This window comes from Camellia sinensis, chromosome 4 (genome assembly GCF_055761805.1).
Source record: "Camellia sinensis isolate YWXY chromosome 4, ASM5576180v1, whole genome shotgun sequence".
NCBI lineage: Eukaryota > Viridiplantae > Streptophyta > Magnoliopsida > Ericales > Theaceae > Camellia > Camellia sinensis.
Window position 1 is genome coordinate 220,284,480 of NC_138964.1, and position 71,597 is coordinate 220,356,076.

The 71,597-nt window shown below is 34.8% G+C and overlaps 3 protein-coding genes and 1 pseudogene across 5 annotated transcripts; 2 read left to right on the forward strand and 2 right to left on the reverse strand.

Moving 5' to 3' along the window:
• Positions 1-17,517: 17,517 nt before the first annotated feature.
• On the reverse strand, positions 17,518-19,336 carry LOC114316271 (uncharacterized). The gene has a single exon (XM_082867612.1). It carries the CDS (start codon positions 19,148-19,150, stop codon positions 17,765-17,767), a length of 1,386 nt encoding a protein of 461 aa, XP_082723738.1. The 5' UTR covers positions 19,151-19,336; the 3' UTR covers positions 17,518-17,764.
• A 7,288-nt stretch (positions 19,337-26,624) lies between these two features.
• LOC114316270 (uncharacterized) lies at positions 26,625-44,290 on the reverse strand (annotated as a pseudogene). The gene is made up of 7 exons (XR_014365485.1): positions 42,529-44,290; positions 42,308-42,399; positions 40,095-40,192; positions 34,448-35,308; positions 34,146-34,276; positions 33,346-33,420; positions 26,625-27,781 (listed from the first exon to the last, which is right to left on the reverse strand). The product of XR_014365485.1 is annotated as an uncharacterized LOC114316270 (transcript).
• A 4,611-nt stretch (positions 44,291-48,901) lies between these two features.
• Positions 48,902-52,902, forward strand: LOC114316269 (RNA-binding (RRM/RBD/RNP motifs) family protein). Its single transcript, XM_028262933.2, has 6 exons — positions 48,902-49,276; positions 50,469-50,509; positions 50,612-50,775; positions 50,905-51,004; positions 51,106-51,275; positions 52,028-52,902. The coding sequence occupies exons 1-6, from the start codon at positions 49,152-49,154 to the stop codon at positions 52,568-52,570; spliced, it is 1,143 nt and encodes a 380-aa protein (XP_028118734.2). The 5' UTR covers positions 48,902-49,151; the 3' UTR covers positions 52,571-52,902.
• Positions 52,903-53,572: 670 nt separating this feature from the next.
• LOC114316268 (serine/threonine-protein kinase D6PK) lies at positions 53,573-57,814 on the forward strand. Of its 2 annotated transcripts, XM_028262930.2 has the most exons (3): positions 53,573-54,524; positions 55,072-56,164; positions 56,798-57,814. In XM_028262930.2, exons 2-3 carry the CDS (start codon positions 55,092-55,094, stop codon positions 57,630-57,632), a joined length of 1,908 nt encoding a protein of 635 aa, XP_028118731.2. In that variant the 5' UTR covers positions 53,573-54,524; positions 55,072-55,091; the 3' UTR covers positions 57,633-57,814. The 2 variants fall into 2 exon arrangements, with proteins under 2 accessions (XP_028118731.2, XP_028118733.2); XM_028262932.2 differs by lacking the exon at positions 53,573-54,524 and having other exon boundaries at positions 54,978-56,164.
• The last annotated feature ends 13,783 nt before the right edge of the window (positions 57,815-71,597 follow it).

Genomic DNA, 71,597 nt, shown 5'->3' on the forward strand with positions numbered 1-71,597 from the left:
TCGCTAGCACTAACTGGCTTATCCTCCAGTGTGATTTAGGGGGCTGATGGGGCATCGTGCTTTAAAGACCCCGAGGTGGTTTTAGCGGATGACCTCGGCCTCTTTGATCGGGTAGACTCGGATGGTTGGGCCTCGACAGGCCTCTTCTCAATGGCAGAATAAGACTTGTCGCTCTCAGCCAATTTGGAGATTGGCAGGGTGTCCTCAATATCAATCTGAGTCACCGTTGCCTTTGGCTGAGTCTTCTTGATCCTTTTTGTCTTCGGCTTTGGCTGGGTTGGCGCTGGTTGGGCATCAACTGAATCAGGAATATTGGCCAAAAGATCCTTAGCAACTGCTTTTTGGCGGCCCATTTCAGCAGCAAAAACAGTTCGTCGCCGACGTTGGCATTGAGATGGCGGGATCAGATATAGAGCTGAGGTTGATGGCTGCTCTGCTGGATCAAAAGTTGATCCTTAATCTGGCCGAGATGTGGAGGCAGCTTGAGGAGTTGTGGCAGAAGGGGGAGATAGACTCTTTTTCTTTCTTTTTGAAACGTCGGGGAGTACTGATTTGTAGGTGGGAATGAAATTGAGTACCAGAGGAGTTTTACGCTTGTGGACTGGTAGGTCCAATAGCTTCTTTAGACCCTTGCTAGGGTAAAAAGACTTGCAGAAGCCTTTTTCTGGTTTTGGAAGAGCTGCAAGAAAAAAACAGACATTAGAACAAACAAAGTATTGAAGATTCTAAAAACAAGTTAGAATGAACACAGGGCTCTTACCATTACCCTCTACAAAAACTGATCGAGGAAGAGGGTAGAGATGGAGGTCCTCGTCTGGAGCGAACTCCCAGTTCCCCGAGGTAATGAAATAGTCATCCCCAGCTCCCTTGTTGGAGTCGGGGAGGTCGGCGACAATTTTGTATTTTGTGGACCTCGGCTTGAGGTAGTAAACTTAGCCCGTATCTTTTTTGAGGCCACACATGGTGTAGCCGTATTGGATATCGGATAAAGTAACCCTAGCGTTTTCTTGTTTAGCTAAGGCTATTATGCCATTGATGACTCGGTAAGAGTTAATGGCAAGCTGCATCGGGTTCAGCTTATAATAATGAAGTATCTCACGAAAAAGGATATTTAATGGGAGCCGAAGTCCGCACTCAATAAAAGCTACCACAGGGAAGGGCATAGAATCAGTTGTAGGCATAATGGAGTCATCTTCCCCAGCCAACCTCAGATGGACGTCGGCCGAGATGTCAAACTCACGCCTAAAGTGATCTAACTTGGTCGGGGTGTCTACCCTATGTTTCCACATACCCATGATATCGGCTTAACTAGGAGGAACTGGGTTTCAGAAAGAAGGTGTTTTAAATGGGTTATTGGGATCTCGGCAAAAACCTAAAAATTTGTGAGGTAATAAATTGTGGGTTCTACAAATAAATCCTAAACCTAAATCTACGGAAACGCAGATTGAAGGCACGAATCTGGAAAATAAAAAAGCAAGAATGCGCTTCAGAGTCAAGAACAACGATGAACTATCAAGAACATTGTGCCAAAGTAAGTACAAAGGGTATAAAGCCAAGAACAATGGCAAGAATGCAGGAAAATTGTGAGCAGTACGTGTATTCAAGACATGGGCAAGAGTAAAGTCGTAAAATAAACACGTTCAGATATATGATTCGCAAATCGAATGTTTGAACAAAGCAGTAATGGCAACGAGTAATGGAAAGCATCGAGAACTGAAATTAGGAGAAACAGTAAACTCACCAAAGAAAAGAAGCCGGTGTTGAGTTTGCCGAGGTCAGACGAACGGCAGCTGCGGAAAAGATTAATAAGAACCTCGCCGAAGAAGGTGGACGGAGCAAGTTGCAGGGCTTTAGAAGCTTGAACAATGGAAGATTTGGAAGGAAAAAGCTAGAGAGAGAGAGAGCTTCAGAAACGATGTAAAGTGAAGAGACGGAAGGAAAAAAAGTTTCGTTAAAACTTGAAACGACGGCAAAAAGAAAGCAATTAATGCGCCTAAAATGATGTATGCGTCAGACAATGCACGCAGGCGCGAGATGACTTACAAGCGCATACAAAGTACGATCCAATAAGGGAAAAACGCGTGGTTAAGACGGTTGATGTATTATGCTTGAGAACTCATACGCATGAGGAAGCTCTTGAAATTTTTTATCTTTAAAGAGACATGTCGGCTGGGAATCTCTAAGCCGATGTACTAGCAGGAAGTATCGATATGAATGCCGAGGTAATAGAACTTAGGGGGCAGTTGTGGGGATATATTTTCTGAGTACCAGCACGTGGCCAAGGTGACGCCGACATGTCAGCCGAGGTGCCACGTGTCCTGGTCATGATGCCGAGGTTATTTCGGCAAGGCTGAGGTTATCTTCGAAGATATCGGAATCCGAGATAAGCGGATAAGGCACAAAGAGTTCTAGAATGAGGAAGGACTTCAACATGGATAAGGATAATACTCTTAGGGAGTTTATCTTTATCTCTTGGAGAGTTCAGGATAAACACTAAGCAAAAGTCCATTGAAGTTAGGCTTCTGTTGGGACAAGGATTGAGTTAAATATAAAAGAAAGGCACCCTCGATGGGTCTAAAGTACGCAATTTATACTCAGAACAGTGAGTTTAGCAATTGATTATCTTTGAGAGATATATTGACTTGATCGTCGGAGTACTCCCGAGTGGATGAACCACCGCCGGAATCTTCTCTTTCTGTTGCAGTTCAGCCAGGTGTCATCTATTCTGCTAGTACTCTCCACCTAAATACTAAGTTGGCAGTGTGATCGAAAATTCACTCACATGTTTAGTTACCCATAAGTAAAATATAAACAATTAACAATAAGAAGTGAATAATTAAATACCTTTTTTTTTTCCTTACAAATTTTTGTTTGAATGGAATGGTTGGTATGTGCGTGCGTAGATAGTTTGTCTGGAATGATGGAAGGTTCTTGGTTTTAACCGTACATTCCAATATTAAAAAGTTCAAATCTTGTGTCAGACGTTCTTTAACCTATAGTCTTCAATATACTTTAAAAAAAAAAAAAAATGTCATGCACCATAAAAAAAAAAGTAACCATTATTCTATTGCGCAATGTAAAAGTTCTTTAAATAAAAATTTAAAAATAATATTTACAAGCCAGTATCAACTTCTCAAAAAAAAAAGAAAAAAATTAATATTTTAGTTTCCCATAAGTAAAATATAAGAAATTAACAATATGATGTGAATAATTAAACACCATTTTTTTTTTCCTTACAAATTTTGGTTTGAATGGAATGGTTGGTATGTGGGTGCATCCATAGTTTGTTTGGGATGATTTGGATAGGCACTAGGCTCGTTGGCTGATTGGCAGGTCCGCGCATCTAATAAATCTAAAGTGAGCTGGGCTGGCCCCACCAAACAATAGTTAAAGTAGACAACCATACGATGACATAAACATTTTTAGATAATTATTAGACATAAACATTTTTAGATAATTATTTTTAAAATTTATTTAAATTATTTTTAATTTATCAAACAACTTAACAAATAAATAAATAAATATTGTACCAAACAACTTAACATCAACTCTCAAAATAAATAAATACAAATTTATAAACAACTCAGGCAAACTATACTAATATGCTCGTGATAATGGATTTCCTTCCAATTATATATTTGTAATTGATAAAATTTAGGCTTATTTTAGTAAGCTGGTTAAATACTTTTTAATTTTTTTAAATCATATCACCTTTATATTTTTTATATATTTTTTAAAAAAAATCGAAAAAAACTAAAAAGTTCACTTTTAATTAACTTTTTAAAATAATCATTATTTAGGCTTCGTTTGGGAACAGGTTAATTTAGTAACTTTTTGACTATTTGGCTAAAAAGGTAGGTAAAAAAAACTTGTATGTTTGGGATGACTCTTTAGCTAATTACGAAAAGATGTGTAAAAAGTAGAGAGAAAATAGAATCTTTGACTTTTTTGTATGAGTTGTTGACTTTTTGACTAATTTAGTAACTTTTTGACTAATTGACTAAAAAAGTAAGTTCCCAAACGGGGCTTAGTTGTCTTAAAATATGACCATGTAATATTCTAGGTCTTTGTTTGGAAAGAGCTAAAATAGTCTAACATTTTAACTTTTTGACTATTTTAACCTCACTTTTTTAGCCCCGTTTGGTTTTTATTTTTGACTATTGTGAGAAAAAAAGTGTAATGATTATAGTTTGGACGTGACATTTTGTCTTATTGACTTATGTAGCTAATTTTATCTTTTGTATTTTTTAACCAAAAAGTCGAAACCAAACAAAGCTTAAATGTATTGTAATGAAGAGGATATAGGACTCACGACTTTGTAGAAGAAAAAAAAATGTTCAAAAGAGCACATAATTGCCTCTCATGACTTAAATTTTTTTAGTAAATTATAAATACGCCTCTTGAAATTTGTTTTAAATACGAATTGTCTCGTATGGTTTGAAAAATTACAAATATCTTTCTATCAGAATTTTTTATCTAACAAAATTAATTGAAAAAGTGAAATTTCTAACTGTCAACTTATACAATAATAAAATTATCTGAATTATTAATTGAAATAAAATTTTAACATTATTAAAAATTGTTAATTAACCTGATAATTTATTAATAAAAGAATCTATTTGTTATGAAATTAAAAAACTTCAGGAGAATAATATAGTTTCTAAAACCACGAAGATAATTTAAAATTTAAGTAAACTTAGGAGTATATTTGTAATTTATCCATTTCTTTTTCTTTTTTTTTAATGTAATTGGACGAATTAAAAAGAGAGCCGCCCATTGGACCACCTTTTTATGTCTAACCAAGCCTGCTCTTATCAGTTAAACCAAACACACCATTAGTCACCAACTATTTACAACCAGCAATACGGTGCACTTAGGATTTCACTTCGAATTTTATTTAGAAATATCAATTGTTTCAAAAATTTGGTCCATAATAAGCCCATCCCAAAGGCCTATATTAGACTCATATGGATGCTACTTTTATTTTTTTCTTTGAATTCCATCTCTTTTACTTTTTTATTACAATTTTATCTTAATATAAAATTTTAATCATCTTTATCCCTAATCCCTTAAAAACCTTAACTCTTTCTACCCTTACTCTGCCCCCACAGCTAGCACCATCCATTTGACATTCTCAAACTCTATCAACCCCCTTTGCCCTTATTTACTTTTCTACTATTATCCCTCTCAACCCTTCCCTCATTACTCTCGCATCCCAACTCTCACAATTAATTGAGATAGAGAAATGATCTATGAAGAAGATGAAGAACAAAAAAAAATGAAAAAGGGGCTGGGGGTTGTTGTGGTGCGTAGCCGCGACGGTGAGGATGGAGCAACAAAGAATGTATCACGATGATGGAAGGCACTAGGAGTAGAGTAAAGGAGTAATTGTAGAGAAAATGTAAATGAGTGAGGGTAAGGTTAGTGTTTAAAGAATGAGAATATAATTGAGAATAAGGCGAGGGTCCAAAGAAAGGAAAAATTAAAATTTAGAGGTGAAGGTTAAATGAAATTTGGTAGGGACAAATTGCAACACTAAAAAGCTATTAAGTAGCACTCCAATTATGAAATTAGTAACTACATTTCCACAATATTAAAGACACATACAATTTTATATTTTGTAAAGTTCATTTTCATTTTTCATGATTCAATATGTAAAATTTTGTGTTATAAGTCCCCATTTAAAAATAATAATAAATTTTGAATTTAATAAAAAAATATGACTTATAGCCTAAATTAAACCCATATGAGCCAGGCCAGGCCCAAAACCATAAGCCCGTATTTCTAAGCCCATGAGTTGCGTGTGTGTTTCAAAAATGTAGGATGAATCGGGTTGAGCCCGGCTACTGGACCCGTTAAGGTCCATGGTCTCAAGGGCAAAATGGACAATTAAGATACGATGGCGGGAAAGAGAGCCGTTGCTTACCAAACCCCAAAACTTGGCGCCAAAATTTCACTGTTTCAACTCTGTTTCAGCTGCCCGGTATTTCACGGGCAGCTCTCTCTCTCTCGCTCTCTAATCTCTCTCGTCAGTTGAAGAAACTCTTCAATTAGGTCTCACTTCCCTTCTTCCTCTAACTATAAACTCTCTCTCTCTCTCTCTCTCTCTCTCTCTCTCTATTTTGACGCCACCACTCTGTTTCTTCTTCATTCACAGTTTTTCGTCAATCTCTTTCCTAAACTCTAGAATCAGAGTAAATTGCAAAGACCCTTTTCTCTTATTCGTAGTTCTCTCTCTGGAAAAACCCATTTTCGATTTTCCCCAACTAGTTTTTATATCCTTGTTCCATCTCCTCTGTTTTACTCTGTTCTCTGAAACACAAACCTTGTTCTTAGTTAACCCCTTTCTTTCGTTGCTGTCTTCAACTGGGTTGAACTTGAATTTGATTGGCGTAATGGGTTCTTCAAAGAAGCATCAATTGGACGGAGGAGGCAAAGAATCACAGGGCAAGAAATGGGCAATTGCCGGGATTTCAATTCGTGGTCCATTGAAATCAATAAAAACGAAGCAGAAGGTGAGAGAGTGTGATGACGATGATAGTGATGAATCGACAACCCCAACGGCAAAAGAATCGAGGATACCGGAGAGATTGGCGTGCCCAGCGGCACCGAGGAAGAGCAGGCCTGTATCAACCTGTCATTACAATGGTGATAGTAGGAGGGAGTTCTTTACTCCTCCAGACTTGGAATCAGTATTTATACGCCATGTTGAGAGAGCTAATTGAGTTGTTTGAGGACTTGGCTTGTTCTGTTGTTGTTTTGTTTTTGTTTTTTGGGTTGCTCTGTTTTAGTAGTTGTAGTAGTAGTAGTAGCCTAGAGAGGAAATGATTTAAGTGTACAAATATATGGGTATTTATGAAATGGCTGGCTAGTTGAGTTGAGTATATGCAGTAAAGTTTCTGAATTGCATTTTTTTTCTTCTTTTTTTTTGTGTTGGAAGTCTAATGAAACTTGTTCCACATTTTATTGAGTTGTTTGAGGTTTTGAATGAATTAAAGATTGTTAGAATGTTAAATGAGTGGCATGGCCAAAGATTGTTTATTTGTCATTTGTGAGTTTTAAGGACAAATGTGCTTTAGTTTTCAAAAAGTGGAATTGGATCTTCTGTCTCATTTTCCTCTATCTCTGTCTCAAGTCTCTCTCTGTCATGTTGGGTATTATTAAAATATTTAAGTCAAGTTTAGGAAGGTTAAATAAGTGTACTTTTTGACTTTTTATGAAATATGGGTTGGATTTGGGTTGGGTTTGAAGTGATGTGTTAGAGAGGTGATATGACTTAAATAAGATAATGTAACTTAAATAAGATAGTAACTTTTTGACTTTTTAAATTTTTTAGAGGATGTCAAACTTGGCCTTAGTTTCGTTTAGTATTAATTATAATATATTTTTAATATATTATATTTAACTTTTGAAGCCAAATAAATATTTAATAATTTATTTGGTAAGAATTTTGACAAAAACTTAAATTTCAACCATATATAAAGATGTTTTGCTTTTTCCCAATTAAGGAGCGGCAGCAGCAAATTCTTTCTCGGTGAGATAGTACTTACTTTTTCGGTTTGTTAAACAGGCTTCCTACAGAAGTCTAATTGATGGTTCAATTTGGTGAGTAATTGTTGCTCTGGTTATTCGGCTGGTTTCTACTTCGGATTTGCTTTGAAGATTTGCTGTGGTGATTATTTTGTTCGTCTATTTGGTAAGGTTGTTTCTTTTATTTATTTGTGATTATTTAAAATTTACTTAATAATGATTTGTGAGGTCATTTGTGTCTCATTTGTAATTGTTTGGAAACTTTTTGGTTGATAGTGAAATCGGATTTCGATTCCATGGACGTACTTCAGATTGAGAGAATCACGTAAAATTCTTGTGTTGCGTTTGATTTAATTTTTCCGCATTAATTTTTATTCTCATTAATTGATTTACTTATGGGGAATCTTATATTTTACTTAACAACTAGTATCAAAACTTACGGTTTATTTGGATTTATTTATTTGTGTAAATCACTGGAAGGGAATGTGGGTCGTATGTTTAGCTTTAATGAAAATAATTTGATAATCTGAAAAACTTAAATAGAGAACCTATTATTTTGTAAAAGATTTATATGGGCCTATTGAGGGTAATAGTGACAAACCTGATGATATGAAAGACGATGAATTGAAGAAACTTAATCAAAAAGTCGTTGGTGTTATTCGTCAATGGATTGATGACAGTGTGTTCATCATGTTGCTACTGAAATTTCGGCACATGATTTATGAAAAATTAAAAGGCCTTTATGATGGAAAATCAACCACAAATAAAAATTTTCTGTTGCGTAAATTGGTTAATTTAAAATATAAAGATGACAGTCCCATTTCCGGAACATTTGAATGAAATAAAAAGTATTGTTAACCAACTTGCTTCTATGAAAATTATTTTTGATGATGAGTTGTAGGTTTTGATGCTACTTAGTTCTTTGCCCGAAAGTTGGGAGTTCTTTGCCCGAAAGTTGGGAGACTTTGGTTGTGATAGTTAGTAATTTGACACCCGATGGAGTTGTCATAATGAACCAAGTCACTAGTATCTTGTTGAATAAAGAAACTAAAAGAAAATCAGCGAGTTTTTCTCATTCAAAGGCATTTGTTGTGAGAGGACAAAGCAAAAGAAGGAGGAGGAGTAAGACTTCTCATGGTCGTGATCAAAATCATGACAAATCAAGAAATGGTTCTTTTTCAAAGAAAGACATTGAGTGTTATTACTGCCATGAGAAAGGGAATATGAAGGCGGAATGTCAAAAGCTCAAGAATAAGGAGAAAATGCATGACAAAAGTATGGATAAGAAGTTAGAAGACACAACGATAGTTATTACCGATGATTTCATGGTCGTTTGTGAAAATAATTGTATCAATTTTGTGGGCCAAAAGAGCAATTTGGTGATTGATTCTGGTGCTTCTTTTCATGTGAATTCTCGAATTGATTTTTTCACTACCTACACCAAAGGTGATTATGGTTGTGTTCGAATGGATAATGAAGGTTTGTCCAAAATTGTTGGCATGGGTGATGTTTGCTTGGAAACAAATCTGGACTGCAAGTTGTTGCTTAAAGATGTGAAGCATGTTCCTGACATTCACCTCAATTTGATCTCTACCGGGAAGCTAGATGATAAAGACTTCAACAATAAATTTGGTGATGTAATATGGAAGCTCACAAAGGGTTCTTTGGTGGTGGCTAAGTGCAAGAAGACTCATACACTTTATTCGATGCAAGGAAAATTTTGTAAAGGTGTTGTCAATGCACTTGAAGATGATACTTCTATTGAATTGTGGCACAAACGGCTTGGCCATATGAGTGAAAAGGGACTACATGTTTTGTTCAAGAAAGAGCTTATACCCGGGTTGAAAGGTACACATCTTAAAACTTGTATTCATTATTTAGCGGGTAAACAACATAGAGTTTCTTTTCATAAAAATGTTGCTTCTAGAAAAGAAAATGTTTTGAAATTGATTCATTCGGATGTTTGTGGTCCTTTGAAAGTTAGAACACATAGAAGTACACTTTATTTTGTTACTTTCATTGATGATTATTTAAGGAAAGTTTCGGTTTTTATACTAAAAACTAAAAATCAAGTTCTAGACGTATTTAAGCATTTTCAAGCCATGGTTGAAAGAGAAACAAGGCAGAAATTGAAGTGCATCCGAACAGACAATGTTGGTGAATACATTGGGCCATTTGATAAGTATTGTCGCAGCCAAGGTATTCGGCACTAAAAGACAGTTAAGAAGACTCCTCAACAAAATGGCGTTGCCGAGAGGATGAACTGCACCATTGTGAAAAGAACAAGGTGTCTGCTTTCACATGCTAAATTTCCAAGATCCTTTTAGGGTGAGGCAATAAGGACAACGGTTGACATGATTAATTTGTCTCCTTCCTATCCTTTGAATGGTGATATTCCAGAAAGAGTTTGGACCGACAAAGATGTGTCTTATAAGCATTTGAAAGTGTTTGGTTGCCGAGCCTTTGTTCACATTTCAAAAGATGAGAGGTCCAAGCTTGATAGCAAGTCAAAACAATGTATTTTTCTTGTCTATGAGCGTGATGAATTTAGTTATAGATTGCGAGATCCGGTCGACAAGAAAGTCATTCGAAGCAGTGATGTTGTGTTTCTTGAAGACCAAACAATTGAAGACTTTGGTAAAGTTGATCAACTGGAGCCAAAAAGTAGTGATCTCATTGATGTGGATCCATCTCCTTCATCTTCGGTGGATGATGAAAATAGGGGAGATGTGCAACTACCTACTAAAGATGCAGATGATGATACTAATCCTAATTTGAGCCAAAAATTGAGGAAGAGTATTCAACTTAAGAACTGCCACCACAACTTGAGTTGAGAAAATTTATAAGGGATTGACAACCTTCAAGAAAGTATCCTCCCAATGAATTTGTGTTAATTTCCAATTAAAGAAAGCCTGAGAGCTACCAATAAACAATTAAGCATGCAAATAAATATGATTGAAAAAAGGTCATGGAAACGGAGATGAATTTCTTACTTGAAAATCACACTTATGATTTAGTGAAGTTGCATAAGGGGTGGAAAATTCTGAAAAATAAATGGGTTTTCAAATTGAAAAATGATAGCAAGAATTTGAGGTACAAAGCACGTCTTGTTGTAAAAGGCTTTGGGTAAAAGAAAGACATTGACTTTGATGAGATTTTCTCGCCAATTGTGAAGATATCTTCTATTCGGGTTGTACTTAGCATAGCTGCAAGTATGAACCTTGAAGTTGAGCAACTTAATGTAAAGATCGCATTTCTTAATGGTGATCTTGAAGAAGAAATTTATATGGAGTAACCAAAGGGTTTTGTGGAGAAAGGAAAAGATAAATTTGTTTGCAAATTAAAGAAAAGTTTGTATGGCTTCAACCAAGCCCCGCGGCAATGGTACAAAATAGGGGTGGGCGCGGGTCGGTTGCGGCCACGAAACCTCAAATCCGTCATCCGTTCGCTAGATTGGTGGATTGGAGAAAATCAATCCGCATCCGTCCGCCAATCCGGCGGATGTGGATTAAGCGGTTCGGGGGTTTGGCGGATGGATGCGAATCGGTTTGGCAGTTTAAAATTTTATAAATTTTCAACATAATTCAACTTGTGCACTTCCTCAAAAAAAGAAGAAGAAAGTATTATAGTCAATGACTTAAAAAAATATTACAATCACTGCATGCCTTATTCAAAGCAAGAAAGTTTGAAACTTTAGAATATCACAATCGCTGCATGCCTCATCCACATAAAGTATTACAATATATGGTTCTTAAAATATAAAAACAATTCAAACTACCAAAACCATGAACAAAACAGTAGTAGAGATTGTATGTGTCTGTATTGTTACATCTATATCTGTTTTTGAAAACAAAAACCAACCAACTATATCATATTTTCTATTTATTATTTTTAGAGATAGATTTAAAAACCAAAAAATGTAGATAAATAATACGTTTATTTTTTTAATTCAAAAAAGATATTCAAGTTGAAAACTTTTTTTCAACAGAATATTTAAACTCTTTTTTAATTGAAAACACAAACAAAATATTTAAACAAACTGAAAATGCAAAGTCTTATAAATTACTAGGGGTGCTCGCGGTTTGGCGGTTCGGCGGTTCGGTTGCGGCCAAAGGAATCTCAAATCCGCCATCCGTCCGCCAGATTGGTGGATTGGAGAAAATCAATCCGCAACCGTCTGCTCGTCATCACGCATCTGTCCAAAATGCGACGGATCGATTTGGTTCGGTCGATTTTGGCGGATCGGTATATCCGCTGCTCACCCCTGGTACAAAACATTTGACTCTTTCATGATGAATAATGGTTTTTCTAAAACCACTTCGAACCATTGTGTGTTTGTGAAAAAATTTTCGGATGGTAAATTTATTATTCTTTTGCTTTATGCTGATGACATGTTAATTGTGGGTCAAGATTACACTATGATTAACAGGTTGAAATAAGAGTTAAGCAAGTCTTTTGCTATGAAAGATTTGGGGCTAGCAAAGTAAATACTTGATCTGAAAATTATTCGTGACCACAAAAAGGGGCTGATTTGGTTGTCTCAAGAAAGCTATATTGAAAAAATTCTTGATAGGTTCAACATGGATAAAGCAAAGTCAGTTGGTTGTCCACTTGTAGGTCACTTTAAGCTTAGTTTGAATCAATGTCTTACAAGTGAGAAAGACAAAGAAGAGATGCAGAAAATTCCTTATGCTTTAGCGGTTGGTTCTTTGATGTACGCCATAATTTGTACAAGGCCGGATATTGCTCACGCCATTGGTGTGGTAAGTCGATTTCTCTCTAATCTAGGTAAAGAACATTGGGCAGCGGTAAAATGAATTATAAGATATCTTCAAGGGACTTCGAAGGTATGTTTGTGTTTTGGGGATAGTAAGCCGATGCTTGATGGGTTCATGGATTCTAACATGGCCAATGATGTTAATTCTAGGAAATCTACTTCGCGATATTTGATGACTTTTGCAGGGGGAGCTGTGGCATGCCAATCTAAATTATAAAAATGTGTTGCTCTCTCAATTACCGAAGCTAAATTTATTGCCATTATGGAAGTTTATAAAGAATAGTTATGGTTGAAGAAATTTTTGTAAGAGTTGGGTTTAAAGCAAGAACGATATGTGCTTTATTGTGATAGTCAAAGTGCTATTCATTTGCGTAAAAATTCTACTTTTCATTCGAGATCGAAACACATTGATGTGAGATACCATTGGATTCATGATGTGTTAGATTCAAAATTGTTACAACTCGAAAAGGTTTACATAGATGATAATATTTCGCATATGTTGACTACGACTTTGTCAATGGACAAACATTTGAAGTGTCGAACTTTAGCGGACATAGTTGATGTCTCCACCTAAGTCGGCAGGGGAGAATTGTTGAATATACCTCCTTAGTGGAGTATAAGACCCAATTCGTTTATTAAAATATTTAGTTTGGTTTGGTGTTGATTATAATATCTTTTTAATATATTATATCTAATTTTTAGAGATTCAATAGATATTTAATAATTTATTTGGTAACCACTGGGACTTTGATAAAAACCTAAATTTCAACAATATATAAGATGTTTTGTTTTTCCTGAAGTAAGGAGCGGCAGCAGGAAATTCTTCCTTGGTGAGATAGTGCTTACTTTTTTGGTTTGGTAAACAAGCTTCCCACAGAAGTCTAATTGGTGGTTCAATTTGGTGATTAATTATTGCTCTGGTTATTCGGCTGATTTCTGCCTCGGATTTGCTTTGAAGGTTTGCTGTGGTGATTATTTTGTTCGTCCATTTGGTGAAATTTTTTCTCTTATTTATTTGTAATTATTTAAAATTTACTTAAGGGTAATTTGTGAGACTATTTCGTTTGAAAACGTTTTGGTTGATAGTGATATTGAATTTTGATCTCGTGGTCGTATCTCATATTGAGAGAATCACGTAAAATTCTTATATTACTTTTGATTTAATTTTTTCACATTAATTTTTATTCTTATTAATTAATTTACTTGTGACGAATTATATATTTTTCTTAACATATCATAAGCATCAAACCTTAAGAAAAATACATCTTATGATAGAGAAGGTGTTTAAACCAAATAAACAAGAAAGAGTGAGATACCTAGAAAAAGTTGGCCAGAAAATATAAGAGCAAATCTTTTTCATGGCTAATGCTCTGCACGGATGTTTTCCAAATTGATTCACTCATCAAATACCCTTTTCTTTCAAGTTCCTCGTAATGCAGTTCCTGCAACATTAAAAAAGGACAAAAAAAACATATGCGGTTGTCCTATAGATTAGAATCCTATGTGAGGTTTAAGGGTTGTTTATTTGTTTTGGGACAATTGATGATAAAGACACTCGGTAAAAAAATCGGTATTTTATGTGACAAAATGTTCAACATTGTGCTTTTCTGTACCAGAGGACCACAAATCCAAATTTTTTGACTTAGAATATTTATTTTAAAATAATAATTAATAATTTAAATTCATTTTATTTTTGAATCAAATATTTTATTAATTTAATCTCTACTATACAAATTAATTCTAGATTTTTTTTTTTTTTTTAAACTGTTAAAGTCTTTTGGTTGGATACCACATCATTAGATTCCTTTCTTTTAATGATAAGTTTCAATTCTTTTTCCTTTTATTGTCAAGAAATATTACAAACTCAAACTTAATTATTTAAAATTATCATCTAATAGTTTAGATTTATTCCACAGATGAATCCTATGCTACACAAATTCAATTTCAACCACACAATCACTCTTTTGGATAATTTTGGAGACCACAAGTCTGGTCCTCAAACTTATTCTTTGACGCCTCCCGAGGAGCAACAAATGCTCTGCTCAAAATTTTTCACTCAGTAATTCATGAAACTTTTTAACGGTATAAAATTCAATCGTAGAACTAAACATAACAATCTCATATGAGAGAATTTTATTTGATTCTGTCTAATTCTGTGATCAAATCATGTTTACTTAGTTCTCAATAAATTTTATAACTAAGAGTGTATAACTGAATAGATAAACAAAAGATCTCGTGCTATTAGAGCGACAAAAAAAAGAGAGTATGAAATCATATGGAGTAATTGAATTTTGGTTTTCTTAATAAACTATGTTAAAAACACAGTAAAAGTTTAACATAACAGATTACATATACGAGATAAGAAATGAGACCGGAATACATGTGTACTCTACCTCATACCTTACACCTTCTTCTCATTCAGTGAATTATTTTTTTTGTGCATTTAAGATTTTTCATTATTAATCAAGGGGAATAAATAAGGGGAATCTACCATCTAATAAAAATAAATAAGGGGAATCCAATGTAAATGGCAAGAGAGAAAGAGAGGGTTTGGCTGTAGACATGTAACATGGGCTCTGGAGGAATCCTAAGTAGGAGATTCTAATTAGGATTACTAGATTTTTTTTTTTTGGTTTTTTTGAAATACTTTTTAACTTCACTTTTTGTTCATAAAAATTGTAAAAATTGTCCTTTTTTTCCTTCCTTTCGGCCTCTGCCCAGGCTGACCCTGACCGGCCCAGCTTTGAAAATCCCTTTCCTGCCCGAGTTATTTTTGGCGGGAACAAATCCTCATTTCAGTTTTTTCTTTTCCAGCGCCAAAATTCTGCCCCCTAAGATTTTGGGGAAAAAGCAAATTTTTAATTTTGGAAGATTTATGTTATCAATTTATAAAATGAAAATAATCAATACAGTAATTATTAAAAATGGTATTAATTATTAAAAATCAATACAGTAAATAAGAAAAGTTATGAATTATTGTGGTATTAATTACAAATTATTATAATATAAGTAGGAAGGGGTGTACTAAAAAAAAGGTCTTAATTCCAAACTATTGTGGTTCTATGTGATTATGGTTTGAAGGTTAAAAAGTTACAAACTACTTTAGCCTCCGTTTGGCAAGAAAAAGCCCAAGCTTTTTTGGCTAAAATAGCCACAAAAAACAAAATAGGCTATTTTAGCCACAAAAAACAAAACATCAAATCCAACCTATAATCATTACAATCCTCTCTCACAAAAAAAGTCAAAAAGCCAAAAAGTCCTTCCCAAACCAGGCTAAAATAGCCCAGGCTAAAATAGCCAAAAAGCCAAAAAGCCAACCCACTTCCCAAACGGAGGCTTAGTGACTATTGTTATTTTGTTACAAATTATTGTGGGATAATTACAAAATAGTATCCGGTAGGCAAATCTATCATAACCTTTCCTTTCAATGTTTCATCAAAAGAATGTCCTTTTAATCATAATAAACATGATTTCCTATAGATTTGCATTAATATTTTAAAATTTATGAGTCACAATGGCTGGTGCTTTGGTTTCAAAAAAAAAAAAAAAATACACTATATTCAATTTGTAAATCATTAAAAAAAATGTTAGGACCTTAATGAGGCCCAAATAGAATGGATAATGGGTACTAGCATGTGGATTCAAGGCCCAATTTTAGTGTAAGTTTTGAGTGCCCAATTATTATTGCAAACAGAAGATAACAACCCCCAATCTAAAGAAAACATCAACCAACCTAAAGAGGTTGAAAGTTTGCCAAACACTTGGGCAAACCACCTAGTAGGTTGAAAATTTGCCAAACCACCTAGTGCGGTTTGGTTGATAAAATTGTCCGAAAACACTCTGCACCGACCTGTGCACACCCTAAGCACAGGAGAGACGAAGGGGTGGGAGGCGACAACGATGGTAGTCCCTCGTCGCTGACCACTAGGAGAAAGAAAGAAGAGGCAGATAAGATAAGCTCAGGTGAGGGAGGGTGTACCTATGTGGGTGATATAACTTTAATAATGATATATCTAAGTCAAAGTCATACAAATAAAAATTAAAACTAAGGCCAATGTTTGAATACAATGGTCTACATTGTAGCTAACCTAGCCTACATACTGGAATTCTAAATTAGGTAATTCTTGAGTATATGTAACAATCTTACATGACTGCCACATCATAATAAGAGTTTAATATTGCTGTTTCTCGAAGAAACTGACCATTAAAATGTTTCATATAAGATATCCAAGTGTTTCAAAATTTTGGAGTCCTATAGTTGAGGTTATTCAACATAGTCAAACCTACCTGAACAAGCAAAAGATTTGGCCAGTAGTAGAGAAGTTGAATGTGAAATGTCAAAGTTGAAGAGGGTTATGGTCTGATGGATGGAAAGGAAGCATAAATAATTAGTAACATTTAAGTATAATTTAAACAACACTACTGAAATTACAAGAATTTCACTTCTGAAAAACAAGAAAATCCGCCCTAGAACTCATATCCCAAGTCCATAATAATAGGACCTATGTTGAGACCACCTAAACTGGAGAGAATCCTGAAAACCCCAAATATCCATACACAGATACATAGTTGTACAGTTTTTTCACAAGATTATTATGGTCGCCAAATAACTGAGGCGATAAACAATGAGAAGTAAAAGACACATAACAGAGCAAACATATATATTGTGGCTCATCAACATTATTAATAGAATTTGTTTCTTCTGTTGTTGTAGTAGAATTAGTACACATTCGCATTCCATTTGATGAGCAACCACTGAACGGTCGCACAATACAATCGTGTTAAACTGTTAATGTTTCATTTCTATAGTTGCGGAGAAAGTGAGCTACGCCTCACCCGTAACAAATCAACGCAGCAGCTACGAGCAAATAACACCAAATTATCTAATTCACCTATGGCTATAACAGCCCTACAAAATCAACAGCTATGGCACTAACTTCACACAATCAGTTAAAGGAAAAGGCTTTTAGCTACATATTAGATGAAGATGTAGATGAAGATGCACAAACAAAGATACATGCACATTCCAACATCATCATTATGAAAATTGCAGATGTAGATGTAGATGTAGATGAAGATGACCCAGGAGCTATATAACAAGTGCGGCATCATTGTGACAAAGAACTCGTACAAAAACAAAAAAGCATCATTGTGAGACAAAGAAGCAGAAGTGCTGCATCAAGGAATACAGAAATGTGCTTTATAAATCATAGCAAATAAGGAAATGTTTTTTTATTTAAATGATGCCGTGTGTACATTATTGGAGAATCAAACATTGGTACAAACATTTTTATTGACAGAGCAGACGAAACTGCTCATTCTATCTCACAACATAAATTAGAAACATTTACAATTGACCCATGAAAGAGTAATGGGATATGTACCTGTATTGATTGAATTGCAATTATAAATACAACAAATGGTTGCTTCTCTGTTCTCCCACTTCCAAATCATCAATCAAACAACAACCTCAATGAACTTATTTGAAGCCCATGACCTGGCAGCATCCGAAAGCTTGCTTTCCTCGACCTGGACCTGCCTCAATTGTCGACAATTCAGAAGAAATAACTCAACAGCCTCAGGCTCAATCCCACAGCAATGCATTATATCGACAATCTCCAAATGCTTACAGCTTTTGAACATCGAAACTATGGCTGCATTAGTCAATCCTTTACAACCCCTCAACCTCAATTCACTCAAAGAAATACACGATGCAAGCATCGATGTGAGCTCCTTATCGACTAACATTTCATTATAAGACAAGTCCAACTTCCTCAAATGTCTCAAATTCTGTCCTAAAGTGGTCAGCAACCCAGGTTCTCTTTCAACCACATCACAATTTATCAAACCCAATTCTTCAAGTCCATCACTCATAGCTATCCCAATAGTCTTAAGCCCTTCACCAGTAACAAGACAACAACTTTGCAGCCGAAGACTCGATAAACCCCTGAAATTCTCTGCCATGGCCAATAAATGATTGTTTTCGAGGTCAAGGGGTATGCGAAAATCAAGTTTTTGCAAACTACACCGGGTTTGATTGATGAATTTAAGTAAACCCTCTCTACTGCCACCATCATATACCAATAGAGACTTGAGAGATGTACAATTCTCTGCTAATTTCAACAAAACCTCATCAATTATAGTCCTACAAGTCCTCAATTCCACTTCTTGGAGGCCCTGCAAGCACTTGACGAAATCCGAATCATCGCCGATGACTTCGCAGCTTCGTAGCTGCAATTTCTTGAGCTTTTTACAATTTCTCCATAGCCAATCGAGTCCGTAATCGCCGTACCGAGTTCCGGACAAAGCTAGACTCTCTAATTGGAGTTCACAATCGCTGTGTTGAAACCTCGAATTGAATCGATCGGAATCGAAATCGAAATCTTCGGTGACGGAGCTGAAAACGATGGAGAGGTCTTTGAGGGAGCTGAGGAGGAGGAGCCAGTGGAAAGAGAGGGGTCTGGAGAGGGAAATAGAGAGAGAAGAGAGGTGAGGGCATGAGGTGGAGAGAGAGAGGAGAGAGAAGGGGGAGACTGGGCCGGTTAAGAGGCGGAGGTGGCGGAGATTGGGGCAGGATGAGACGGCGGAGAGAAGGAAGTGATCGGATAAAGTGGAGGTGTCGCCGCCGGAGGTGAGGGAGAGGAAGGAGAGGAAAGGGAAGTGGGAGAGGAAGGAGGAGAGAGGGGGAGGAGGGGAGGAGAGGCGGAGAGAGAGGTCGGTTTTCGAAGAGCGGTAGAGGCGGAGCCACCGCTTGGAGACTAGGGAGACGGCGGCGGACGGAGGAGGAGGAGGGAGGCGCTGGAAGATGTATTGGAGGAGCTCGTCGCAGAGGATTGTGTCCATGTTTGCTTTGTGATTTTTCCAACTACATGGTTCATACAATTACAGATGCATATGATGAGGAGAGTTTTTGATGAGATGATTTTATTTATTTGTTTATATATGGTTGTGATGAGAGCTAGAGAAAGAGAGAATTAAAGTAAGTTTAAAAAATTAAAAATTGAATGATAATTTTGTAGAATAAGGGGGTGGGTGGGTGTGATACAGTTGACTACCTCTATTGTTTGGGTTACGGAGACAAAGGGTAATGTTAGGGACACCAAATTTTCTACCAAATAAATGACTAAATATCTCACATGGGTGTGGGATCCGCAATTTTGTGGGCCCCACCTGTGAGACATTTGGTCATTTATTTGGTAGAAAATTTGGGACCTCTAGCATTTTTCCGGAGACAAATATACCACACCATTTTTTAAGATTTTAAATGCATAAAAAAAGTCTATTCAAAAAAAAAAAAAAAATATGCATAAGAAAGTGAACTAGGTTAGTCTAGTGGTTAGAGTCTGGGACTTGCATATAATGGTAAAATTTCAATTTAGATTTAATAATTATTTTATATATGTGAAATGAAAGGATGACATATATTTGGAGGTTAGTTAAGGTAAAATTTAAAATAGCTAATAGACAAAAAAATAAATAAATAAATAAATAAGTACATAACAAATGCACTATTAATGATCAATTTTTCATAAAATATGGTCTTCAGAAGAAAAAGGGGATCTCATGTAGTCACAATTAATTATTAATTTTAGAATATGTGATCATGGATTTTTTGTTTTTTTTTGGTGTTGTTAAAAATGTGTGGTTTTACATCATTTAAAAGTCAGTGTAGTAGCAATTTTAAGTTAGTAGTGAGAGAGCATCTCTCTCTAAATCTTCTACTCTAAATCTTTCCCTCTAAGCCTTCTACTAAGTGTGTCATTGAGGGTGGGAAAGGGTTCCAGACGCCAGCCTCCTCTTTCTCCTTCCATCCATTCTTCTCATTTTCTTAGTTTTTTTGCTTAATAATATTAGAAGCTTGTCCTTTCAACCATTTTCAGCGCTATCACTATTACATCGCTACCAAATTTGTCACTTTCCCATCTCCATGGATCAGCCTCATCTCCTTCAAATCATATATGATGTTTGGCTTGCACCCAAAACTGTAAGATCTGATTTCAAATCTTCTCAAAATTCGAAGACCAACTATGTTTAACGCGTTTGTTTAACAGTAGGCAATTACGTCAACCTCAATGTTCCATCTTAACTAGCTGAAGTGAGGTCTTCAGAGTTCAAGTTAAAAGTTGTGATGTAATAGAGTTTTAGATACCTTTGGTGACTTGGATCTGGTTATTTTCGATTTTTTTATTTTTTTATTTTAGTGTTTGTTGTAATGATTCTCTTTATGCGGAGGTTGTGTCCCTCCTTTGTGAGGGTTTTTTTCTCCTCCTTTCCTCTTATGAAAGTTTATTATTTTTTTATGAGATCTTTTGCTATCACTGTACAAAATCAATTCGTTTTTTTATTAATTTCTCAATAAATATTTCCTTCCCGATCTAAAACAACAACAACAACAAAAAAAAAAAAAAGGAAAAAAAAAACCAACATCTATGAAGCACGAGTACGGGTACGAATATGAGTACGGGTACGAGTACGAGTATTGGTATTGGTACTGGTACGATACGGGTATGTCGATACGGTAAAATTCAAAAAAAGTAAGATACTAGTATGTCTTGGTACGTTTGTAAAAAAGTATTTATTTTTAATTTAGACTAATACAAAAAATAATTAAATAGTTTAATTTGTTAAGATCCAACCTATAACTAATATTTAATGCCAAAAGTAAAGGTATAAATCAAAATTAAATGTCAATATATTAAATAACTTACAAACCATAATTTAATTTTAAAATTATGCTAAGTATAAAATTAAAAATGAAAAAGAAGTCTAGTGAAAGGAGTTTTATTTCTGTAGTAAAAATTAAGAAGGCTTGAGTATATACTAAGTATATACTAAGTACTAAGTACATCTGGGTACACCAAAAATTAAGAAGAAAAAATTTGGATATGTATTTTGTGTTCCCGGTATGTATGCAGAAGTATCATACGAGATACCATACGCCGGTAAATACCCAGTACAGGTAAAACATATTTTTTAAAGTACCCGTGTTCCATAGGCCAACATAAAATTCTTTTTGTTTTTTTTTTCTCTCATCATAAAATTGACTTAAAGTTATGTTTATTGAAGTACTTTTTGACAAATAAAAAAGTAATATACATTTTAGATATGAAATCCACAAATTTAAACTAATCAAATATTTCGTTTTATTCCATCAAAATAAATATAGATATGTGATGTTTTATTCACATATTTTTAAGTTGTATGAATATATTCATTTTTCAAACAAAAAGTGGTAATTTTGACAATGGTAAAGTTGATGCCAAACACAAAGATGATTATAAAATAAAATAAAAAAAGCCAATTGGTTCGAATTCATATAAACCACTAGCCTATTGAACAAAAATCTTACACCACATTAAAGAGATTAGGAATTCTAGTCTTATCACAATCGAGATTTCTCCCAAATAATTAAAATAAGTAAAAATAAAATAAATACTTGACAACATAATAAGAAGGGAGGGCTTCAAAATACCACCAAATGTATTTACTTTATAATAATATAAATAAAAGGATGGAGAAATATGGAACAAAAGCTTTGAAGGCCTCTAGTTTTACATAGGATTGGGGGGTGTTGTTGGGCCATAGGGGCTCACCACGAGTCCCGTTTCGATAATTTGAACCGTTTAATGTGTAGAACTCGTCGAGTATTATATTTTTGTAAAAAATCACATTGATCAGATATCGATAGTTATATGATCAAATTAATTTTGTATAAAAAAAATGGACAGTAAACAAATTAACAGTTGATAGAAAACTTATCGATGAAATAGTTATCGATATCCAATCAACATAATTTTTTACAGACATATAATACTCGATGAGTCCTACACATTCCACTGTTCGGATTATCAAAACGGAACCCATGGTGAACCCCCGCGGACCCAACAGCACCCTCCAGTTTGATCTAAGACCGTAGGGAAGCTGCTTCCCTATTTTTTTTAAAAATGCTTAGTAGCCCGAATTTGTGTGGCTCCAATAGCTCGAATGTGTCAAAACCGACGTCATTTTACACCTAAAACGATGTTGTTTTAAAACATTCGAGTCAATCAAGTCAAAAAAATTTAAACCACCTAACATTATTTTACACCTAAAATAATATCGTTTTAATTTTGCCGTTTCAACCTCCTTTCTCAGGCCAAAGTAAACCAAATTTGAAAAAGATCAAATTTGTATTTATGGCCTCCCATTACCTCTTTATTATTTCTCCTTTTTAGGGGAGTCCATTGTACTCTCTCCTATTTCTTTCTTTGTGATTTATACAGCTTTAAAAGCATCTTCAATGATAAACTAAATCGTCTATCAGAATAAACTTTTGTAGTCTTTTTCCAAAAATCCTTCAATCTAAGCTTCATATAAAATTGACAATTATCAAAATTTAAAAAAATCTCTCTACTCTCTTATGATGGGACTGAACTCACATAACAATTTCTTTGATATTTTTGTAAGAAATAACATTTGCACCATTAGAATAAAACTGTAAAATTATAGAAATATTTTGGCACCATGGCATTGAGCTTATTTAGTGAAATTTATTAGAGCATCTCCGACGGTTCATCAAACTTTTCATCAAATTTGAGTAAAAAAATCACTATTTTCCCAATTTGATATGGCTTGCTCCAACGGTGAGTATCAAAAGGGGAGGGTCGACTGGTTGGTCAACCGATAAGGCCATTATTTTATTTTTTTTTGAATCACCATTTCTTCTCCTCTTCAAAAAGATACCAGAAGTAAATGTGATAAGATTTCATGAAAACCCCAATTGAAATCAATGAATCATATTCCAAAAATCAAACTTCCGTTTGGCTTCCGAGAAAGTTAAAACACTATGAAATCAAACTTGCTTGTTTCGTCTGCGTAATTGTTCAATTTTCATTTTTGCAGATGTTCTCTGTGGGCCCTGCTTTCAAGGGTATCAAGATGATTCCTCCTGGTCCTCATTTTTGGCAGACGTTCTCTGTGAGCCCTGCTTTCAAGGAAATTGAATGAATATAGTGCAACACTAGTATTAGCTCAAGCTATTTCTTTGATTCAACCTCAATTTGAAGGGTCGACAGGTTGGTCAACCGGCCGGTCGATCGGTAAGATTTAATTTTTTTTTTTTTAAAATTTGTTTGAACCTTTTGACTTGTTTGAACCTAGTTATCTAAAAGGGAACCGGTTGACCGGTTGGTCAACCGGCCGGTTGACCGGTGCAGCTTTTCCAACGGTCAGGAACAGTGATTTGGTAAAATCTCTACCTTGTTCTCAGTTTGATGCTTTTTTTGCTAAATTCTCATTTTGATATCAATTTGGTGCAACGGTTGAAGCACCAAAAAGTGCTTTTTTCACCAAATTTTGAATCTGATGCCAACTTTGGTTCACCGTTGGAGATGGTCTTATAAACTAAAAATTGATAATCAAGGAGCAAAAATTAAAAATATTTCTCTCCCAACTTCTAGATTTATTTAAATTATTTTAAAAGTTGCACTAAATAATCTAACACAAACTCTTAAATTAAAATAAATTACAAACAACTCATTTAAATTACACTAAATAACTCATTTAAATTACACTAAGTGGGTGTTTGGGAAGTTATTATTTTAATAGGTTTTTTTAGTTTTTGATTATTTTAGGAGGTTAAAATTTTTGTGTTTGAAAAGATAATTGATTTTTTTGTAATTAAATGTGATATTTGTGAGAGAAAAAGTAAAATAATTATGAATTTGATGTGACATTTTTGTCTGAATTTGTTTTTTTTTTTAATTTTTTAACTAATTTTGTCTTTTAATACTTTTTTAGCAAAAAAAAACACTTCTCAAACAGCACCTAAATATCTCCATTGTATCAACCACTAGAGATGCTCTAAGGCCTTGTTTGATTGGGGGGACTATGGGGGGGGACTATCCACTATTTGGATTGTAATCCAAATAGTGCTCCTTATCCGCCGTTTGATTTTTTTTTAGTCCGCCGGACTCCATGTCCGGCCGGACTCCATGTCCCCCATATGGGGGACTATTGTGTCCTGGGGGGGGTGGGACAGAAAGTGGGGGACTATCCGCTGTTGGGATTAGATGCAAAAATGACCATTTTGACCCTCTACTATTTAATTATGTATTATATTTAATAAAATTCAATAAAATTTAAATGTCTCAATTTAAAAATAAAATAATTTTATTTAACTTTTTATTGATGTTTTATTTATTTAATTTTTTAAAATAATTTTTTATAGATATTTTATTGATGTTTTATTTTAAAATTTTGTTTATAATTTATTTAATTTCATTATTTAAATTGTAATAGGTGTTTTATTTAAAATTTTAATTAAAAAATAATATAAACAAATTTAGTGGTTATTTATTTATTTAATTGTGTAAAAAAATAAATTTATTTAATTGTGTAAATAAACAAACACAGTAAATTATTTAATTGTGTAAATAAACAAACACAGTAAAGTTTTGTATGTAAAAAAAAATAATGATTTGTTATACAGTAATGATTTAAAACAAATTTTATTGATATTTTATTTATTTATTTATTTAATTTAAAAAAACAAATTTATTTAATTAAAAATAATTAAAATATTAAAGATATGTTTAATATTACTATTACTTAGTAAACAATTAAAAAAGGGCAAAATAGTTTTTTGTTCATTTATCCTATCCAGTCCGTCCAACCAAACATTGGATTCACTGAAAATAGTCCTATCCAGACATCTAATCCCATGAAAAAACAAACACAGGATACATATCCAATCCGACCAAATAGTCCGGGGAATTCACAGTCCTAAAATTCAAGTCCGATGGATTCTAACCCCCTATTTTCTAGTCCGTCCAATCAAACACACCCTAACAGTAGTAGCTCAATGGTCACTATAGCTAAACGTTCCTTCCTCTTTCAGTGGGGCTAGAATATGGGAACAGTGAATTTCGGCATCTTCTTGATCATCCATGACAAAAAGGTTAAAAACAAATTAATTAATATTCTATTGGTAGCATAGCTTAGGTCAGCAAGGCACCTGGTCCATATCAACCAACCTCTTTTTGTCACAATCTACTTTTTCAATACTGATAGGGAAAAGAGAAATGAAAATGACTCGTATCTCAAATTTTGTGATTTAAAATTATTTTTATGTTGTTCTGTACTCAAAACCATGTCGTTTTGGCCATTTAAACCACTTTTAAGCTACAAAATTTAAACTACGTAGCATTGTCGAAAGAGAGAATTCTCAATACAACCCTCTTTTTTAAAGGTACATCATGTATTATCACAATGATTATAAAATTATTTTGAAGTTCATAAATTTTCTAACTAAAAAAATTTGTAATCTTTTAATGTTCATAACATAAACACTAGATAAAACTCAAGCATAACTCATTCTAGAGAAAAGTTTGACATTTGAACTTATAGAAAAGTATCGCACATCCAATTGTATTAATTTAACTTCCTCTTTATCTAGTGTTAAACAAAAAACAAAATTATAAAATTTATAACATAATTACAATGATTCATAACTAAGACTTTTGTTATATGACATCCCTTTATAAACGTATTATAATGGTTAGTAACTAATACTACGAAAATTCATAACTTTTCTTAAAATAGGGAACCAGATACTAAGAAAAGACATTTCACACACACATTACGCATATTATATAGGGAATGATAACATTTCAGTATAAAAGATTAAAAATATTTACAAATAGGTGGGGGGTGCAAGTTCTCGTGTTCACTCATTTGTAAATCTCTGCTTCATTTCCCACTGACACGAGATTTCCCCGATTATGTAAGAGGGGGTTTACCTTACTGATAGAGACAAGAAGATGGGGAATTCAAACCATGCTCCGTACTTTCATCATCATCAATAAATATTCCATTATAGGTAAAAAAAAAAAAAAACCCTCATCCATGCTCAGCTAACAAGTCTAGTAATTGAACCAGGAAAGATAAGTGTGATTAGTTTGAATTTTCTGAATTAAGTTTTTTAAAAATTAAATTTTTTTATTTTCGTATTTTTTTATTTTTAGTGAATATTTTAAAATTTTTAAACATTTTTTTTTTATTTTTTTAGATACACCTTACTTAGATGTATCTAAAAAGTAAAAAAATTATGAAAAAATGTTTTAAAAAATTAATAAATACATAAAAATACAAAAAATGTACTAAATTCTTGTATTTTTTGTATTTTTGATATTTAGTGAATTTTTAAAAGATTTTTTTATAATTTTTTTACTTTTTAAGTGTATTTATGTTAGGTGCGTCTAAAAAGTAAAAAAATTGCCTAAAATATTAAAAAAATTCAGTAAAAACAAAAAAATACGAAAAATAAGAAAGTAGAATTTTCTGAAAAATGTTTTTTGAAATATGGAAACAAGCAAAGCTAATACTCTTGAAATATGCCAATCCAGCTCACTGATTGACATGCCTCCTACAATTCTCATAATATACATATCAATCATTGCTCGCTCTCTACAACCATTACTAATGATGGAAAATCAATTCAGATTGATGTGCCTCTATGACCTAACTTGCAATCTCATATCACTATAACCTCAATCTATGTTTTTTGACAAATTTCTGAGGTGAAACGTTACATAACTGAAAGGACCACTCGAATTGAGATGAAATAAAGAGAAAGACGAATACCGCTAACGTTCAGTTTCACCCATGCAGCAATGCATACGTGGGATGAGAGTCAGCAATGATGTAGTTAAGATGTAAACACACAATACCCAGCAAGGAATGTGAACCATGCATACATAAAGGTATGTGGCACTGTTCCATGCCCAAAGGGACTCCAACCAGTTCCAGAAGTCACCAACATTCACGCTGCCAAAACCCTCGAACAGTCCCTTTGATATGGCATATGCAATGGGAGGAAACCCAATGAATGCCAACACCAGATTACAAGCTGCCCTGGTGATAGACCTCAGAGACCGAGCTTTGAGTTCAAACCTCAGTGGTGTGGCCATCAAACACATTGGCACAATCAACAGAGCTCCAATTTCTGCTGTGGCAAAATTAATGACTGACATTAGACAGAGACACACAAAGGCAGCTGAAATTGTCACCGATTTCAATAGAGCCCATTCCTTTTTTTGAAGTTGAGAGACACTGGTAAGTGAAAAGGAAGAGCCCAAGATCATGCGCAAGGCGAGCAAGCAGAACACTGAAAGCAGAACCCAGATTAAAAGACTGTTTGTTGGTGTGCAACTGAGTATTTGACTGATGAAATAAGGAAGCAATGTAATGATGAACAACACTCCATATGTGAACAACAAACACTGTTTTTGCATTGTGAAGGCAATTCCATGATTTAAAAGTGATGGCAGGGACGTCAACAGAGGCTGAAGAAGAAGTGAGTGTGTCTTTTTCTGAACTAGAATCAAGCTTATTGGCATCAGAATAAAGAGAAGCCGCAGCCAATGGAAGGGGGTAACAAGCAGTGCAAAAGCAATCATGTACACTCCAACTGACACAAACTTACTCGGAGACGTTAAAAGTGAAGCTTTGAATAATCAGCTTAGGGTATGATGAGATATCACCCCTTATTTATACATGAAGATTAGGGTTTACAAACAAGACAATTACAAGATGATCCCTGAGGGCATCACAATGATTACAGACCCAAGTGCCTTTCGGCTAATAAAATACTAAGACTTTCGGTGATTATAATATGCCAACTAAGACTTTCGGTGATTATAATATGCCAACACTCCCCCTCAAGCTGGTGCGAAGATATCTCTCATGCCCAGCTTGCCTAATATGTCATGAAACGGTTTATTCCCAATTCCCTTGGTGAGAATGTCAGCAAGTTGTTCACCAGACTGAACAAAAGGAGTACAAATGGTACCACTAGTGAGTTTTTCCTTAATGAAGTGGCGATCAATCTCAACATGTTTTGTCCTGTCATGTTGAACTGGATTGTGAGCAATGTTGATGGCGGCCTTATTATCACAATATAACCGCATGGAGTCCGTCTGAGCAATACCTAGATCACTCAACAATAATTTGATCCATAAAAGTTCACACACACCTTGTGCCATAGCTCTAAACTCAGCTTCTGCACTTGACCTGGCAACCACATTTTGTTTCTTGCTCCTCCAAGTAACTAGGTTGCCGCCGACAAATGTGCAATACCCTGACGTTGATCTCCTATCAGTTACTGACCCGGCCCAGTCAGCATCTGTATAGGCTTCTACACGAAGATGGTCAAACTTTGAAAAATACAGACCCTTACCAGGAGCAGACTTCAGATACCTCAAGATTCTCATGACAGCCTCAAAGTGAATCTGATGAGGAGCATGCATAAACTGACTAACTACACTGACAGCAACAGCAATATCAGGACGGGAGTGAGATAGGTAAATGAGCTTACCCACTAATCGTTGATAGCTCCCCCTATCCACAACTTCTCCTCCTTCATCATCTCCCAATTTTTGATTGGGTTCCAGTGGGGTGGCACATGCCTTGCAGCCAAGCATCCCAGTTTCCTTCAACAGGTCAAGCACATATTTTCTCTGTGAGACAAATATCCCATCCTTAGAGCGAGCAACTTCAATTCCCAGAAAATACTTCAAGCTTCCCAAGTCTTTGATTTCAAATTCTTTGGCTAAGTATTTCTTCAACAGAGGTATTTCCTCACTATCATTGCCTGTAAGAACTATGTCATCTACATAAACAATAAGCGCTGTAGTCTTACCGCATGAGGAATGTTTCACAAACAATGTGTGATCTGCCTGACTTTGTTTGAAACCATATTTAAACATAGCCTGAGTGAATCTTTCAAACCAAGCCCTTGGAGATTGTTTGAGACCATATAATGACTTCCGAAGTTTGCATACTTTCCCTTCTGTTTGATGATCCTCAAAACCCGGAGGAATGTCCATATATACTTCTTCTTCGAGGTCACCATGGAGAAAAGCATTCTTGACATCAAACTGATAAAGCGGCCAATCTAGATTAGCTGCGAGAGAGAGAAGTACTCTGACTGAATTCATTTTAGCCACGGGTGCGAAGGTCTCCTGATAATCAATGCCATATGTCTGAGTAAACCCTTTTGCCACAAGTCTTGCCTTGTAACGCTCAATAGACCCATCTGCTTTGTGTTTCACAGTATATACCCATTTACAGCCCACAGGTCGTTTGCCCGTAGGTAACTCAGTCAATTCCCAAGTGCCATTCTTTCTAAGTGCTTTCATTTCCTCAATCATGGCGAGTTTCCACTCAAAGATAGCAAGAGCATCCTGAAAATGGTTAGGAATGCTAACAGAGGAAATATTGGACACAAACGCTCTATATGAGGATGACAAATGAGAGTATGATACAAACTGTGAGATAGGATGTTGAGTACAAGATCTCACACCCTTCCTTTTGGCAATAGGAACATCAAGATCAATGGACTCACGAGATTCAAAGTTACCTAGACTCTCATCAGAAGCAGGAGATGGCAGTGGAGTAGCAGAAACAGTCCCTTGTATCCAGTTAACTTGTTTTCTGTCGATGTCCCGGACATAAACATGCCCATCCTTATTCTTGGTGACAGTGGGTTCTATAGTTCCAGTAGAAGAGGGGGGTGCAAGAATAACTGGTTCTACCATAGGAGGCACAGGACTCACTTCTACCATAGGAGACACAGGACTCACTTCACACCAAGGCTCCCCCGGAAATGAGGACGGTGACACCGGAGAGGACAAGAAATAGGACTGGGATTCAAAGAAAGTGACATCCATGGACACAAACCACCTACGGAAGGAAGGGTGGTAACATTTATACCCCTTTTGAGTAGGAGAATAACCAAGGAAAACACACTTGAGGGAGCGAGGGTCCAACTTACCACGAGAGGGAGAGTGATTATGGACAAAACAGACACAACCAAATATTTTGGGAGGAATAGAAAACAAGGACTGAGAACCGAGGAGGACGTGAAGCGGAGCCTGTTTGTCCAAGACCTGGGTAGGGAGACGATTAATAAGATGGGCAGCGGTGAGAACAGCGTCGCCCCAATAGGGTTGAGGCACGTTCATAAAAAAACACATGCACCGAGCCATGTCAAGAAGATGCCGATTCTTGCGTTCGGCCACCCCATTTTGTTGAGGGGTATTGGTGCAAGAGGTCTGATGGATAATGCCATGAGTAGAGAAATAGTTTCCTAACCCAGAATCTATGTATTCCCCGCCATTATCAGAACGGAATATTTTGATAGTGGCCCCAAACTGAGTACAAATCATCTTATGAAAAGTGCGAAACACAGAGAAAACTTCACTCTTATCTTTCATGAGATACACCCAAGTAGCACGAGAAAAATCATCAATAAATGTAACAAACCAGCGATGACCTTTCACAGACAGAACACGAGAGGGACCCCAAACATCAGAATGTATTAATGAAAAAGGAACTAAGCTTTTATTCAAACTGGGAGCAAAAGAAGCTCTATGTTGTTTTCCAAGTTGACAAGACTCACAAAGAAAGTCAGACACATGATGATTTGCGAAACTAGAAGGAAATAAATGCTTAAGTAAATGAAATGAGGGATGCCCAAGACGCCGATGCCACAACCATACATCAGCGGGGGTAGTAGAAGACGCGGTGGAAGAATAAGCAAGTTTGTCCGGTTGATCTAGGAAGTAGAGACCATTTTCTGCACTACCACTGCCAATCGTCCTCCCCGTGACAAGGTCCTGAAAAAGACAATGATCAGGAAAAAACGTCACACAACAATTCAAATCCTGGGTAAGACGACTTAAGGATAACAGATTAACAGAAAACTTGGGAACATGGAGAACAGAAGATAGATGCATGGTGGGAGTGACTTGGACTAAACCTTTTCCAGAAATGGAAGAAACAGTTCCATCGGCAATCCTAACTTTGTCCTGACCTGAAGAGGGCTTATAGGCAGAAAAAAGATCAGGGGAGCCAGACATATGATCTGAGGCACCAGAATCAATAATCCAAGGCAAAGATGTATGACACAGGAAAGCACAAGGAACAGATGCTAAGTTACCTGAGCGGGCAAAGGACGAGGAAGCGGTACTGAGAGCAGTAGAAGATCGGCGGTCCAACAATTGGCGCAAAGCATCCTCCAACTCAGTATCAGAAGCTTGGGTAACAGAAGTGGAATTAGAGTCAAGGGTATCCACGGCACTAGACTGATGAGCCCGGGAATAGGAACCACGTCCTCGAGAGTGGCCTGACCGACCTCCTCGAGAACCTGACCGATCACCTCGACCCCCAGATGGAGTCCCATGAAGCTTCCAACATGTCTCACGAGTATGCCGCGGCTTCTTGCAATAATCACAGAATACAGACTCCTTAGCAGCAGACGGAGGAGGCAGGCTGAGGCCATCTCGAGGAGTAGACAGTAATGCGGAACGGTCAGTAGAGACAGGGGACATCATAGCTGACCGACGACTTTCCTCATTTTGTACATAGGCAAATGCCTCCTGTAATGAAGGAAGGGTGTCCATACTCAGAACTCGACCCCTAACTGGATCATACTCCATATTTAGGCCGGCCAAAAATTTAAAGACCCGTTCCCGAGCAATGAACTTCTTGTACCCGACAGAATCAGTAGGGCAAACGGGCTTATAGTCTTCCAGGTGGTCAAGGCGTTTCCAGCCGTTGGTGAGGAAAGTGAAGTACTGAAGAACAGTCTGCTCCCCCTGAAGTGTGCTTTCAATAGAGCGACGCAACTCAAAGGCCTGTGAAAAATTTCCTTTGCGGGAATAGGTAACAGCCACAGCCTCCCAAATGTCCTGGGCAGTCTCCATAGATAAGTAGCCCTCACCAAGTTCTGGAACCATCGAATGGATAAGCCAACTCATAATCAAAGAGTTAGTAATCTCTCATTGGTCATAACCTGAGTCAGTGATACTAGGTGCCTGTATCCTGCCATCAACATACCCCATCTTTCCTCTGCTTTTCAAAAACAAAGTCAAACTTTGAGACCATGCTAGGTAGTTCTGACCATTAAATAGAGAGGTGGTGATTTTCAGACTAGGGTTGGGATTCTCAGTCATGGTAGTAGGTAGAATGAGACTCTCACTCTTTGGTGTTTGAGACGAAGAGGACACACTAGTGGAATCTGTCATGGATACAATACTACCAAACCCACAACAAACTAGTAGAAATCACAAACCCGGAAGGTGGTAGTGAGATAACAGGCACAATGACCACTATAAAGACATAACAAAAAATTAAGAAATGATGATTTTTTTTTTTTTTTTTTTTTAAATATATATATCTATATATATTTTTTATTTCATTTTATTTTATTTTATTTATTTATTTATTTATTTATTTATTTATTTATTTATTTTTTTTATTTTTTTTTATTTTTTGAATTGATTTATTTATACATGCCTTTATATATATATATAACTATATATATATATCCGGCTCTATTTATATATATATATATCAGGATATATAGTTATATATATATATATATATATATTTATAGACCACAGTGATCAGAGGCTGAGGACGAACAGAGAAGACGAGCGACGAAATGGCTGGAGGAGGTCGCCGAGCTGCGGTGCTGTCGGTCGAGTGACGATCGACAGAGGAGGTCGACGAGGAAGACGGCTGAGGAAGACGAGCTGAGGACGAACAGAGAGAGAGAGTTGACGGCCGACGATGGTGACGATGAGCTGGCGATGGTCGATGATGGGCGACGATGGCGACAGAGAGAGAGAGCTGAGGAGATGAGGAGATTGACTGAGGAAGATCGACTGAGGAAGACGGCTAAGGCAGATCCACCCAGGTAAGCTTCGAACCCTAGAGTGTTGTTGGTGAATAGGTCTGCCAACGAGGGTGAGCCGAAACCCTATAGGTTCAGCTCTGATACCATGAAGCTTTGAATAATCAGCTTAGGGTATGATGAGATATCACCCCTTATTTATACATGAAGATTAGGGTTTACAAACAAGACAATTACAAGATGATCCCTGAGGGCATCACAATGATTACAGACCCAAGTGCCTTTCGGCTAATAAAATACTAAGACTTTCGGTGATTATAATATGCCAACTAAGACTTTCGGTGATTATAATATGCCAACAAAAAGGTATAAGAAAAATGACTGGTGAAACTTCTCAAGGAGGTTATTTACAGACCGTAACACTCCTTCAACTAATCTGCAATGAGAAACCAAAAACTATAATCCACAAAGAAAGAGATTACACATCAAATTGTATTAGTTGACTATTTAGAAGAAATGGAGACATTTTCCCCATAGTTGCCCATACAGACTAGTACCATTTTAGTGTTTATGAAATAAAATAATCCAAGCTCTAATAATAAGGCAACAAGAAACAAAAAAAGCAAGACTGTACAAGAAAGACCCTACCACAGCCTAAAGACGGTTTTTAAAAAAAAAAAAAAAAAAATTAAAAAGAAGCAGCTAAACAACTTGAAGATTGATGAGCAAAATAATAGAAAGATGGCAAGCTCAATATATAATTATTGAACCAATTACAGGCATCTATGCATCATACACCCTCTGGACCCCTTTCATAACTATCCTACAAAAAATAGTACTCCTTTTTACAAAACCCATTCAATTTTTTTTTTGAATAGCATAAGGGAGGGCCCAGTCATTGTCGTCCTCTTTCCCACACAAGGAGGGTTGATCTTCCTGATAGTAGGGTGTCAAGGTAGTCGATCCAAACCTAACTAATATATATATATATATATATATCCCAAAATAACCCAAGCCCATATTGTTAAAACTAAATAGTGTTAAATGCTTAATCAAGTCGCACAACTTGCAAGATATTCATGCTAAAATTTTTCCATGGATATTCGGCTTAAGTTCATGACGAAAAGTTCATAAACACATAAGATGTAACTTAGTACTGACCTGCCACCCTGCAGAAGAAACTCATTTTGCCTGCCCTTGTTTGAAGAAACTATGGGTGAAATCTCCAAAGTAATTGCATCAACTTGATAATCACGGAAAGCACCATGTGGATCAGTGGGAACACCTAATGCCTAACAGCAGAATAGATGAATTAATCGATTAACATAATCCTCAATAGGCAGTGAAAATATAGACCACCCATTAGTTCCCCTGTTTAAGCACTTGGGAACCTTAAAGGTACAAAAGCTTCCTATCTCAATCACTATAAATACCATGAGAGGAAACATAGAGAGACTGATTACCTGGTGATATAATGAACTGGCGAGTGTAGCAGTGCCTTCAATATAATCTGCAACAGGCATACCAAATTTCCATTGAGGATTTAAGCTTCTAGCAACTTTTCCTAGAGACTCAAATCTTTCACCCAGAACACTGAGCCACTTAGAATCAAGCAAAGACGAGAATTTCTCCACCTTTACACGCAATCCCTGCCCATGTACTGCCAAATAGCTCACAACATTGATGAGGTCAAGGTTTGGCATCTGCCCATTGGACGCCTCAGCATAAATGCCGAGGGTTTCCTTCTCAACTTCATCGTTTCCATCAGCAACCTTAATGACAAGGGCAGCAGCCATGGTTCCAGCACGTCTAAACACATCAGATACTTCTGCTCCTGTAACCGGACTCTTTTTCAACTCATATAACACACTGCTTTCATGACACATTTCAGAATTTAGTTTTGCCAAACCACCAAATAAAGGTGTGTGATAATCTCTTAGCCAAGCAGCAACTGAAGCATATTCTCCGTGCTGTGAATCCGCAGCAAGCCATATAATATCCTTGGCTAGCCAAGTAACTCGGGTAAGCAAAGAAAATACCAAGGATGCAATGCCTAATGATAAGGCCTCACCCAGTGAGACATTCACTGAATTGTAAGGTGTCACCAAGACAATAGCTTCCTTCCCGTCACCACGTGGAGCTCTTATAATTCCAACGGTGTTGATGCTATATGACGAACAACTGCAGTTCTCTTGGATTATTCCAGAGTCAGGGCCAGAAAAGAAGTGCAGAGGATAAAACTTATTTAATTGAGGGTGGAACTTGTGATAACAAACTTCAGCACTAAGTCCACCATATGCTGTGCTATCAGGCCTGGGATTCCTCTGCATTTTCAATATGGATAAGAAGAAACATTTAACTAAACTGAGCATAAATGAAAAAATAACAAATATTAAAATAAAATAAAAAAAAACACACACACACACAAATCAGAAAATTTCCCAGATGCCCAGTTCGCTCTAGAATTATGAGCTTGAACTATAAACAAAGCAAGGAAAAAGGAGGAAAGATAACAATAACGGAACCAGAGGAATTGCAAATTATTCAATTGGTGGTATCTTGATGATGTTTCAAGATACAAGTATGACTATTTAGTGAAGGCAAACATTTGTAAGGACATTGGTGATTAAAGATTTGAAGTTCTCAAGATACCAAAATGGATAGATGCCAAACACTTTAATCTAGTTTCAAATGGCAAGAGCAATCCAACGCCTTCAGATGGAGTATTAAAGATGGGTGTTGTGTGCTGCCTTGCTGGTCATAAGGACATGATTGAAGCAGACACGAAATTAATTTTGAAAGTTGCCACAACTAATTCAAGCAGACATGAAATTAATTTATTCTCATTTTAGTAAGCAACTATTAATCAAGTCCTGCAGAAGCACAACAAGGGTCATTTTTTAAGCGCAAAGACATAAAACATGGATATAGATTCTTGGCATTTTCCATGTGGATAAAGGGAACATGACATGATCACCAAAAAAGCTTGGTTACATGTAACAGTTAACAATCATTATGATTTCTAGACTTTTGAGTTCTACCTCATGTTATTTGTCTTCCTACTCTTTAGAGGAAGTAAAACTTGATCTTTTAAAACTAATGAGCTCGTCACAAGATTTCAAAAGTAAAAATGTTGCTGAAACAGAAAGTATTCAGGTAATTATCCACTTTCCAGTCAAGAGAACATTTCACAGAGTATTATATACACAAGCACATCATAAAAGCATAACATGCACTCATGCAAACACAAATGCATATATGATTAATGATTCAGTAAGCAAATGTGGTGAATGGGCACATCACGCAAATTTGACCTTACAACTTCAGAGGATCAATGTAACTATACAAGACTATAACGTAACTATTCATAGTGGTCTTTGATACCAATGGCATGATCCAAATCCATACTAGATTGATATGAATATGACATTGTTAAAATCCACCTACTCTCCACCTACTTTACCCACTTAAACCTACTCCACTAAACCTAACCCACTACACCACTACCACCTCACCTACTCCACTAAACCTAACCCACTACACCACTACCACCTCACCTACTCCACTAAACCTAACCCACTACACCACTACCACCTCCACTTCACCTACTCCTTACCTACTACACACTCACCCTCTTCTATATATAGGAATCATGAATCATTGTAATACATATCAATATATCAATCAATAATAATACATACAATTTATTCTCTCTCTTTCTCTATACATTATTTTTTACATGGTATCAGAGCTGGTTTAAAACCTAGTATTTTCGCTTCCCCGGCGGGCGGCAACCTCACCTTAGCCGCCCGCCGGACCTCAACCTATTCCGCTGATAAAATCAACAAAGATTTGTGCAACTGTAGTCATGTGTGAGGCTGATGGAGAAGAATTCTTCACCTCATGTGACGAGACAGTCTGGAACTGGAAACACTGCAACATTCTGCTCTGGAATTCTGCAGCAGCTAGATTATAGCTTGGTTGAGTGCCAAGCTTTGGTTCTTCCACCCACTCTTGAACTTGCCCAGCAAAGTGTGAAGGTTCATGCTTGTGTTGGAGGGACTAGTGTGCGCGAAGATCAGCGCATTCTCTCCAGTGGGGTTCATGTTGTTGTTGGTACTCCTGGTCGTGTGTTTGACATGTTGCGGAGACAATCACTTCGCCCTGTTTACATCAAAATGTTTGTCTTGGATGAAGCTGATGAAATGCTGTCACGAGGTTTTTTAAAAATCATATCTATGATATTTTCCAGTTGCTGCCACCCAAAATCCAGGTTGGGGTGTTCTCAGTTGCTGCCACCCAAAATCCAGGTTGGGGTGTTCTCTGCCACAATGCCACCAGAGGCTCTTGAAATCACCAGGAAATTCATGAATAAGCCTGGAAAGAGAAAAAGCTCATGCTAGGATTTGCGAAGTGATTCGCTGCAGGAATTTTGGCTTTGGATGAAACCCTTACCATACTCCACTCATTCTCTCCAACTGTTCTAACTTTTTATTTTTATTATTATTATTATTATATCAAATAATCAATGCACTCATGTTCCACACTAACAGTGTCCACTTTTGACCCAAACCATTTTCAATCCATCATTTCTCCTTCACCTTTTGCACCCCACTCACCGACTCTCTCTCCACTTTATCACATGGGTTTGTCCCTCTCTCTCCTCCATTTGATTTCAAAAATCACTTATTTTTATTTATTTTTTCCAAGTCACTTTTCCTCTTTTTTAAATACCCCACTTTATTTTGAAACAATCGCACTGATGTTTTTCATATAATCCATCTATAAATATTTTTTATCTATTTTCTTTCTCCCTTGTTTTCTTTCATTTTATTTTTATTTTTTCAACAAAACACTCCCAAAAAAAAAAAAAAAAAAAAAAAAAAAAAAAAAAAACAACATTTTACAAACTTGTCATTTCTTCATGCCGGGGATCAACCCCGATCAGCATTTTACACCATAAAAAAAAAATAAAAAAAATAAAAATAAAAAAAAACACAAAACAAAACAAAACACAACCAACACAAATCGGAACAGTGGGATTTTTCTTCTCGCCTATTCTGCCGGTCTTTTCTTCTTGCCACCGTCTTGGGCGGCCCTTGCCGGTGTTGCCTCCGTGTTTCCCACTCCACTGGGTATGATCACTACTCTCTGCTCCTCCACTGCAGCATATGGCGGCCCTCCAAATCGGAACATAAAACTGGCCTTCCGCTTCAGCTCCTTGTTTTCCGCCTTTAGCACACTTATCTCTGCTCGCGCATCCTTATACATGCGTTGGAGCAGAGCCAGTTGGGCGTTTAACTGCTGCACCTCATTTGTCCTACTCTGCAACCGGTTCGACAAATTTGTAACCGCAGTCATGGTTTCCACACATGACTTCAAGGTATACTGATTGGCCTCCACATCCGACTGCACCGCCATTTTTTGCTCCACCGACCGCATCGGAAAGTTCAACGGAGCAAAACCAGAGGTGTTTGGTTGAGGTTCACTGGCCACCGCACCAGTTATTTCTCTTGTGGACTCGTTCAGTTCTGGAAAGAGCGTGAGCAGACCACGGGAAGAGGAGGCCATGTTCTGGGTAGCTGGACGGGAAGAAGAGGCCATGTTGCTGAGTGTTTCAGAGACGGGTTGGTTACAGAGTATTACAGAGTTTCTTTCTCAGCAAAGGAAGAGTTGTTTTCAGAGGATTTTCAGAAGTTTTTTTGTCTGCCTCAGCCTCAGCATCAACCTTGGTTAAATAGCGAGGCAGCCACGCGTATCGCGTGCCTCTTGCACCAGACGACAAAACGGGCGCGCAAGCCAAGGCGCCCACGTGCCTCGCCATCATGTCCGGCACACCTTTTGATGAATTGGGCACGCCTTTTGATGGCACGCCTTTTGACAAAATTGGGCACCCTTCTACAACGGTCCGACATGACCCTATAAACTGTCCCGACATTAATTTCGGTTAGCTCCTTTATGGGTCCGACAAGACTCTGTAAACTGTCCCGACATAGATTCCGGTTAGTTTCTACAAGGGTCCGACAAGACTCTGTAAACTGTCCCGACATAGATTCCGGTTAGTTTCTACAGGGGTCCGACAAGACTCTATAAACTGTCCCGACATTTGATACCGGTTAGCTTTTTCAAGGGTCCGACAAGACTCTGTAAACTGTCCCGACATTGATTCCGGTTAGTTTCTACAAGGGTCCGACAAGACTCTGTAAACTGTCCCGACATTGATTCCGGTTAGCTCCTTCATGGGTCCGACAAGACTTTGTAAACTGTCCCGACATTGATTCCGGTTAGCTCCTTCATGGGTCCGACAAGACTTTGTAAACTGTCCCGACATTGATTCCGGTTAGTTTCTACAAGGGTCCAGCAAGACTCCGTAAACTGTCACAACAACTGTCACAACATTGTCTTCTACAATGGTCCGACATGACCCCATAAACTGTCTTCTACATCGGTCTGACACCGCCATCCAGTGTCCTCTACACCGTTATGACACCACCATACAGTGTCCTCTACATGGTTATGACACCCCCATACAGTGTCCTCTACAACGTTATGACACCACCATCCAGTGTCTTCACCAATGGTCTGACACGACCATACAGTGTCTCTTATCCTCTTTTATTTTTATGTATTTTCTTATTTTGTTACTCTCTCCAAACTCAAGTTGGTTAGTTCCTATCCCCCTTGAGTTTGCGGGGGGCTGTTAAAATCCACCTACTCTCCACCTACTTTACCCACTTAAACCTACTCCACTAAACCTAACCCACTACACCACTACCACCTCACCTACTCCACTAAACCTAACCCACTACACCACTACCACCTCACCTACTCCACTAAACCTAACCCACTACACCACTACCACCTCCACTTCACCTACTCCTTACCTACTACACACTCACCCTCTTCTATATATAGGAATCATGAATCATTGTAATACATATCAATATATCAATCAATAATAATACATACAATTTATTCTCTCTCTTTCTCTATACATTATTTTTTACAGACATGAATAACATGTTTTAGCTATACATCAGATAAAAATATGCGATGCAATTATAACTCACAAAAAGTGAAAAATCATAAATCATACAACGGAAAAAGCACATACATGCTGGTGCCTGTAGGTTTCAAATTGGTTATCTCCTTTACAAATTTATTTGCCTCTGAAACATCCTGAGAGGTAAGCATGGGGTGGGCAGAACCTGTGATATGTGAGTTTTAGCAGAAAATGTTAACATAAAGTCAGTAGGCACATTAGATCAACTGATCTATGAAAGCAGACAATGTTTGATGCATGAGTTCATAGTAAAGTAAATGAGAGCTATGAAAAGGCTTAAAAGTATCGATTTAAGATATTTCACCGCTTCAGACCCAAGTAAACAAAATTCACAGCAAGATTTGTTTATTTGAGAAACTTGTTTGGCTTTTAAAGCAAATATAACAAATAGTTTCGCTCACATATTTGAATTATTTAATTTTGGTGTTCCATCTAAACACTGCCTTGAGAATGATGGTGAAAGCATGTGAGAAACTTTTAATTCCAAGTCACTTGACCTTTTTTTTTCATGATTTCCTATCATTTCAATAAAATAATAATAATGTATATCACTTTTCAAGTAAGAGATATAAAATTTGGGAAAATAGTTTTCTTCCTAATTTTCCTTTTCTCTTCATTTTCCCTTTACCAATATCAATTTTCAAAAAATTGATTAATTTTCACCAATAGCTACTCATTTCTTTCTCATTTTACTAACTCAACCAAGCCCAAAAAAAAAGGGCATTTAGCTTCTTCCCCTTCATTTCTTTTTCTTTTACTTTTTTCCTTTCCTCTTCGTTTTTCCTTTACAAATATCATGTTTCAAAAAATTGATTAATTTTCACTAATAGCTATTCATTTCTTTCTCATTTTCCTAACTCAACCAAACCACAAAAACAAGGCCATTTAGTTTCTTCCCCTTCATTTTCTTTTCCTTTTCATTTCCGTTCACAAATCCAAGGAGCCAAATAAAATAAATAGCATAAAGAAATCACAACAAAATTCAGCATGAATCCAAAACTAAAAAGAGTTATACTTCAACTACTTCTAAAAGCTACATTTTCCCCTCCATTTATCTTTGCAGAGAAAACTGAGTCTTTGAAGAATTCACTAGTTGAAAACACTACCACACTGCAATGTTGGATTTATCATATCACAAGTTTCAATTGTAAGGACTTTGGATGCATCTTACAATCCCACATCAGTTAACAGTGAGCCTCCCATGAGAATATAAGTTTCTTAAGCACCCTCCCACTGCAAGCCGATTTTTAAGGGTGAGTTCTACCCAAAAGATTCGTATCATTTGGTAAAGAGTCAACCACCACTCCAAGTACGGGATCGGACGCACCTATGCGAGTATGGGATTGGATGGGTTACCATTTTGCGGTTCGAGCTGTAGAAGAGACGACCTACAGCCTAGATTAAAATACCTGCTAAGGTGTCAAACACAATAATTGATTGAAGATGTCAAAGGGGAAAGGGTTACCACCAATGTGGGATCCTAATAGCATCCAACTCAAAATAAATTAGCATTAGGTGGAGGGGTCTCTAAACTGCATTAATCTAGTGTTTTAAAGAAGCTATGTAGGACACGTGTCTCTTGGCCGCATGGCATCTAATTCAAGACAAATTGATATTAGCTTGGAGGTATCCAATTCAAAACCAAAATTGATATTAACTTCATATCTAAACTATATTGCCCAAGCTTGGGTGGTTCAGCAATGCAAAAGGATTTGGGAAGGTGGGAATTGCTAATCCATGGGCCTCGCAAAAATCAAGTTTAGCTGTGAAAAATGGCATAGGACTAAGAGTCCCACGAGACACTATGAATCCCCCCAAAAGGGTGGGATAAGCATTATCATGACGGGGGTGGTATTGCTAATCCTATCCCATGGCATTAGATGTTGAAACTATTTCACTCCCACTCACAATTTACAAAAACAACAAAACCACCTTTTATATAATGAGGCTTTTACGTAACTTCAAAAATTTAATCACAACCCATTAAAGCAAAACAGACATGAACAAGCAACAATCCCAACTAACAAATGCAATTAATTTTAGATCTCTAATCTAATACCACTATACTAATAATCCTATTATTCAATCTCGCCATTCTCATAATTCACGCAATTAATTTTATATCTCTAACCCAATACTACACTAGTAATCACATCACTCAATCTCACTATACTCCTAATCCCATTCTAACAACAACAATCCTAAGATGTGCTTCATTGTATTCATGAATCAGTAAGTTAAAAAATAAATGAATACTGACCGGGCACTAAGGCATTTTCAGAGATGCATGTGTTTTTGGCGAGAACAGGCAACAACAAGAGAGCCAAAACCCCAGCAGTGCAGCAAACAACGCTGAAAACCCATAACAAGTTATCAATTAGTCTATTACATACAAACACATACCATTATAGTATTGAATTCAAATTTCAAAGCTAAATTGATACAAACATATAGAAATGTTTTTACGAAGAGAGGGTTTACCTAATGAGGAGGCTGTGAGAAATGAGGAAAATCCCAATATGGATGATTGGTCGAGGCTTGGGCTTAAGTGGCTCGCTTTCCACCATGATTACCACTGATTCGATCCAAAAAAACAGAGATCGGCGATGAGCTATTCAACTGTTGGTGCCTCCATTTTTTCGTTGCTCCAACAATCAGAGTCACTGAAATGACGTCGTACCAAATTCCTAAGACTAGGAATGGGAATGGGCGGCAACGGGGCGGATATTAACTCCCCATCCCCACTCCCCTATTAAAATTTTTCCCCGTTGTCCATCCCCTATGGGGACTACCCTCTTCATCCCCTAATGGTTTGATTTTCCCCAACCCAACTTGACCCCTTTTTCTTTTTTCTATTTTTTTTTCAAGGTTCACAGCCAAAGAACCACATACACATTCACTTTTTATTTTTATTTTTTGGTTCAACAATAAAATCAAATATACATTAGTTAATTAATTAAAAAGCTTATTTTAAAGTAATCAAAATTATAATCTTTAGACAATCAAACATAAATGCATATATTAAATTGACCCAAAAATAGCACAAGTTTAGTGAATCAAAATGAACCCAAAAAACAGAAGTTTCAAGAAATTTTTAATGTAATTAACAAAGGAAACAAATATGACAAAAACTTTAAGAACTCATGTGAAGAGCTCGTGATATGTCTGATTTCTACAGCATGAACAAGACAGCTTGAAAAAACATTTGCACTTTTTCATGAAAATTGACAAACAAGAGTACTATCTTTGATGTGAGCTTGTGCTCAACCCCTCTCTGTCTCTCTAACCCACCCCCCCCCCCCCCCCCCCCCCCAGAGGACTAGATCACCCCTTGTACAAAAATCAGTCCCGGCCCTAGCCATAGGCCACAACGCCATGGCTTAGGCCCCTCAAAATAAATCAAAAAAAGAGTCTCTCTTATTATAATTTAATGTAATATATTAGATATGTTTTAAGTCTAAACAAAATTTAAAAAGATCCAAACTAACTTAAAATAAATTGGCCCATTAAAAAATTAAAAATGATCAAAAATTACCTTCGATTAACCATGTCACAAAAAAAAAAAAAAAGATTATGCAAGTATGATTGATTTATTTGCTTCTAAAAATGCAAGAAAAACGAGGATCACGTGATACTTATTAGTTGTTGTAATCTAATACTAATTATTTTTTGTGATTTTAATACAAATCTTTTATCCTTTACTTCTTTTTTTTTTTCTGTGAAGTCCCAGAAATTTAGCAGTTGATTATCAGCTTTAGGCCGGGCCTGACAAAAATGATGGGCAATCCCTTCCCCCCATTATCTTGCACAGAGTTAGAGATATAGATTCACATATATATATAGAGAGAGAGAAGTTATAAAAACAACCATACATGAATCATACCCAAACCTTGTGCTGTTTTGAATAACTTCCAAAACAGATTTACCAACAAGTTATAAAAAAAAAAAAATCCAGAAATCCCTTTTCAGTCTGCTTTTTTATATTTTTGTTTTTGTTTTTGTTTTCTTTGAACATTGCTAATAAACAACTATCTACTTTCCTTTCCTCTCAAATGTCACTGAGACTTCAAAATATTATAGAGAGAGAGAGCGAGAAAGAGAAACGAGAGAACAAAAAAGAAACAGAGAGCGAGAGAGAGAAACTCAACCACCGTGGTAAGCGCCAACGGAGATCGTCGCCGTCGCAAATCGCCGATGCTGTAGTGAGAGACAGTGACAAATGAGAACCTAACTGCAAACACGGTAGTCAAAAAAAAAAAAATAATAATAATAATAATAATAATAATAATCAACTTGGTTGTTTTCATTTTTCGAAAAATATTTTCCAGATAGTTTTATTTTTCTATTTTTCGTATTTTTTTTGTTTTTATTAAATTTTTTTAATATTTTAAATAATTTTTTTAAATATATTTAAAAAGTAAAATTTTTTTAAAAAAAAAATTACTAAATACTAAAAATATAAAAAAAAATACAAGAATTTAGTATTTTTTTGTATTTTTATATATTTATTAATTTTTTAAAATATTTTTTTACGAATTTTTTACTTTTTAGATACATCTAACTAAGGTACATCTAAAAAAGTAAAAAAAAGAAATATTTAAAATTTTAAAAATATTTACTAAAAATAAAAGAATACCAAAATTAAAAAATTTAATTCAAAAAACTCAAACTAAACGCACCGAATAATATGGAAAAATGGACGGGTCATCCCCGCTGTAAATTTTAAAACACACCACCTGGATATTTTTATAACAAAAAAATTGAGGAAAATTCGTGTAATCGGGCCGGATCTCCATAGATAATTTTGAATAGGATATCCATTACCATTCATTCTGTTTTATTTTAATTTTTAACATTCACTTTTCAAATAAATTTTTTTTTTATTTTCACTGATTTTTTTTAATATTTTACGTAATTTTTAAAATTTTTAGACGCACTTAACATAAATATACTTATAAAGTATAATATTTGTAAATTTTTTTAAAAAAAAATCACTAAATACAAAAAAAATAAAAATTCAGCACATTTTTCTTATTTTTTGTATATATTAATTTTTTAAAATTTTTTTTTCGTAAAATTTTACTATTTAAATACATCTAAGTAAGGTGCATATAAAAAAATTAAAAAAATTACTTAAAATTTTAAAATATTCACTAAAAATACAAAAAAAAAAAAAAAACTCAAATTCTATAAAATTGAATTCAGAATACTGAAACCAAATACACTGATTCTTATCTAATAATATCTCCAATATTTACTCTTCTTTCGTTAATTTTGAAATTTAATAAATACGTCCAGGTTTACTACATCAAATTCAAATCTATATCAAATTGATGATGTTTTCAGTTTTTCATTAAATTGAAGATGCCTTCAACTTTTTATCAAATTGAGAATGCCCTCAGTGTTACAGGTATACTGGACGATCAACTGGTTGTCCTCACAGATAACTTATCCCTTGCAAAATTATCCTTGGTCAATTTATACAAATCGGTCGACTGGTAGTTGATGAAAAAAAATTTTTTTTGGTTATAACGCTCGATATCATATGAAGTTTTTATCCAAATTTAATAAATAAATAAATAAACAGGTGTTGAAGATGCTCTAACACCATTTTATACTTCTTTTTCGATAATAAAATTGAAGGAAATACAACAAAAAAATTCATAGATAATATGGTAGAAAATTTTAGAGAAAATTAGTCTAGGATCCCTCTTCCACTTTTAGACTTTGTGTGGAGTACCCTAAAAAAGCAAAAAAGTCAAAAAGTCACTATCCTATTTAAGTCATATCATCTTATTTAAGTCACATCATCTCTCTACCATATCACTTCAAACCCAACCTACATTTCATAAAAAGTCAAAAAGTGCACTGATTTAAATCATCACAAACCACACCTTAGTAATGTAAGAGATCCACAATATTATGGTGTGATGTCTATGGTCCCTTAGTGAGCTGCTTCCCGAAGAGCGTGAGATCAATTTATATAGTTCAGTGCACCCTCTCTCTTTCTCTTGTCAGTTCCATAAAGGCTTGTTGGCCTTTGATTTCTAGGATTTCTTTCTCTTAGATTCTTCTAATCGACTCGCTTTCCCTTCGAATTTCTGTTTTTGGAGGTCTTTGGGGTCAAATTCGCAACTGATTAAGAGATATTGATGATTCAGTTGATGAATCCACACGGGTCCTACTCCTGGTCTGGTTCGGACCGCTTCTTGGCTAACCCATTCAAATATGTATGAATATATATAAATTTTATATATATGGTGTGTTTGGACTAAAGAAATTATCTTATTTGAACTAAATTTTCTCTGGGTTGGTCCAGATAAATTATTTGGTTTGGATTGAATTTTTTTTTTATTTTAACTGAATTTTCTCTAGGTTGAAACTAGAGAAATTCTCTGGTTTTTTAACTGAATTTTCTCTGGGTTGGTCCAGAGAAATTCTTTAGTTTGGACTGAATTTTCTCTGATTTTCTCTGAATTCTTTTTGGGTTGAAATAAGAGAAATTCTCTAGTTTGAACTGAATTTTCTCTAAATTGTTCCAGAGAAATAAGAATATACTTTCAAGATCTTGAATTGTCTTGGCATTCATTTTTTCTAAAATAGTCTGAGAGATAAGTAGAGATCCGCCATTGCAAATCACATAAAATGAAATTTCTCTAGGTTGAAGAGAATTTCTCTGGAAATGTTTATTTGGGAATTTCATTGATTTTGAGAGAATTTATCTGGCTTAAAGTGATCCAGAGAAATTATGCATTCATTTTCTCTAGAGAAAATTTATATCTAGAGAAATTCTCTGAGATTTTGGCCATTGTGTAAATTTTCTCTGAGAAATTCTCTGGAAGGTCTAGAGAAATAGAGAAACCTCCCAGAGAAATTCTAGTTCTCTAGAGACCATAGAAATTATGGAGAGAAATTTCTCTGGGAAGTCCAGAGAATGTGAGAAATTTCTTTGAGAAGTCCAGAGAAATTATCTGGATGAAATTTCTCTGGATCAAATTGAGGGACCTTAAACATTATGAAAATATTTGGTGTCCTTTGTGCTATAAAATTTTAATACTAGAGACCTTAAAAAAAAAATCCCCAAAATTTTTTAGTTTAAGGATAAAAGTCATATTGTTAATTACTAAATAATAATGTTCAATTACTTAATACTTACAAAAAAAATGTTAAGAAAAATTATATCGAGTCGGAATCAATACAAAATGCATAAATAATTAAAAATAAAATATTAAAAAAAATAATTTAGTTAGGATATGAAGTGCCTCCAACAGAGGGTATTGTCTGAACTTATTTTGATAATCTAAATTATTATTTTTTTAGGATTATTTGTGTATATCACTCACTTAAAAAATTAAATCTATCACATAATCATAGTATGTTTACTTTATCATATTTGTCACTAAAAATTAGATTATTTATTTTTAAAAATATACGTTACATTATTTTTTAAAAGACAAATATAATAAATTGAATATGTCATTTTTTTAATTATAAATGATATATATAAATTTAAATAATTTTACAAAATAAATGATTTAATCCATAATTCTCATAAGAAAAAATTATTAATTGATCTTGAAACATTACCTGGCGGTATTCTTCGCTAATCACAAATTGCTATACTTCTTCTAAATTTTCTATTCACTCAACAAAAATTCATAAATCTTACGCTGTCTACTAATTACAACATCATTGAACAACACGTGCCAGTGTCTCAAAGCCAAGAAATAACTTCTCCAGTCCCACAGACGTAGGCAGTACCATCGGAGGGAAGCCTATCTAAAATATAAATTTCGTTTATGGTGTGGGTTAGTTTTTTAATTTTTTAATTATTTTAATTTAAAGTTAATTTTTTTTATTTGTGATAATTTTTTATTTTTTTTTATAAAAAAATAAAATTATTATAATTTGAATATGATGTTTTGGCCTATTTTAAAAAATCACTTCTCAATTTTTAATCTACTTCCTTTTCTTATAAAAAAATCAAAAAATAACTTTTAATTATATTTTTTCAAAACACTCATTTATTTTATTGATTTTATAATTTATTTTATCTTTGTAACTAAAATATATATATAAAAAAAACTTATGCCAAACATAAGAATATTTTGAAAAATTGATTAAAAGTTGACTTTTTAATTTTTTTTATTTTTTTATAAATAAATTATGTAAAAAGTAATATAATAAGTTAAAAGCTGGAATCAGCTTCCGCCATTGTCATAATTTATTAAATTTAGGGAGATTTATTTATAAGTCCTATTTCGGACACTTATGCTATGTTAAGTCTTGTGTAATTTTTTATAGAGTCTTAAGTCCTATTTAGATAAGAACATATTCTACAAGATCCTATCCGTTGTAAATAAATGGTATTAATATACCATTATACACTATAATGACAAAACCATTTATAGGAAATTGAATGTTACCATAGAAAGTAACATTTTCACATTCAATTAAAAAAATCAAAAACCTAATAAGTTTGCGAAATGTAACGTGACACGTTGTGTTATGTTTATGTAGATGTTACGTTACGTTACATTTATGTAGGTGTCACGTCACGTTACGTTTACATAGGTATCACGTTACGTTTATGTAGGTATCATGTCACGTTACGTTTATGTAATGTCACGTTTATGTAGGTATCAAGTTATATTTCGCAAACTTAATCTATGATAACATTCAATTTTCTATATATAATTTTACTATTATTTATGATATTAACAACTAATATTAAAAATAAATGTATCAACAAACTTCACACAAGATTTATGAAAATATAAATTTTTTAATAAGACAATATTTAGAATAAGTCCCCTAACGGTATTTATAAATAATTTTCCCTTCAATTGATGGTAACTTAATCAACGGAATATACAATTTATACGTAGATCCTTTGCTCCTTTGCAACCAATCAGAAGTCAATGGCTAATGTACGATCATCGTGCGGTTCAGATTGATTGGTCTAGGGTTTCCGTCTTTCTTCAGCTACTCGGGAACGCCGACAGAGTTCTGAAACTTACGAACACAGAAACTAGGGCTCCAATATCTCTCTCTCTCTCTTTGGAAACACTCCCTCCGTTTGTAGCCGTTACAACGCCAGTATCATGATGGAAGATGACACCAGAGATATGGAACCAACCATGGACGGAGAAGCTAACGACGTTAGAGCCTCAGACCGAATTGACGACGACAAGCCTCATCATCGTTCCGGTGATGGAGCTAGCCCTGGGTAACTAACTCTTCTTTCTTGCTGTGTCTGTTTGGTTTCCGAGAAAACTTAGGAAATTGAGAGAGAAAGAGAGGAGAAGAAAATTGTAAATGCTTCGTTTTTATGTTGTTTTAAGTTTTACAAATCAATTGAGGGGTTAAAAAATTAATTCTTGTAGTTTTTCTCAGTAACCAAACGGAGGATTTGCTGTTTGCCAAATAGGGCACCAATTTCTTCGATCTTTTACTCTGTATTTCTTTCAAATTCTTTATAAGGTTGGCTTATACGTCCTTCAGCTAATTTTCATATTTCTTTACATAATTACTCGTAGATATTCTTGTACAGTGTGATTTTAGTATAATGCTTTGTTAAGTTGTTGGGAAAAGGGTGGGAAAGACATGAAATTCACTTAAACTAAGTTTATTACACTGTTTCCCTTCAATTAGGTGACTTGGGAACCGAAGAAATTCACATCAACTCTATTAAATTCTCTAATTTTCTGGTTTTCTATGGAAAAGATGATTTGGTGTTTCTGTAATTAGTTCCGAACCCTTTGAACATGTTGCCCAATTCTCTTGCCCTTCTTCGATAGGTGAAAGTATTTCTGGAACCCAAAATTGTGCATCCTTCTTGTTTAATTTTCTTAGGCACAGTTTGATTAGAATGAAAGTGGTGGAAAATGAGGAGGGGGGGGGGGGGGGGGGGAAATTAAAACTCTTTTTGAGTTGTTTGGAGTAAAAGTGGTGAAAATTACAAAAAAAGTTAATTTTTTTATAGCACCCATATTGACATGGTACTGAAGTTTGTAATTTCTTGCAAAAAACACAAGAAAATTTAAATTTATCCATACAAGAGTTACTTGTAGTTAAAATTTCAAATTCCTATATTTTTCTTGCAAAATTTTTATCATAATCAAATGTTTGCAAGCAAGGAATTATATCCTTTCCGTTTCTTTTCTTTCACTTCACTTTATACTACTTTCACTTTCCATCATTTTTCTTTTCTAATCAAACGGACCTCCTCACTCCCCTTCCTCCCAAAACAAAGCCTTTTCAAACATGAAATGTAAGTCTATGATTTGCAATTGATCAAATATATTTGCAACAAATTGTCTTCCATTCTTGTGGGTTGGTCCAGGTATTCTATATCTATGAATTCGATAACGTCTTTTATGTTCTTATGTGTTTCTGGTTCTTCTTAATGTTTTTCACAGAAAAATATTTATCGGAGGTTTGGCAAGGGAGACAACTTCTGGTTAGTCATTTGTCCTTGGGGTGGTATTAAGTACTGCTCTTAAATTGAAATAGCTGAGATTCTTTGCTTTACATAGTTTTGAATGTATGATTGTTCATGCAGCTCAATTTCTTAAGCATTTCGGTAAATATGGTGAAATTACGGATTCTGTGATTATGAAGGACCGGATGACCGGACAACCCCGTGGATTTGGGTTTGTAACTTATGCAGATCCTTCTGTGGTTGATCAAGTTATTGAGGACACACATATTATCAATGGAAAGCAAGTAGGGCTTGAAATTTGAATCACAATTTTTATCTGATTGTTGCCTTTCCTTTCTCAAATTTCATTGGTTTATGCTTTTGCTGTTTACTTGAGAATGTGGCTTTCTTGTGTTTTTTTGGAATTTCTTTAGGTAGAAATTAAGCGGACTATACCAAAGGGAGCCATTGGTTCTAAGGATTTCAAGACTAAGAAAATCTTTGTGGGTGGTATTCCAACAACCGTGAATGAAGGTGATAGTCTTTTTTTATTGGTTTGTCTTATTATGTTATTGCAACATGGGTTGTTTGAATATGAAGCATTGTGCCTGATATGTTTATACCAAATGGGTCAGATGAGTTCAAGGACTTCTTTTCAAAATTTGGAGAGGTCAGGGAGCACCAAATCATGCGGGACCATTCCAGTGGCCGTTCTCGTGGATTTGGATTTATTACATTTGACACAGAGCAAGCTGTTGATGATCTCTTGGCAAATGGAAACAGGATTGAATTTGCTGGAGCTCAGGTAAATAAATTTCCATAATCTATTACTTCCATATTCCTCTGAAGCCTTTTGTTTGCAGGGTCATATATTTTTTCCTAGGTTATTTATATGTTTATTTATTGGTGAGTGAGTAAGATTCAATAGAAATAAAGAAAGACCGGGGGGGTTTATTATTTGATTCTTTAATGAAATTAACTTTTAACTAGAAAGATGTTGCGTATATCGTAGATGAATCTATTCATTTCATATCTTTAACTTGACAAGGATAAAATTATTCTTTTGGTAGGCAATTTGTTGAGCTTATTGTGGTTTTTGTTTAACTATGCTGCCCTTGTGGATTTGCTCAGTTGTGTCGTTTGGTACATATGACGGTATCCTATTTGTAGATTAAGATCTCTTTGGCTGTCTAGGATCTTTTCCAGCCTTTTGTTAATCTTCTCCTGATCACTTGGGCCAGGCGGTAAACAAATGGGGTGTGGCTGGGAGGCCTTCAATTCAAAATTGTCTTACCTTGAAGTTAAATATAGAAAATAAAAAAAAAAATTTCTCCATTGTCTAAAAGCAAGACCCTTCCATAATGGGGATGTGAAGTCTTGGTTAAGATACAATGAATCTTTATAGATACAATGAATCTTTATATATGTGGTTCAATCACTAGTTTAATGGGATAATCTGTTACCACTCATAATTGATAATTTCCCTTTCTGTTTTCTGAAGCAACCTTAGAAAATCTCTGGATAGTGATCTTGTTTTGTATCTCTCTTATCTTCTAGGTGGAGATCAAGAAGGCAGAGCCCAAGAAACCGAACGCCCCACCACCACCATCCAAGCGTCACAGTAACTCTAAAGCTGCATTTGGCGGTGGGTTTGGAGATCCTTATGGCGAATATGGTGGAGCTGGATTTGGTGCTGGTTCTTATAGGTCAGGTGGAGCCTATGGAGCTAGAGCCAGTGCTTACGGTGGTTATGGTGACAACGAATTTGGTGGTTATGGGGGATATGGTGGTGGTGGTGGTGGTGGTTTTGGAGGCTATAGAGGAGAACCCTCCTTGGGGTACTCAGGCCGTTATGGTGGAGGCTTTGGTAGAGGTTATGATCTAGGTGGTGGTTATGGTGGGCTTGGTGAGAGCTATAGAGGATATGGTGGTGCTGCTGGTACAGGTGCCAGTGGTGCTGGTGGTGGCTATGGAGGAAGCTATGATACTGGCCTTGGCGGTGGCTATGGAGGGGGCGGTGAAGGTTCTTTTTATGGAAGTAGAGGAGGTTATGGTGGTGCTGCTGCTGGAGGAAGGAGGTATCATCCTTATGGAAGGTAGGGGGATTACAAAGGGAGTCATCTTGTTGAACTCAAAGTGCTAAATTGACTATTGAGGTTGTCTTTAGTTTGTGGCACTGATGTGAAAGTAGGGCTAGATTATGCTCTCGGGTTCTATTCATTTGACATTTTTGTATCTTTAAGTGAGAATTTGTTATTTCTTGCGTCCATTTCTTTACGATAAATTCTCTCAGATATGTTTCAATAGATGATTAATTCAATTGGTATGGATTAGCTGAAGAGATTATTAATTTTTTTTTTTCACATGTTGACACCAGACAGTTAAATTTTCTGATTGTTGTGGAATAGAATCTGGATTATAAGTTGCAGTTATGCTTTTGTCGTTGAATGCGATTAGTTTCTTCTTCCTGATGCATTCTCAGAAGGAGAGTGTGGTGAGTGGTGATAATAGGTGTCCTTTCTATTGCCTACAAGATTTTCAATGGATCTTTAGCATTTCCTAAAGTGTTCTAGGGGTTTTTCTTATAAAGAATTTTAGGATGAAGACCTGCCGAATTGTTTGTCATTTTAGGATGTGTTTGGACTTTGAATTTGTGTATTAATTTATATAGGGAAAGAAAATTTGAAGGAAAATGTAAATGATGAAATACAAGGGAATTTTATTTTACATTTTTCTCGCCTAGCCTAAAGTAGAGTGTTCTTCCATCCATCATCTACATGAAGGCCGGTCTACAATGCGAGGTTGTGCTTCATGTGACAACTCTTAACCCAATGGGATCACTTTTACTATTACCATAGAAATTGGGAATGAATTATTGGAATAGCAAACTTTGCTTTGGGATGTAAAGATATTATTTCACTTTTTCGATTAAAAATAGAAAATATGAACAAGTATATATAATTAAAATTGAATAAAGAAAGACTCTTAAGTGATTAAAATGTTGTAAAATAACTTCATTATATTACGATGGAAAATGTTTGAGAGCTTTAGAGGAAGAGCTCTATGGAGAGTAAAAGTTTTTTTTTTTTTAGAATAAATATTGAGAGTTCTTATTTTGAAAGTCTATTTAGTAATGTGACAAGGAGTGAGTCTCACATGTGATATGATGTGTGTATTTATGTTTTTTTTTCTTGTCATATCACTAGAGTTCTTTTTAGAGCTTCAAAATTAGAGCTCTCTATCATTGTTGTAGGATTTAAACCTTGACAAATTTATTTATTTTGCCTAGTAAACACTATCCAAATATAAAATGAAATAAATTAAAAGGGATATAAAATAATGATTTGACAATACGAACAAGGTGAGGGGAAATTACTATAATTATGCCAAAATTATAAAATTTATTATCCTTTTTTTTTAATTTCAGAAAAAGTCAGTGTAATTTATCATTCAAGAAAGAATAATTTAAAACGTATAAATTATATATTATGTCAAATTTTATGGTTAATTCATGAAATGTATGAAAAGAGGATCTCATTCGCTCTCTCAAGAGTTTTTTTTATATAATAAAAAGAAAAGAAAAGAAAAGAAAAGAAATATATACAAACAAGAAAGGAGACGAGGAGAGAGAGAGAGAGAGAGAGAGAGAGACTAGGGGAAACACCCGAAGAGAAGAGAAAGGGCCTTTTTAAGCTTCGCTTTTGCTTTGGTTTGTACGTTTGCTTTTACTTCTTATTATTGGCACAACACACAAACACAGAGTGAGTGAAGAGAAACTCTCTTTCTTTCCTTTGTTATTAATAATCCCAACCCATTAAACGACGAAATTCAACAGAAAAATCCTTACTGAAATTATTTCTTTAACTTCCGTTTTTTGTTTCGATCGGATCTGAAAAGGACTCAAGTTTCTACACTTTTTCTCTGACTTCTTGTTCTTTTTTTTTTCTTTTTAAAAAAAATTTCTTTAACTTCGTTGTTGGATTGAAGTAGGTCTCCCTTTCACTTCCTACACCAGTCATGAAAGATTGCTTCCCCATCTGCATTCTGTAATCAGGTAAGAAAAAAAAAATTAGAATTTGTTTTTCTCTTCTTTCTTGCTAGTCTGTTTGGTACCTCAGAAAATGTCTGAAAGAAAAGGAACACTCACGTAAAGTTTAAAACAGTTCGTTAGTTTAGTTGCCTCCATTCTGTTTCATGATTCCCAAGCTTTCTTTTCTTTTCCTACCTTTTCTCTCAGCAATCAAAACGACCCGCAAGTTCTTCTTTTTGTTGTAGTCCTTCACTTCTTGGGTTCTTTATGAATCTTTTAACGTGGGTTTCAATTTTGAAAGCAATTTAATTTCTGGGTTTTGTTTGTTTGTGATTATTAATAACTGTATGATTGTGAATTACGTTGCATATATGTTTCTTTAATTGTGCAAGACATTGTGTGACAGTATATATTGGGTCTCTGTAGATTCATTGAATTTTGATAGGATTTTGTGTAGTGAGTCATTCAAATGTACCTATTCGTTTCAGTTTCTTGAATTTTGATTGTACATACATTGGTTGAATATTCTGCATATGATCACTTTGGCTTAGGAATCGCTTTACTGTGGCAGTGCTTTTGTCAAAGTAATCAATGGAGCCCCTTGTTGATGGAGTCGGTTCTTTCTTAAAAAATCAGAATCTCTCTGCCAAACCATCCCGACATGAAGGTGCTTCATCTTCTTCATCTTATGCAATCACTATGGATCATGGGATGGTAACAGCCAGATATCCAATGGATTCTGTAGTTAATTCGAAGGTTTCTTATAAAACATCCCTTGATCACATGAAAAAAGGACTACCCAATTCATCAGAACACCATTACAAATCGAACAAGGGGAAATTGGAATTCATGGGCCGGACTGATTTTCTTGATCAAGCAGTGGAAGTTTATTCTCAGAAACAGGTTTCGACATCAGAAACTGTATCTTTTAATGATCATTCTGTTGATGAATCCGAGTATGGTATTTCAAGCAGCTTGCTGGAACAAATGAATTTTGTTTCAAATCAAGAAGTAACACCTCAGTCGGGAATTAGCTTCTGTGCAAGTCCACAGGACAGTGTCTACGCAGCCACGCAATACATGGAAGCCAAACAAAGTTTCACCGTCACAGAAGTGAGTGGATGTGCAAACAGTGTCGAGAATCGTCAAATTGAAGAAGTTAGAAGCGTGGGAGATTTTGTTGAGAGTAGGAAGACAAGTATCTGCAGAGGGAGTAGTGGCAGCGATGTTAGCGATGAAAGCAGCTCGAGCACTTTGAGAAGTGCAGTTTACAAACCTCACCAGGCAAATGATACAAGATGGGAAGCAATTAAAGCCATCAGATCTCGTGATGGTGTGTTGGGACTGAACCAATTTAGGCTGTTGGACAGATTGGGTTGTGGAGATATAGGCAGTGTGCATCTGTCTGAATTGATTGGCACAAGTAGTTACTTTGCAATGAAAGTTATGGATAAAGCAGCCCTAGCTAGTCGGAAAAAGCTTCAGAGGGCACAAACCGAGAAAGAGATATTGCAATCTCTGGATCATCCATTTCTGCCCACTTTGTATGCGCATTTTGAGACCAACAAGGTTTCGTGTTTGGTGATGGAGTTCTGTCCTGGGGGAGATTTGCATACTATCCAGCAAAGACAACCTGGGAAGTATTTTCCAGAGCATGCGGCCAGGTTAGAATCCTCCCTCCTGGGAAGTAATTTGACAAAGTGTTTTCTGTTTCTGGTGATTGAAACAACATAATTGGAATAGAAGATTATACAATCTGTTAATCGCCATATGCTTTTAGTGTTACAATAACTTCCATCTATTAGCTCCTTGCTTGAAGAGCATTTTTATATGAAGGGTTGTTGATCCAAAATTAATGGAGGGTTGTCTTTTTATGACTTAATAGTCTCAATGGACATTTATCACCAAAGAATTGAGTTAAAAAGATAAAAAAACTGGTATAGTTGTTCACTTTTCTTTGTTTGCTTCCTGTGTCAATTGATATCTCTATTTTTGTGATGATTTTGTAAATGTCTCTCCTTCAAAGTCATGCCCTGTGATTTTATATCTAACTAAACGTAACTTGTTGTCACCTTATCATATACCTTCAAGCTTCCTTTTTCGCTAAAACTATAGTATTCATATTCTCTTTTTCATCACCCTATTCTTTTCTTTTTCTTTTTCTTTTGCAAATTCTTTTAGTTTTTTTTTTTTTTTTTCTTCTCACTATTCAGATCAATAAATATTTTCATTCTTTCCTAAATGGATTCCCATGTGAGTGAAATAATTTGAGTTTGTTAACCTGTATCTTTGTGTAGGTTTTACGTGGCAGAAGTTCTCCTTGCTTTGCAGTATTTGCACATGCTTGGTATCATTTACAGAGACCTTAAACTGGAGAATGTTTTAGTGAGACAAGATGGGCATATAATGCTTTCAGATTTCGACCTCTCCCTAAGATGTGCTGTTAACCCAACCCTTATCCAATTCTCAAACTCGACCTTCAAATCCAAAAACTCAGATTACTGTGTTCAACCCTCTTGTATTGAACCATCTTGCATAATCCAACCCATGTGTTTCGCACCACGTTTCATGACCAAGCCAAAGAAAGCAAAAAAGACCAAACCAAAGACTGAAATAAATCACCAAGTGAGCCCTCTTCCGGAGCTAATGGCAGAGCCCACAAATGCTCGATCGATGTCCTTTGTGGGTACCCACGAGTACTTGGCGCCTGAAATTATTAAAGGCGAAGGCCATGGCAGCGCTGTTGATTGGTGGACATTGGGAATCTTTCTTTACGAACTCTTGTATGGGAGAACACCTTTCAAAGGAGCTAATAACCGAGCCACTTTGTTTAATGTGGTTGGACAACCCTTGAGATTTCCTGAGTATCCTTCAGTGAGTTTTGCTGCGAGGGACTTGATCAGAGGTATGCTCATGAAAGAGCCACATCATCGCCTTGGATATCGACGTGGCGCCACTGAAATCAAGCAGCATCCGTTCTTTCAGAATGTAAATTGGGCACTGATTCGTTGCACCAATCCACCGGAGATTCCAAAACCCTTCATGATGGACTCTAACGCGGGGAATGATGTGAAGAAGACGATGGGAACAGAGAATTCGGGTAATTATTCAGAGATTGATGATTTCTTTTGATGCTTCTCATGAAATAATTTCATTGACAAAAAAGAATGAACATAGTAGGGGTGGGTCAGTGTTTTACCCGCTTGTTGGTTTTTGAAATAATCATTCCTAGAAAAAGAAATTTTCTTTTTGGGACATTGTATTGAATGGCTTCAAAGAATAACAAACACATGAAACTTTTGTGATATCAAAAATGTAGTTATACAACTTTACTTCGAAAATGTCTTCAAGAATTAGTGAATTGCTTCTTTACTTTGTTCTTTCAATTCATCATTTATATTGAATTGAAGTTATCATTTCTAGTTCATCTAATGCAACAAAATACCTCCTTGGTGATGGTTTGAGCCATTTGAGTTGGAAAATTAAGAAATAATAGAAATTTCTTTTTCATTTGATATGTGTAGGGCTTCTTCAAGACGTTTTTGTCTGTAAAACCTTTCTAGAATTGGTAATTAGGGTGATCGTGAAGACTCTTCAAATCGAGTTAGGTGTAATATGAATTCATTATTAAATTCGAACCCGATTTGATCATGATAAATTCGATAAGAGAGCATCCAAATTGTAATATTGCCCATTCAGGCATCAGATTTGAATATTGACCCAACCCGATTCATTACATTATTATTTTTTTTTGGGGTTATTGTTGGCCATTATTTTTAAAATAGAATTGTCTTACAGCATCCACAATGGAATAGTTAAAATTGTTTGTTAAAATGTAAGTTATATGACAAAAAGTGATAAAATGAGATCCAAAAATATGTGTTAAGGCATGTTAAGAATTTGTTAATTTTAGAGAGTGAGTAATGGTGCAATGAATGTGTTAAGGTGTGTGTTAAAATGTGTGTTAAGGAGTCATGATAGAGACCCCCTCTAATCACCACCTCCACAACCCCCCACAGACACGTGGCGGGTGGTGATTGGAGGAGTAGAAAAAAAAGAAAAAAGAAAAAGAAAATGTGAGAGGGGGTCAAAGGGGTGGAGGGAAAAGGGGGCATGAAATATTTTTGATAAATAATATGTGTTAAAGGTGTGTGCATTATATATATAAATAATATGTGTAAGGTGCAATGGATGAGGAGAAGAATTGAGCAGGTCGTCCCGCGGGTCAATCGGCCGGTTGACCGGTCAAAGATAAATTTTATTTTATTTTATATTTTTGTGAAGGGTCATGACGTCTGGGGGATGACCAGCCGGACATCCGGTCGGACAACCCAAGGCACTTTCCAACGTTCCCTTCTCCCTCTCTCCCCTCTCTCTCGCTGGTTAAAAAGCTAGCCACAGTTAACAACGGTCCTGTGTAGCTGTTAAAACAGATTATAGATTATAACTTAACAGATTATAAATTATGATTTTAATCAGAAGTTGTTAATCTGTTTGGTATAGTTGTTGGATTATAGATTTAAGTTGCTGAGTCTTGTTTGTTAAATAAGCTGTGAAGTAACTTTTTTAATTAATTTTTATTTTTTATTATTCACTATTTGTCTACATTTCTCATAAAAAATAATAATAATATTTTATAGTCCATTTGTGTCTTTTTCTATTTTTCAAAAAAAAATCTAAGAGTATAACCTTTAATTAGCATGTTCACAGCAGAAGTTGATAATCAGAAATAAAGGGTGAGCAGTTTCTCAAAATCAACTTTTTTGACTTAAAATAAATTGTTAGAATGAGAAACTGTTTGAAATAAGTTTAACCAAACAGTCCAAAATAACTTTTTAAAAGCCAGAAGCCATAAATTGGCTCAAAAAAGCTCCACCAAACACTCCCAAAGAAGTTAACAATTGACATTAACAAAATCCACTAACATAGTACTTAACACTTCTATTATGAGATCCAAACGTTACTGTAACTAGTTAAAATTTGCCACTGACACTAACACTAACACATCCATTTTGGATGCTCTTGTATGCACATAAAAATCAGAGTATGAAAATTGAATTAATTGATAATCGGATTGAAATTTTCCCAATTTTGATCGGACTAATTTAAATTTTATTGGATTCGGTATTTGTTAAAGATTGAAATTCAAGACCTCAATTGTTACAATTAAACGATAAGATTTAAAAAAAAAAATTATAATTATAATAAGAAGATAAAATGTAATATATCATTTTTATTAACGTGCAAAATGAGTGGTGTGAAATTTCTTTAAAATTTGATTTGATTTTTCAAATTTTTTTTAGACGGTTTTTTTTTCATATTTTTTTAAAACTATTTAAATACATTAAATTACAGTTTTTGTTCACATTGTTTTTTTTAAATTTTTTTTTTAGTATTGTTTTATACTTTAGTTATTTTTTAAATACATTTTAATTAGGTTTATCTAAAAAATTAAAAAATGAACACAAACTAAAATTTTAATATGAATTTTTTTATTTAAATTATTTAATTCTAAAGAAAGAATATCTTGAGATTTAGCACATGAAATAAATATATGAGTTTAATTACCTAAAAGTCTTATTTATAAATGATATAGTAGCTTAGGTTTTATTTAAGATTTTTTGAACCAATAAGTCCTATTTAGTAAAACTAAAAATATTATCAATTTTTTTCAATTTTTAAAACTAAGAATATTATCAATTTTTGCATAGTAATGTTCCAGATAATTATTTCATTAACTGATGAAAAAAAATAGAGCATAGAGATTAAACGTTTTTTCCTTTCTACTTATTAGTTTGATTTAACTATCTAATAAAATTGAGAATATTATTAATTTTTTCTAATTTTGAAACTAAAAACATTTTGCTTGTTTTTACTTTTCAAAAAACACTTTTCAGAAAATTTTACTTTTTTATTTTCCGTGTTTTTTTTGTTTTTACTAAATTTTTTTAATATTTTAAGCAATTTTTTTTACTTTTTAGACACATCTAACATAAATACACCTAAAAAGTAAAAAAATTGTAAAAAAAATTCACTAGATACCAAAAATATAAAAAAATACAAAATTCAGTACATTTTTTGTATTTTATGTATTTATTAATTTTTTAAAATATTTTTTCACAAAATTTTTACTTTTTAGATACATCTAAGTAAGGTGCATCTAAAAAAGTAAAAAAAATATTTGAAATTTAAAAAATATTCACTAAAAACAAAAAAAAACACGAAAACCAAAAAAGTCAGTTTTCAAAAAACTTAATCCAGAAAATTCAAACCAAACACACTGATTAGTTTTTTCATTTTTTAAGTTTTTTTTTTTCAGTTTTGCACATCAATGTTCTATTGTTATGCTCCTTCATGGACACAAAATTTTCAATTTTACACAAAAAAAAAAAATCAAAATTATTTTTTTCACATAATTTTTTTGAAAAAAAAATTTTAATTTGAAAGTTGATATTTTAAAGTTTTGAAAATCAAAAATAAATGTCAAATTATCATATTCCTTCATAGATAATTATAAATGATGAATAATCATTGTTTGAAAGATAATTTTGATTATTAAAAATTTTATGAGATATGAAATTCCAAAAAAATTTAATAGGCTTTGTTTGGGGTGTACTGTTCAAGTACATTTTTTTTTATCTTTTTATCTTTTTGAGTTACATCTTCTCTTTATTTTTCTGTATATATATATATTTTTTTTTGTGAAAATTCAAGAAAGATTATCATATGGTGTGTTGGTTGGAGGATTTGCGGAGGGATTTGGAAAGGGAAAGGAAAAAGGTGTGTGAAACTATGTGAAATGTAAGTATATTTTATTCACATTTCACCTAACTTTTCTTTTTCCCTTTCCAAATCCCTCCTCAAATCCCCCAACCAAACACAGCGTTAGGAATGGCAAGGGGGCGGGGCGAGGCCGGGGATCACCCTCCCCGTCCTCGATCCCCGATGGTAGAAATGTCCCCGTCCTCGACCCTGATCCCCGACAGGGAGCCTATCACCGCCCCCACCTCCGCCCCCTAACGGGGATTGGATTTCCTCGACCCCGAAAATTCCCCGTCCAAAAAAAAAAAAACCCCAGCAATACAGACGTCAGTGTACAACTTACAGATCAAATACAACATCAAAAAAAAAAAAAAAATCAGCAGATCAACGTAGCAGATCGGAGGCAGATCCACCGTCGTAGACCCCAGATCAACACAGATCGGAGGCAGTGAAGGAGGATCGAGGCTACGTTGCCTCTGATCCACCACCGTACTATGGCGATGATGGCGGATTCACTGCACACGAGGTCACGGATGGGCGAAGTGGACTACGGGAAGGAGGAGAAAAGGCGATGAAGGACGGTGGTGAAGGCGAGGAGGGGAGGAGGCGACGGAGGCTTGGACCCTCGCTTCTTTCTCATCTCTCAGATCAGTTACACACAGAATAGAAGGAGGAGAAGAACGAGACAGTGAGAGAGAGAGAGTTGTTGAAAAGCCATTGAGTTCTAAACATATATACTATATAATATAATAAACAAACCACTGAACTGAGTTCTAAACACTAAAATATATATATTATATATATAGATATACACACGCGGTGAATGATCAGGGCGTGGTCGGGGCAGGGCCGGGCTGGGGCCGGGGTTGAGGCATCTATCACCGTTCCCGGCCAAAAAATTATTGGGAATCTATTTTTTACTACCAGCCCCGGCCTTATGGGGAATAATTTTCGAAAAAAATCCGATTTATCGGGACGGGGAGGTCCGGGTCCCCGTCAGGTCGGGTTTAAATTGTCATCTCTACACAGCGTTAAAGAACAAATAAAAATTAATAAAATTTAAATTTATAAATTAAAACTTATGTATAAATGTCTCTAAATAAATTGTTTGTTTTTGAAAGAACAAAAATGTTAAAGATCTCAAAAATTTTATTAAATATTTGAAATCCACATAAACCTGTATATACATATATAAGATATTTAGGGTTGGTTTGGGGTGTACTAAAAAAGTGTACTTTTTGTCTTTTTACGACAAGATGTGCAGAAAACTAGAGAGATAGTGTGATGAAAAAAAGATAAAAAGATGGATTATAGTAAAAATTTTAAAACCTCTAACATCACTTTGAAAGAATATTTACACATATTAGGCACGTTCTTCCACCACGCGCCCCACGTTTTAGAGCGCACGGAAAAGCTATGCAAATGTTACATGGAGAATGGAACAAGCAATTTGGAGCAAGCTGACTTGTGGATTTTTATACTTTATTTTGATACCACACTCAAAAACTCATATCCTAAATTATTATATTTAAATTTGAAAACTATTAATTAATAATGAGTAAAATAGATTGAAAAAAAAAAACGAATATCTGCATTCCAAATCATTCATATAACCGCTTTGAGAAGGGAATGGAAATAGTCTATTTATCTTTAAAATTAGCAATGTTCACACCTGATAAACCTATTATTATAGGTTATAAATTTTAATCTGAATCAAATTTTATTAGTTATAAGGCACTTTAATCTAGACACAAATATTAGCATGTGGAATTATATAAGTCATGTGGGGATATTTTGAGAATTAAAATTCTGATATACTTTTTGTCAACACCAACTCGGGTGATTACATATTATAATAGAATCTTTAAAAATATTTCAAAATATTATTGCTCTATCTATTTTTTCTTTATAGAAATTACAAAATAATCTTAGAATTTGACCTTTATAATAAAATAAATATTAAAATTTTAATTTTATCAATTTAAATCATAATATTTTAATTTATTTTCAAACTAAGTTATTCATCTATTTTCATTAAGTAAAACTTATTGAAAAATAATATTTTATCAATTAAACTCAATATATGCATATGTAAAACGTCCAAAATGTTCATTTTCATTAAGTTTAATGATTAAGATATTATTTTTTTTAATCTATTTTATTTAACAAAAATAGTTGAGTTATAATTTCTTCTAACCTCAGGGAGCTCAGTATAATTTAAACAAGTTTGGCTCCTCTTCAAGCCGCAATCGGACTAGAATGTATTGTTGACCCATGGGATAATTCAAATTATTTAATGTAACGGGCTTCGGAACATCATTCTTGTAAAAAAATTTTATTAATTGAATATCGATAATCATTTGATCAAATTACATTTATATCAATAACAAAGTGTACTTTTTAAAGTAAACTATTAATATAAAATTAATCTAATCAAATAATTATTAATATTTAATTAATATTTTTTCCCAGAATAATATATTTGACCAATGCTTCATTTAAATGGATTTCAATATGAATTATCCACACCCTCCAATCTACTCATGGATTTCAATATGAATTATCAACAACCCTCCAATCTACTCATTGATAAGTAGATTAGAGACAAGTCTGGACAAATTAAAAAAAAAAAAAAGCCTATTTTGAAAAGTAAGTTAAAAATCACTTTTTAACTTTTAACCCGTTTCTTCTTTCACAAAAAAAAAAAAGGTCAAAAAATTTTAAAAAATTAAAAAATTAACTTTTAACCATTTTTCCAAAACACCGAAAGTTTCAACTTTGCAACCATACACAACCTCACATAACATAATGAACTCATCATGTCCTCTCAATGTGCCAATTTGCGCATTTATGGTGTGTTTGGAAAGGATTTTTTTTAGCTTTTTTTGGCTCAAAATAGAACTAAAAGACAAAATATACTAAAATAGTCAATACGACAAAATGTCACATTAAATTCATAATCATTTCACTTTTTTCTTACAAATATCACATCAAACTACAAAAAAATCCAGCTATATTTCTAAACATAAAAATTTTAACCTCTTAAAATAGTCAAAAACTAAGGCTAAGTTTGGCATCCTTTGAAAAAATCAAAAACCCAAAAAGTCACTATCCTATTTAAGTCACATCATCTTATTTAGGTCACATCACCTCTCTACCACATCACTTCAAACCCAACCCATATTTCATAAAAAGTCAAAAAGTGCACTTATTTAGAATATCCCAAACAACCCCTAAAATAGCCTACTAAAATAACAACTTTTCAAACGCCCATTATATTTCTCCCAATCATCTAAAATAACCACAAATAAAAGAAAAAAAATTATCCATTGTATTTAGTTTCAATTTTCTAAATTCAGTTTTGAGAAAATTGAGTTTTTTGGTTTTTTTTTTAATTTTTAATTAATAATTTTAAAATTTTAAGTAATTTTTTTGTTTTTGTTTTTTTAGATACACCTTACTTAGATTTATCTAAATAGTAAAATATTTAGGAAAAAAATAATAAATACACAAAAATATGAAAAATGTATTGAATATATATATATATATATATTCACAAATATTATACTTTTTAAAGATTTTTTTCACAAATATTATACTTTTTAAATGTATTTATGTTAGATATATCTAAAAATTTAAAAATCTGCTTAAAATATTAAAAAAATCATTGAAAACAAATATATATATATATATATATATATATATGAAAAATAAAAAGGTAAAATTTTTTGAAAAGTATTGTTTGAAAACCAAAACAAAACGGAGATTATCAGATAGTTATACATTTTATCAATCACAATTGATTATGTTTCTGTTGCCTTATTTTTTCTACGAAAGAAAAATATCATAAATGCGAGTGTGTCAATGAGGATTAAAAAATCCTTACAGATTTAATTCAAGCCAACTATCAAACGGTTGTGTTTACGGTTCTTTTGCCTCAATGAATAGGACTTCAAAATTGCCAATTGTAGAGAAAAAAAAATAAAAGAAGAATGAGGGAAACTAAGAAAGATGATTGAGTGTGTTATCCCAGGTAGGCAACCTAAGAGGGGGTGAATTGAGTTATTTAAAAAAATTTACAATATTAAAATTTATAAACACAATATTCAGAATACAAATAAAGAAAAAAATTGAATAATAATTATCAATATGAAAAATAAGAGAAATAGGGAGAGAAAATCAAGCACTAAGATTTGTAGTGGTTCGGCACGCCAGGCCTACGTCCACTCCCCAAGGAACCTCCTTGAGAATTTATTTACTATCAAAATAAATTAATACACCACCAAATCTTCACCAAGCTTGTGAATTTTACACAAGACTTATCTATTGAGCCTCACTCAATAATAAATGCCTCACCCTTACAAAAATCTCTCACAATAATGAATAAAAATAAGTGGTACTTAAACCTTCTTTTACAATAATTCTCTCACAAAGAGTAAATATGAAAGTGTAACAACAAAGGTTACACTTAGATCTGAAAGTGAAAGAGCAGAATACAATATACTCAAAATTTTTGGAGTACACAGAAATTTTTCTCTTTAAGTTTTTGATTTTTCTCCACACACAACACTTTTATTTATACTCAAAAATATACTCGTTGGAACAATGACGCTCATTGCTGACGTTATGACTTACATAAGCACGCTCCTTGATTTTAAATAGTCAACAAATGTTAATAATTAAAAAGATAAAAGTAAGACTAATTTTTTCTTTTCTTTTTTTGTTTTTTCAAATATGAAGCCACCGTTTTTGTAGACACTTTAATACAAAGTTCACAACTTTCAAAAAAGCAAATAATTTGCTCCATCTTGTTTTATTATAATATATATATATATATATATAACTCCATCTTTTTCTTCTTGTTTTATTATAATGTGATATAATCAATGAAGTGTAGTGTGATATGATATAATCAATGTAGTGTAAAAAGTTTAATTGCTCACATGATGTATTCTATTTGTATTATATGCATTCTATATAATATTCTAATCAAATATTTGCATATATAGTAAAATCCGTTTAAGTAATATTTATAATAGATCTAATCATATATACCATTTTTAAATTTTTGTAGAGATTTTTAACTAAACATAACCTACTACTCTATTTGGATATATCACTTTTGTCAAAAGAAGACAACTCATCAATATTACATTTGTCAAGATAATACAACCAATCAATCAATTTTATCAAAATAATATAATTAATCAATTTTAATTTTTTCAAAAAGTGAATAGTAGAGTTTTCAAAAATATTTTTATTTAAATAATATTTAACAAATATATATATTTAAACAGATAATATTTTGTGTCAAATAATATGTACATTAAAAAATTTAAATTTTTGCAAATAATATTTTAGACATCATCAAAATTAAATAATATGATTAACAATCTCCCCCTTTTTTATGATGGCAATATTTGTATGGATTTGACACAAAATAAAATTAACAAAATATTTGATAACCCTGCAACATATAATTTTCAAAAATAAAATCATATTTTTTCTCCCCCCTTGACATCATCAAAATAAAAGATGAAGAGATGAAACAAACACATTTGATAAAATAATCTGAGTGCCCAAAAATAAAATAATGGCCCTTCGGTCTTGTCGGAATCATTGTGGGGATTTTGGAGCATCTCGAGCGCACAAAATGTTGACAAACAAAAAATTTGAGCAGATATGCATTGAGGATTAGATCGATGGAGTGTATAAAAAGTGACAAGGATGATAGGCAAAGAGACGAAAATATCAAGTGTTGGAGAGAAAAATTTGTTTTACCTTCTTGTGTAATCATGTCATTCCTTACCTTAGCCATCAATGATTCGGACATGTATGAGGTGCCTGTAATGCAATCAAATGAGAGCTTACCAGTGGTGCAAGCACACCCTATTCCTGTAAATGAGAGTCCTAGTGTTATTGGTAATCAGAATTATATAGATGCTATTAATAATACTATGACTCTTAGTACATAGGCAATGACTGCAGTTTCCAAATATGGCTTAACGATTACAAGCAAGAATACAAGAAAATCAACAATAGAGATATGAGGTGTGCTTGGTAAAACAACAACTGGCTAATATTCGTAAGGAGAAGAGAGAGCTAGAAAGGAAAAATGCGCAGTTGGAGAATGCGGTGCACTATTATGCAACGGTTATAGTGCCAAGACTCACAGAAGTGGAAAATAGAGAGAGGCATGTAAAGGAGGTTCATGAAAAATTGTCGAAAGAAGTGAAACGGAAAAAATCTGTGAAGCCTTCTGAAAACTTACATGTAATCGAGTAAATTTTTCTTCTTTTGAAATAAAATTGCAAGCATTTCTCTTTCCCTTTTTTTTTTTTATCTTTTTTATTTATATACATTCTTTCTTTAAAAAAAAAAATTGGTGGTGCAGATAAGAAGTAGTGCAAAAAAAATATATATGTATATACTCCCCTTAAAATTATGCACAGAATATACGCACGCCCCATTTTATTTATTTATTTATTATTATTATTATTTTATTTATAATAGTTGTGAATCTCAAAATATATGAATCTCTCCCTAAATTAATACACTAAAAATTACATAAATTTGAAGAAACAAATTACCAATCTATAATATCAAGGGCCATTAAGATCCGGCCATAAACAACTACACTAAGTGCACTAGCATAAAAAGAGAAAATAAAAATAAAAACAATTTCTTCAGACAAGGTAGAAGCAACCATTATTAAATCTAATAGAGTTTGGAGCACATACAACAAGTAAAAAAATATAACACAGTGTAAAAAGAATTTTAACATGTTGATCGGTGTAGACGTCCCCGAACGCCCCGGGAGGGTCGAGCTCCTGTTCTGTTCATTTGGGCTCACTACAGCTCGGGACTCTCAAATTTGTCACGGTTCTTAATCTGAACCAAAGAGTCCAAATCTGGCAAATCGTTTTGAGAAAACAAATTTTTAGAAAAGAAGTGCCAAACATGGACTGCTTTTCCAGATACAGAGTCGCCACCTAAATATTTTATTTTGGGAAATTTAGGAAACCCTGACTCGTTGCCTAAGGCCACGTGTCCGTCATCACCAAAGTTGCCTCGGCTCGGGAACTTGGGTACGATTGGGGAAGGTCACTTCATGAGCACCCCCGCTCGCCCGGTCAGAGACCGGCCTCTACTAACCATGATATCTATTTTTGAAAACTTTGTGTGTTCTTATTCCGGTTATTAGCCTAGGTTACTATGTGATGCACACAGCATATAAGTATAGACTGGGTCGCCCGAATTGGAACAAAACATTTCATGTTTGTTTATTTGAAAATGGTTTGATGGTGCTACCCGCAGGTAGGCTTAAAATGCAGATTTTGCCACCCTCAGGTGGGCTTAGAAAAGATGGTTTTGCCACTATCTAGTGGGCTTAAAACACACAGTGAATGAATTGTTCCAATCCAAATAACCCAACCTTCACCCACAGGCATTCAGGCAGTTATATCACATAAGCATATAGCCTCATGGTAAGCATGCTATTCATGGCATTCACTCACACGCATGCAAGGATGCTAAAGCATAAAACTCACAAAGTACTCCAAGCCAAAACAGAATTTACATTAGAAATCATGCATGATCCTAAGTATAAAGAAATGCCTAATGCAACACATGCAAAATGCAACTGTAGTAGGCTCGGCTATTCTAAACATGGCATATGAAATGCTACAACTAACATGTATTCAATTTGGAATTAAAATACAAATGCAGTTAGTATGATGCGCCGAGCCCGGTGCATGCAAAACAGATGAATGATGCAAACATGCTGTCATACTGTATGCTAATTGAGATATGCCCTAATCTAACCATCATAAGCAGGTAAATAAAAGGGAGAAAGACGTGGGGTTGGAAGACATACAACACACACACGCACACTTATTACAATTATGCCCTCGCACAGAGGGTCCGAATAAATATACAGTCCTGAATAAAAGAATATTACAGTCCAAATATTACAATCCAAATCATATACAAATTCCTAATTAATTAACAAATTAACTAAGAAAATAGATAAACTGGCATGCAAGCCAGGGACTGCCTTGACTCTGATGAATGATGCATGCCCGGGTTGCCCTTGCGCAGAAATCCATGACGATGCCCCAATTAGCCTCTGTTTAGCAGTTATTCTTGGAAAGCGCGCCAAACTCCAGAAGTTTGCTGATTCTTCATTTGCTGCAACAGAGAGCAGGAAAGGGGCATGACAATGTATTTTCACAGATATATGCATGCTTCGATCCTCGTGCCACCAATCACGCATATCGATGCATGATGGCAGAGGAGTCAAAATGTGCAACTCAATATAGAATGAATGCACGTATAAACACAACAAGAACCTAACTCCATTATGGGTAATCCGGAGTGTCGGTGACAGGGAATTGAGACACGTTCCGTCACTCGAAGTACGAAACGCATGAATGTGATCTAAGATACAACCGAGGAAATGCATGAATGTGATCTAAGATACAACCTAGTATGCACTATGCTGTAAAAATGAGATGCCTCGAAATGCGTGCACACGGGCACGCAAACCGAGAAAATGACATACGCAATGCGAATGATAGAGAAATATGATATGGGCTTACACTAACATGAGAGAGCCTCAGCCACACTCACATAAGAGGCCGATAGATGAAAATGAAGTGCCTCGAAATGCGTGCACACGGGCACGCAAACCGAGGCAATGGTATATGCAATGCAATGGCACGAAAATGGCATATAGAATGCAACATGGACTTATACTAACATGAGAGAGTCTCAGCCACACTCACATAAGAGGCCGATAGATGAAAATGAAGTGCCTCGAAATGCGTGCACACGGGCACGCAAACCGAGGCAATGGTATATGCAATGCAATGGCACGAAAATGGCATATAGAATGCAACATGGACTTATACTAACATGAGAGAGCCTCAGCCACACTCACATAAGAGGCCGATAGATGAAAATGAAGTGCCTCGAAATGCGTGCACACGGGCACGCAAATCGAGGCAATGGTATATGCAATGCAATGGCATGGAAATGGCATATAGAATGCAATATGGACTTATACTAACATGAGAGAGCCTCAGCCACACTCACATAAGAGGCCGATAGATGAAAATGAAATGCCTCGAAATGCGTGCACACGGGCACGCAAACCGAGGCAATGGCATATGCAATGCAATGGCATGGAAATGATATGCAAACATGATAATGGAATTGCAGCACTGAAATGTGGGGAAAACAGCCCCGAAATGAGGCGAAAACACACCCGATGCATGGAATTTCTCCCGAAATGCAAGATTAAGTACGTGAAATGGCTTACAGCTATACAAAGCATGCATAATTGGTACACGAGATGAAAAGACAGAAGCAAGGCAGTCTCAAAATGAGCATTTTTACAGTACAAATCATGGCCAAACAACAAGCAACGATAGGGCAACAATGGCATGCAAAAATGGCCCTAAACGTGAGATTATGAAGCAACTCACAGCTGCTAACTCCAAATAGGTTAGGGCCCTTCAACAAAATTGAAGAGGGGCAAAAAATAAGCCACTTTACAGAACTATAAAAACCCTAAGAACAAACATAGATATGGCTAAGCTCTTATGCAAGAAAAAGGGCCAAAAGGTGGCCAAAGAGGCAAGTGGTATATGCAAAGCCCAAACTAAAAAATTCCCTTCTACAACATTGAAGAGGGACCAAAAATATGCATATTTACAGAACTGTAAAAACCCCAAAACAGTATACAAACATGCTAGAAATGCAATGCAAAATGAGGCTCAAAAGTGGCTATAACACAAAGTATACAAAATATTCATCAAACAGCCAAAGACCCTAAATGAAACATGAAGAATGGGCCAAAATAAGACTATTTTTAGTTCTGTAAAATGACCAAAAACCGAAGCATAATAGGCTGCCAAAGCATGCAAGAAAATAGCATTCAAGGAAGATATTGAAGCAAGTGCAAGATGGGGGGCTCAAACAGGGTTGAGCCCTTAAGAAAAAGTGAAAAAGAGCTCAAAAGAAGGCCACTTTCAGTTAGGGCCGGAGCTCAAAACAATAAGCATGTATGGCTAAGAAATGTTGCAAAAATGAGCTAGAAAAGAGGGAAAGTGGACTTACCCTTGAAGACCAATACTTTTGTTGCTTCTTGGACCAACTTTGATGACTCTAAGCTGCTGGAATTCCTCCCCTTGCTGCTGGAATGGAGTGATGGTGGTGGTGCTTGGTGGTGATGAAGAAATGAGGTAGAACTTAGGAGTTTTTTTAAGGAAAATGAGAGAGATGGATGGAGATATGTATGTATATCCTTGAAACAATTTTTCTAACCCCCTA

Coding starts and splice junctions, on each gene's coding strand:
- LOC114316269 (XM_028262933.2), top strand. CDS start 49,152: ATGATGGAAGATGACACCAGAGATATGGAACCAACCATGGACGGAGAA. Junction 50,776..50,904: donor ATATTATCAATGGAAAGCAA/GTAGGGCTTGAA, acceptor GAATTTCTTTAG/GTAGAAATTAAGCGGACTAT. Junction 51,276..52,027: donor TTGAATTTGCTGGAGCTCAG/GTAAATAAATTT, acceptor CTTATCTTCTAG/GTGGAGATCAAGAAGGCAGA.
- LOC114316271 (XM_082867612.1), bottom strand. CDS start 19,150: ATGGACACAATCCTCTGCGACGAGCTCCTCCAATACATCTTCCAGCGC.
- LOC114316268 (XM_028262930.2), top strand. CDS start 55,092: ATGGAGCCCCTTGTTGATGGAGTCGGTTCTTTCTTAAAAAATCAGAAT. Junction 56,165..56,797: donor TTTCCAGAGCATGCGGCCAG/GTTAGAATCCTC, acceptor ATCTTTGTGTAG/GTTTTACGTGGCAGAAGTTC.